The sequence below is a fragment of the Pelodiscus sinensis genome, chromosome Z (genome assembly GCF_052426305.1).
Source record: "Pelodiscus sinensis isolate ZL-2025 chromosome Z, ASM5242630v1, whole genome shotgun sequence".
Taxonomy (NCBI): domain Eukaryota; kingdom Metazoa; phylum Chordata; order Testudines; family Trionychidae; genus Pelodiscus; species Pelodiscus sinensis.
This window is the reverse complement of record NC_143085.1, coordinates 3,088,499-3,149,446: the sequence shown is the minus strand read 5'-3', so window position 1 is coordinate 3,149,446 and position 60,948 is coordinate 3,088,499. Positions and strand designations below refer to the sequence as shown.

General features: G+C 50.9%; 4 protein-coding genes across 6 annotated transcripts in view; 1 reads left to right on the top strand and 3 right to left on the bottom strand.

The window, feature by feature from the left end:
- Nucleotides 1-681: 681 nt before the first annotated feature.
- CHCHD10 (coiled-coil-helix-coiled-coil-helix domain containing 10) lies at nucleotides 682-11,811 on the top strand. 2 transcript variants are annotated; one of them, XM_075897855.2, is made up of 4 exons: nucleotides 682-839; nucleotides 4,184-4,394; nucleotides 10,882-11,029; nucleotides 11,545-11,811. In XM_075897855.2, exons 1-4 carry the CDS (start codon nucleotides 796-798, stop codon nucleotides 11,562-11,564), a joined length of 423 nt encoding a protein of 140 aa, XP_075753970.1. In that variant the 5' UTR covers nucleotides 682-795; the 3' UTR covers nucleotides 11,565-11,811. The 2 variants fall into 2 exon arrangements, with proteins under 2 accessions (XP_075753970.1, XP_075753971.1); XM_075897856.2 differs by having other exon boundaries at nucleotides 688-839; nucleotides 4,187-4,394.
- Nucleotides 4,113-28,621, bottom strand: CZH22orf15 (chromosome Z C22orf15 homolog). Of its 2 annotated transcripts, XM_075897853.2 has the most exons (6): nucleotides 25,861-28,607; nucleotides 23,077-23,163; nucleotides 20,913-21,038; nucleotides 20,615-20,689; nucleotides 17,859-18,031; nucleotides 4,113-4,485 (listed from the first exon to the last, which is right to left on the bottom strand). In XM_075897853.2, the coding sequence occupies exons 1-5, from the start codon at nucleotides 25,883-25,885 to the stop codon at nucleotides 17,859-17,861; spliced, it is 486 nt and encodes a 161-aa protein (XP_075753968.2). In that variant the 5' UTR covers nucleotides 25,886-28,607; the 3' UTR covers nucleotides 4,113-4,485. The 2 variants fall into 2 exon arrangements, with proteins under 2 accessions (XP_075753968.2, XP_075753967.2); XM_075897852.2 differs by lacking the exons at nucleotides 4,113-4,485; nucleotides 17,859-18,031 and having other exon boundaries at nucleotides 19,828-20,689; nucleotides 25,861-28,621.
- Nucleotides 28,622-46,346: 17,725 nt separating this feature from the next.
- Nucleotides 46,347-53,110, bottom strand: LOC142818440 (pre-B lymphocyte protein 3-like). Its single transcript, XM_075897859.2, has 2 exons — nucleotides 52,874-53,110; nucleotides 46,347-49,333 (listed from the first exon to the last, which is right to left on the bottom strand). The coding sequence occupies exons 1-2, from the start codon at nucleotides 52,956-52,958 to the stop codon at nucleotides 49,005-49,007; spliced, it is 414 nt and encodes a 137-aa protein (XP_075753974.2). The 5' UTR covers nucleotides 52,959-53,110; the 3' UTR covers nucleotides 46,347-49,004.
- Nucleotides 53,111-55,010: 1,900 nt separating this feature from the next.
- The window catches only part of LOC142818439 (uncharacterized), a 25,822-nt gene continuing 19,884 nt past the window's right edge, over nucleotides 55,011-60,948 (bottom strand). The window contains exons 4-5 of the mRNA XM_075897858.2: nucleotides 56,918-57,069; nucleotides 55,011-56,034 (exon numbers count right to left, since the gene is read on the bottom strand). Coding sequence (XP_075753973.2) covers nucleotides 55,915-56,034; nucleotides 56,918-57,069 — 272 coding nt within the window. The 3' untranslated portion in view covers nucleotides 55,011-55,914. The remainder of the gene's footprint in view (nucleotides 56,035-56,917; nucleotides 57,070-60,948) is intronic.

Genomic DNA, 60,948 nt, shown 5'->3' with positions numbered 1-60,948 from the left:
GTGGGCGTGGCCAGGGGGGAGTTGGGGGGGCGAGGCAGGGGGCTGGGCGGGGCTATGTGGCGGTGGGCGTGGCCAGGGGGAGTTGGGGGGGCGAGGCAGGGGGCTGGGCGGGGCTATGTGGCGGTGGGCGTGGCCAGGGGGGAGTTGGGGGGCGAGGCTGGGGGCTGGGCGGGGCTATGTGGCGGTGGGCGTGGCCAGGGGGGAGTTGGGGGGGCGAGGCAGGGGGCTGGGCGGGGCTATGTGGCGGTGGGCGTGGCCAGGGGGGAGTTGGGGGGCGAGGCTGGGGGCTGGGCGGGGCTATGTGGCGGTGGGCGTGGCCAGGGGGAGTTGGGGGGGCGAGGCAGGGGGCTGGGCGGGGCTATGTGGCGGTGGGCGTGGCCAGAGGGGAGTTGGGGGGGCGAGGCAGGGGGCTGGGCGGGGCTATGTGGCGGTGGGCGTGGCCAGAGGGGAGTTGGGGGGGCGAGGCAGGGGGCTGGGCGGGGCCATGCGGCGGCGGACGGGAGCAGGAGGGGGCGGGGCGGGGCGCGCATGCGCACCAGTCCTGCCGGGAGCGGCCCCCGCCCCAGCTCAAGGTGACCCGGTGGGCGGGGCCCGCGGGAGGTGGGCGCCTGCGCAGTGCTCCCCCGCGCTGCCAGGCCTGGCGAGGGCAGCCGCGTCAGGGGCGGGGACTGCGCAGGCGCCAGCCCCGCGGCGCATGCTCAGTCGCAGCCCCGCGGCGCCGCCCGCCCACATGGGCCGGCCCTTTAACTCCCCGCCCGGCGCCGCGCTCAAGGAGACTCGGGACGCGGCTGCAGGATGCCCCGCGGGAGCCGGAGCGCGGCCCGGCCGGGGGCGGCCAGGTACGGGGGGGGGGGGTCCCCGCTGGCTCCGGGGTGGGGCAGCGCGTCTAGGGCAACTCCGGCCCGCGGGCCACACGGTCCCCCCCCAGCATTCCCACGGTGCGCCCCCCCCGCCCCAGCATTCCCACGGTGCGCCCCCCCCGCCCCAGCATTCCCACGGTGCGCCCCCCCCGCCCCAGCATTCCCACGGTGCGCGCCCCCCCCCCCCCAGCATTCCCACGGTGCGCCCCCCCCGCCCCAGCATTCCCACGGTGCGCGCCCCCCCCCCCCAGCATTCCCACGGTGCGCCCCCCCCGCCCCAGCATTCCCACGGTGCGCCCCCCCGCCCCAGCATTCCCACGGTGCGCCATTCCCACGGTGCCCCCCCCCCGCCCCAGCATTCCCACGGTGCCCCCCCCCCGCCCCAGCATTCCCACGGTGCCCCCCCCCCGCCCCAGCATTCCCACGGTGCGCCCCCCCGCCCCAGCATTCCCACGGTGCGCCCCCAGCATTCCCACGGTGCGCCCCCCCGCCCCAGCATTCCCACGGTGCGCCCCCAGCATTCCCACGGTGCGCCCCCCCCGCCCCAGCATTCCCACGGTGCGCCCCCCCCGCCCCAGCATTCCCACGGTGCCCACCCTCCCGCTGCGGGGCGGCGGTGCTCTAAATCTCCTAGGCTGCCTCTCCCTCCATCCTGCAGTGCGAGAGGGCTACCGGGGGGGGGCGTCTTTCCCTTTCTCAGCCAGGTACCCCCCTGCCCCACTGATTTTTTCCGTGGGTCTCTGCCCTTGCACCCAAAAGGCCCGCAACTCCTGATTTGGGGCAGTGCTTCGCAACCAGGGGTCCAAGTACCCTTAGGGGGTACTCGAGAGAGGTCTCTGGGGGGGGGGGGGGGACTGACATTTGGCGAAACCGGACTGTGGGTTGTCAGTTTCACGGCGCTTTCTGATGCTTGTACTTTTTCCACCCCAAAATTTCGTTGCCCGCCTGGCAACGGTGACGTTGTTGAAACCAATGTGTGGCGACGGTAGAAAAGAAGGGTGGGTCTGAAAACTGTAGGTACTAGGGGGTGCTTATAATTGTGTGGGTTTCTTTTGAAAAAGGGGTAACTTATAAAAAAGTTGAGGCACTGGTCTAGGGGGTGCCAACCACAGCTGATGAGCTGGTTTGATGGGAACCACGTCCCTTGTTCCCCCACCTGTCGCCAGTCTGGCACGTGGAGGGGGGGAGGATCTGTTATTGGCCCGGCTGTGGATGGTGGGCGAGCCAAACTTTCTGCTACACAGCCGGACTCTTCCACCAGCCCAAGGTCACGGCTCAATCCAAGGTCAATCGCCTGGTTCAGTATGAATCCGTAGCACCGGTGGGAAGGACTTGGTGAAATGGTGAAACCTGGGAGCTGTCTTTTGCCCTGGTGAGAACCCCAGGGAGGACTTCCTTCGGGGTGACTTTGTGGGTCACCTTCAGTCTGTTTGCACGCTCCTCACCGATAAATGCTGTTTCCATCCTGCAGCTGGAAAGGCGGAACTCGCCCTCTGGGACCCTGATCTCGCTCTGGAGCGAGTTAATCCATTAGAAAAGCCCAATGCCAGGTGTAGTCATGGTGGTGTCTTTGATGGTCTGAGGGGGTGACTTTACCCAGGGTGTTGTCCTTATGACGTACAGGACATCCCCACTATAAGTCTTCCCGATACACAGCCGTGCCACGGTAAAGTTGTTGCTGTTTGATGAGTTAGAACGACGGTGCTCGATCATGGACCATACAGCTCCCCGAAGGCCACATGGAAAAAATGGCACATTAGGTACATTACGTACCTTTTTTCCAACTAACAGCAGCTATGAGGGGGGACACAGAGGTAAACGAGGCTCAGAAGGAGGCCATGAGCAAAAAAAGGTTGAGAAACACTGCATTAGAATAGTGTTTCTCAGCCAATAGTACAAGTACCCTTAAGGGTACTTGAGAAAAGTCTGGGGGGTTACATCAACAACTAAAATTTGGAGAGAATTTTTGTGTTCAGTTTTAGAGTTTTATTATTTTTGTACTTTTTACACCCCAAAATTTCATTGCCCGCCCACGATGAAGTTCAAACGTGTGACAACGGTCGAAAAAAATTGTCTGAAAACTGTAGGTACTGGGGATGCTTACAATTTTTTTTTGAAAAAGGGGTACTTTATTAAAAAAAAGTTGAGAAACTGCGTTAAGTTCTCCCATTCCCCGCTATAAGTCGTGCCAAATACTCCCCACCAATTTGCTTAAAGGGAAGTCAGCTGTGGGGAGAGGGGAAGTTTTGTTTTTTTTAACAGATCTTGGACTTCTGGGCTTTGTCCACACTGGCGGCTTCTTGCACAAGAACATCTCGTGCAAGACGTCTTGCGCAAGAGTTCTCGTGCAAGACGTCTTGCGCAAGAGTTCTCGTGCAAGACGTCTTGTTTCTGTTTTTTGAACAGATCTTGGACTTGTGGGCTATGTCCACACTGGCGGCTTCTTGCGCAGGAACATCTCGTGCAAGAGTTCTCGTGCAAGATGTCTTGTGCAAGAGTTCTCGTGCAAGAAGTCTTGTTTTTTTTAAACAGATCTTGGACTTCTGGGCTATGTCCACACTGGCGGCTTCTTGCGCAGGAACATCTCGTGCAAGCACTCTTGTGCAAGAACACGGCCACACAGCCATGTGCGAGTTGTGCTTTTGCGCAAGAGCGCCCATGGCGGGGTGGACGCTCTCTTGCGTCAGAAAGCTCTGGTGGCCGTTTTAACCATAGGGATTCCTTGCGCAAGGAATCCCTGCCGAGCGTCCACACGGCCCTCTTGCGCAAGAGGCCTTACACCTGTCAGAAAAGAGCGTAGCTCTTGCGCAAGGAGCCGTCTCTTATCACGCCGTAGTGTAAACTTCCTCGCACAAGAGCGGGCGGGCACTGTGGGCGCTCTGCGGATTCTTGCGCCAAGAACGGCCGTACTGGCGCACGAACCCGCCAGCGTAGACGAAGCCCTGGTGAGGACAGCCCGAATTTTCCCATAAGTGGCTGTTTGGTTAGGGGGAGGGCGTGAATTCCTCTGCTGGCGCTTGCAGGTTTGACGGGCAGTAAATAGGCTTCGATAAATCGCTTCTCGGCTTTTTGAAGGCAGAGATCGAGTGTAAGATCGGGGCTGGCCGAGCTAGATTGGTAACCACAAGGCTGCGGTCCACGGGGTCCTTTGTTCTTTCGCTTGCTGCTAAACTGGTCTCCGAAAAGTGCTGCTAAACTGGTCTCCGAAAAGTGCCGTGCGCAGGATTCGGCCTCGCACCCACGCCACGAGTACACCTTTCCTTTGCCACTTTCGCTAACTTGTCTTTCTTCCTCTTCCCTCTGCTCTGGTCCCTTGCACGCAGCAGTGTAGCGCCTTCTCACGCCCACCCGCCGGCGTCCGCCGTTGCAGCTCCGGCGGCGCCCCAGCAGCCCGGCCTGATGGCGCAGATGGCCACCACCGCGGCAGGGGTGGCTGTGGGCTCGGCGGTGGGTCACGTGGTCGGCAGTGCGCTGACGGGGGCGTTCGGCGGAGGGAGCGGCGCCGAGCCGGCGAAACCGGCCAGTCCTGCGCAGGTAAGGCAGCGCCGGGGGGGCGCTAGGGAGCTGCGTGGAGTCCCGGAAGTGGGGCTGGTGGGCGGGTATCCTAGAGGGCCTTCCTGCATGCCTAGACAACACAAACAATAGCCACTTAAAACCCTGCTCTTACTGAGAGTTGGCTGGGGTGGGTGGGGGTGGGTGTGTGTGGGAGGGGGCTGTGGGGTTTGTGAGGGTGGGTGTGTGTGGGAGGGGGCTGTGGGGTTTGTGAGGGTGGGTGTGTGTGGGAGGGGGCTGTGGGGTTTGTGAGGGTGGGTGTGTGTGGGAGGGGGCTGTGGGGTTTGTGAGGGTGGGAAGGGTGGGTGGGTGTGGGAGGGAGCTGTGGGGTTTGTGAGGGTGGGAAGGGTGGGTGTGGGAGGGGGCTATGGGGTATGTGGGGGAGGGGACTGGGGGGTGTGAGGGTGGGAAGGATGTGTGTGGGGAAGGGGTGGGGATGTTTTTGTTAGGATGTGTGTGGGGGTGGAGGAGTATGGGGAGGGGGCTGTGGGGTTTGTGAGGGTGGGAAGGGTGTATGTGTGGGAAGGAGCTGTGGGGTTTGAGGGTGGGAAGGGTGTATGGGGGGGAGGGGGCTGTGGGGTTTGTGAGGGTGGGGAGGGTGTGTGTGTGTGAGGAGTGGGGGTGTTTTTGTTAGGGTGTGTGGGGGGGGAGGTGTGGGGTCATGTGGGCGGGGGCTATGGGGTTTGTGGTGGTGGGGAGGGTGTGTGTGTGGGGGTGTGGGGATGTTTTTGTTAGGGTGTGTGTGGGGGTGGAGGGATGTGGGGAGGGCGTGTGTTGGTGTGTGTGTGGATAGGTGCGGGTGGGGGATGTGGTGTGTGTGGGGGTGTGTGTAAGTAATTAGGTGCATGTTTGTGCCTTGAGTGAATTTGGCCAGGCTATACCTGTGATTTTTACTGAGAACGAGCCACATTCCCTCTAATTTTTTTTTACATCTACGCGTGGAATAAATTTTGTGCACACCAAGGCATGTGCAGGTGTGCACCACCAAAAGCAACCCACGCTGCTGGCCAGAAGTACTCGACTAATCAGCTGCGCGGCACTGAAATCTCTCTTGGCCGGCCGCCCAAGCGCTCGGCTTCCAGCGAACGCTGAACAGAAAGGCAGGACTTGGCACTAGAGCAGTGTTTCTTAAACTTTTTCAGACCAAGGAACACCAAACAAGCATTGGCTTTTTATGCGCAACACCAAGGATTTTTTGTGTGTGCTTGTGGGGGGGAAGGGGGAGGACAGGGGGAAGTTGGCCGGCCAAGAGAGATTTCAGTGCCGCTTAGCTGATTAGTCGAGTACTTCTGGCCAGCAGCGTGGGTTGCTTTTGGTGGTGCACACCTGCACATGCCTTGGTGTGCACAAAATTTATTCTTCGCGTAGATGTAAAAAAAAAAAAGCCTCCTGCCCCTTTAAGGGTGGCCATTTTGAACTCTGTTCTTCACGGCACACCTCCGACTGCCTTGCTCCGCGGATCAGTTTCAGAAACACTGCGCTAGTCTGTAGAGGAACCCGCCACACGCCTAGTATCTCCCTAGCGGTTGGACACACGGATCTATCGAATTCTGGTCACTTTCGATATGAAGCTGCTTGGATCCATACCAGCTGGAGAAGCCGTGTCACGTTCCATCTTTGCCGTGTTTAATAGGAAGCCTCCCTCCCCTCCGCTACCTGAATTGTCACTCCCAAACAACCAGACGCTTTCCTGCATCTCCAGCTTGCTGCTTACAGGGTGGGGCAGTTAGATGACTCTTGGGGGGGCCCATTTGTTGGAATGGGTCCTGCGTCTACCCCTGGGGCTGAACAGGGTCTGTGGTTTGGACAGAGATCTCTGTCTTCCGTCGGGGGCAGGCCCTTTCTCGTTTTAATCCTGCCCCGGGGGGTAGTTGCACGTTGCCACTGGAATTGAATTGCTCTGCTGCCGTGTCTGTCTAAAGTGGGGCTAATCCGGACTCGTTTTTCCGGGCTGTCGAGGAGAAGAGATGAGCTTTTTGGAGAGGTAGCGCAACAGGGTCTTCTGCCTGGGAACTATGTTAGGACCCACCAAGATTGCTCCAAGGATCGGTCTTAGGACCAATCCTATTCAACGTATTCATAAACGATCTGGAGAAAGGGGTAAACAGCGAGGTGGCCACATTTGCAGACGATACTAAACTGCTCAAGGTAGTTAAGACCAAAGCGGACTTCGAAGAACTTCAAAAAGATCTCACCAAACTGATTGGGTAACAACATGGCAAACGAAATTTAATGTGGATAAATGTAAAGTAATGCACATCGGGGAAAAATAACCCAACTTATACGTATAAAATGCTGGGGGCTAATTTAGCTACAGCTAATCAGGAAAGAGATCTTGGAGTCATGGTGGATAGTTCTCTGAAGATGTCCACGCAATATGCAGCGGCAGTCAAAAAAGCAAACAGGATGTTAGGAATCAGCAAAAAAGGGATAGAGAATAAGACGGTGAATATCTTACTCTCCTTGTATAAAACCATAGTACGTCCACATCTGGAATACTGTGTATACAGATGGGCTGTGTCTAGACTGGCCAGTTTTTCCGGAAAATCAGCCGCTTTTCCGGAAAAACTTGCCAGCTGTCTACACTGGCCGCTTGAATTTCCGCGAAAGCACTGACTTCCTACTGTAAGAAATCAGTGCTTTTCCGGAAATACTATGCTGCTCCCGTTTGGGCAAAAGTCCCTTTTGCGCAAAACGTTTGCGCAAAAGGGCCAGTGTAGACAGCTCAGATTTGTTTTGCGCAAAAAAGCCCCGATGGCGAAAATGGCGATCAGGGCTTTTTTGCGCAAAAGTGCGTCTAGATTGGCCACAGACGCTTTTCTGCAAAAAGCACTTTTGCGGAAAAGCGTCCATGCCAATCTAGACGCTCTTTTCCGAAAATGCTTTTAACGGAAAACTTTTCCGTTAAAAGCATTTCCGGAAAACCATGCCAGTCTAGACGTAGCCATGTGGTCTCGTCTCAAAAAAGATCTACTGGCATTAGAAATGTTTCAAGAGAACGGCAACTAAAATGATTAGGGATTTGGAACGGGTCCCGTGTGAGGAGAGATTAAAGAGACTGGGACTTTTCCGCTTGGAAAAGAGAAAACTAAGGGGGATGCGCTAGAGGTCTATAAAATCATGAGTGGTGTGGAGAAAGTGAAAAAGGAAAAGTTATTGACTTGTTCCCATCATATAAGAACTAGAGGCCACCAAATGAAATTAATGGGGAGCAGGGTGTAAAAGAGACCTAGATAAATTCGGGGAGCAGGTTTAAAACAAATAAAAGGAAGTTCTTCACACAGCGCACAGGAAACTTGTGGAACTCCTTGCTGGAGGAGGTTGTGAAGGCTAGGACTAGAACAGGGTGTAAAAGAGACCTAGATAAATTCGGGGAGCAGGTTTAAAACAAATAAAAGGAAGTTCTTCACACAGCACACCGGAAACTTGTGGAACTCCTTGCCGGATGAGGTTGTGAAGGCTAGGACTAGAACAGGGTGTAAAAGAGACCTAGATAAATTCGGGGAGCGGGTTTAAAACAAATAAAAGGAAGTTCTTCACACAGCACACAGGAAACTTGTGGAACTCCTTGCCGGAGGAGGTTGTGAAGGCTAGGACTAGAACAGGGTGTAAAAGAGACCTAGATAAATTCGGGGAGCAGGTTTAAAACAAATAAAAGGAAGTTCTTCACACAGCACACAGGAAACTTGTGGAACTCCTTGCCGGAGGAGGTTGTGAAGGCTAGGACTAGAACAGGGTGTAAAAGAGACCTAGATAAATTCGGGGAGCAGGTTTAAAACAAATAAAAGGAAGTTCTTCACACAGCACACAGGAAACTTGTGGAACTCCTTGCCGGAGGAGGTTGTGAAGGCTAGGACTAGAACAGGGTGTAAAAGAGACCTAGATAAATTCGGGGAGCAGGTTTAAAACAAATAAAAGGAAGTTCTTCACACAGCGCACAGGAAACTTGTGGAACTCCTTGCCGGAGGAGGTTGTGAAGGCTAGGACTAGAACAGGGTGTAAAAGAGAACCTCCATGAATTTATCTAGGTAAGTCCATCAATGGCTATTAGCCAGGATGGGTAAGGAATGGTGTCCCCAGCCTTTGTTTGTCACAGGGTGGAGATGGATGGCAGGAGAGAGATGGCTTGATCGTTACCTGTTCGATTCACTCCCTCTAGGGCACCTGGCATTGGCCATCCATCTCCATCCTCTGACAAACAGAGTCTAGGGACACCATTCCTTACCCATCCTGGCTAATAGTCATTAATGGACTTCACCATCATGAATTTATCTAGCTCTTTTTTTCAACCCTGTTGTTGTCCTTGCCTTCATAAACTCCTCCAGCAAGGAGTTCCACAGGTTGGCTGTGTGAAGAAGAACTTCCTTTTATAAAGCATCTGGTGGCCTGCTAGGGTCTGACCTTGCAGAACAACATCTGGCCCATGGGCCGTTTATTGCCCGCCCCATCTGTGGAATGTGTGGGGTTTGGCTGGCTGATTGCTGGTCACGGTTCTAATAACTCCCATAGAATATAGAGGCCCAAAGAGTCAAAGATGTTAACCTGACAGAGGTTATGTCTAGACTACATAGAATTTTTGAAAGAGGCTATGCTAATTCCGTGGGAGTTTGCCTATCTTCTTCCGATCTCCATTCGAAAGAGGATCTTTCCAAAGTGAAAGTAGTCTGGACGTGGTTTTTTCAGGAAAAAACTCCTTTCGGAAAAAACTGCTCTTCCTTAAATTATACACATTTTTTTTTCGAAAAAGGGTTTTTTCCCGAAAAAAACTGCCTCCAGACTGCTTTCACTTTCAAAAGTGAGATCGGAAGAAAATTATCAAATTCTCATAGAATTTGCATAGCCTCTTTCGAAACTCCTCCTCCCTCCCCCCAGCTTAGACGTGCCCTCAGTCCCTGCCGAACAGTAAACATTTTGCGACAAAGTTCGTGGCTTGGACAAAGACCTCTACCTGTTTCGTATCATGGCAGCTGCATCCTTAAAAATCTGTAACTTTTTATGAAAGACACCGAAAACAATGAAAATCGGTTGCAGAATTTGAAATACAACGTTTTAAGGCTTTTGTTGGTATCGAGGGCTACATCTAAACTACACCTCTGTCGTCAGAGGGATGTACATTAGATGTATCGAAAGTGCAAATGAGTTTGGGATTTAAATATCCCATGCTTCGTTTGCATAAGGGTGGACGCCGCTTTTTTAGAAACGGGGCTTTTTTTTTTTTTTTTTTAAAGGCAGTTTAGACGGGGCATTTTCAACAGAAATGCCCCGTTTTGAAAGATCCTGTACTCCTCAAATGAAAAAAAGCGTCGGCTGCCATTATGCAAATGAAGCGTGGGATATAAGGACAATTCGCAACGTTTAATGGAGAAATGGTCGGAGGTAAACAGGATGAAATTTAATAAAGACAAATGCAAAGTGCTCCACTTAGGAAGGAACAATCCGTTTCACACATACAGAACGGGAAGCGACTGTCTGGGAAGGAGTCCGGCAGAAAGGGATCTAGGGGTCATAGTGGACCACAAGTTAAATATGAGTCAGCAGTGTGATGCTGTTGCAAAGAAAGCAAACGTGATTCTGGGCTGCATTAACAGGTGAGTTGTGAGCAAGACACGAGAAGTCATTCTTCCGCTCTACTCTGCGCGGATTTGGCCTCCGTTGGAGTCTTGTGTCCAGTTCTGGGCACCGCATTTCAAGAAAAGCGTGGAAAAATTGGAGAAGGTTCAGAGAAGAGCAACAAGAATGATGAAAGGTCTAGAGAACATGAGCGATGAAGGAAGGCTGAAAGAATTGGGCTTGTTTAATTTGGAGAAGATTAAGGGGAACATGAGCCGTTTTCAGGTATCTAAAAGGGAGTCACAAGGAGGGAGAAAACTTGTTCATCTTGGCCTCTGAGGATAGAACAAGAAGTAATGGGCTTAAACTGCAGCAAGGGAGGTTTAGGTTGGACGTTAGGAAAAAGTTCCTAACTATCACAGTGGTTAAACACTGGAATAAATTGCCCAGGGAGGTTGTGGAATCCCCATCTGTGGAGATATTGAAGAGTAGGTTAGATAAATGTCTAGCAGGGATGGTCTAGACAGTTCTGGGTCCTGCCATAGGGGCAGGAGACTGGACTCGATAATCTCTCGAGGTCCCTTCCGGTCCTAGTATTGTATGATATTTAAATCCCGGCTTTATTTGCACTTTGATCCATCTAATTTACATCCCTCTGCCTCCAGGTGGGTATAGTTGAGACACGGCGTAAGAGAGGTTTTTTTTAGTCTCCGTTTGGCCATCCCTTTTGTGTATTTGACGAACTGATAATTTAGGACTGGAATGATTCGGAAACCAGCCCAAGATAATGAGATGCGAGCAGCGTTTCGACACCTGTTTATCCTGATCGGTAGCTAAACACGGCTCATTGCGTTTCTCCTTCTGTCCCGGAGGTTGTGTCCTAAACTGGGATGTTTTCTTCTTTGTCGCGTGTGTGTAGGAGCCCAAGCCGCCTGCGTACCAGCCGTCGCAATATGGACCTTGCCTCTATGAGATGAAACAGTTCTTGGAATGTGCTACCAATCAGAGCGATCTGACCTTGTGCGAAGGCTTCAACGAGGCGCTGAAGCAGTGCAAATATAACAATGGTGAGTTTTTTGGTGGGTTTTGCTGCTGAGTGCACAGATGGGAGAGCGGTCAAGTTTGCGACGGATCAGCTTGTGTTGGGTGACTTAGTCCGGCGGGGTCTGAGCGTTCGAGCGGTAGCTGATGGGTCGTTTCTCCTAAAGAAACCGAACCCCTCCTGGTGGAAGAGGTTGTTGTCCTCGTTGACGTGATGGCAAGTCCCCACGCCGCTGCCATTTCAGGAATGTTGTACCCTCCATGCATGGAAAGAAGAAGAGAGTCACTTCTTGGTCCATGACTTAACGGCGTGAAAATGGCGGTCCAGATAGTGGACTTTAGGGGTTGGGTGCTCTATTGCCAAGTTGCTTGTGAGCGCCTACCCCTTTCCCAGTAGTTCCTCTTTGGCAAATTGGCAAGAAATAAGGAGATGGTGCTTGGTCAAAACTGGCGCCTCTTGTTCTGGCCAGTTGTGGGGAGTTGACCTTCAGGGAAGCGCGTTTCTGCCGGATACTGAACTTGAGTTTCTCCAACTTTGCAGGTGTGTCTTCCCTCCTGTGAAGAAATTCAGCGCTACCCGCAGGGAAAGGAGAGCCAGAAAAGAATGGAAGAGCAAGGAAGGAAGAGCTAGTGACCAAAGTAACCAGTGGAAGGGAAGACTAGTCCGGCCGGAGCAAAGAGCCACAATAGAGCTAATTCGCTTCTAGAAGTGCCAGGAAAGACCGATGGTTGGAATTTGAGGCTTTCAGAATCCAGATCACATTTTAATGCCTAGATCTAATAAAAGCAGATGGTTTATTTTAATCGATGAGCCGTTTGTATGTTGTCGCTTACTCTAGACGCGAAGGCTTTTGCCGTTCTGGTCTCTCAGGCTGCATCTACATTGGCACGATTTTGCGCAAAAACTGGCTGCCTGTCTACCTTGGCCGCGAGTCCTTGCGCAACTGACGTTCTAATGTATGAAATCAGGGCTTCTTGCGCAAGAACGAGGATTCTCCCGCTCAGGAATAAGCCCTTTTGCGCAACTGTTCTTGCGCAAGAGGCCAGTGTAGACAGGCGACATGAATTTCTTGAGCGAGAAATCCCGATGGCTAAAATGACCATCGGAGCTTTCTTGCACAAGAGAGCGTTTACACTGGCACGGATGGTCTTGCACAAAGGCACATGCCAGTATAGATGCTCTCTTGTGCAGATAATTTAACGCAAGAGTTCTTGCGTTAAAGGGTATTTGCGCAAGATCATGCCGATGTAGACGTAGCCTCAATGTTCTTTCTTCCCCTCCCCTTCCAGGCAAAGGGGAGCAGGAAAATTTAAAATCCGTGTGGCTGGATGACTCCGCAAAACCAAATGAAGTCTGGGCCTGGATTTCCACTCGCGGGACATGTACGCTGCCCTGCTGTGCTGTTTTGTCTGCTGAAAAGGCCAGATCAGGAAGTCTGCAAGGCAGGGGTGGGGACCTCAGACGCAGGGTCCGGAAGCTGCCCCTGACTTGCCTAGAGCTGGCTCTCGAAGCTCAGTATTGGGGAACCCATCCTTGAGCTCCAGTTCCCCCCCCCCCCGCCACCCTCCTACAAGGGGAGAGGGCTTTTCTGTGGGCCCCCGACCTGAAAAAGGTTCCCCACTTCTGCTCTAAGGGTACGGCTATTCAAACATAACAGGGTGGGCATCTGAAGGAACAGAAGAGACATCTATCCGGGATGGTCTAGTCAGTACTGGGTCCTGCCTTGAGGGCAGGGGACTAGACTCGATGACCTCTCGAGATCCCTTCCAGTTTTAGTGGTCTGTGATTCCAATAAATCTGTTAGTCTAGAAGGTGCCACAAGACTTCTCGTTGAAATGAATTAGACATCCCCCGAAAACATGGCTCCGCAAAAGCCCAGCGGGTTCAGTTATACGGGAGCAAGCTAGGAATGAGTTCCCTAGGGAAGTAGTAGAGTCTCCCTTTCTAGAGGTGTTTAAGTCTCGGCTTGACAAAGCCCTGGCCGGGTTGATTTAGTTGGGATTGGTCCTGCCTAGAGCAGGGGGCTGGACTTGATGACCTTCTGAGGTCTCTTCCAGTTCTATGATTCTATGAACACGCAGCAAAATCGAAACTGACGCAATTAGGAATGCAGCTGCCGGCGGCAAGCAAAACGCTGCTTTGAATAGTAAAGTTGGGATTTTCTTTCCGCGTGGACGAAATTTTTCCAAAACTCTTAGGGTGTTTCTAGACTGGCCAGTTTTTCCGGAAAATCAGCCGCTTTTCTGGAAAAACTTACTAGCTGTCTACACTGGCCGCTTGAATTTCCGCAAAAGCACTGACTTCCGCAAAAAGCACTGATTTCTTAGAGTAAGAAATACTATGCTGCTCCCGTTCGGGCAAAAGTCCCTTTTGCGCAAAACTCTTGCGCAAAAGGGCCAGTGTAGACAGCTGAGATTTGTTTTGTGCAAAAAAGCCCCGATGGCGAAAATGGCGATCGGGACTTTTTTGCGCAAAAGCGCATCTAGATTGGCCACGGATGCTTTTCCGCAAAAAGTGGTTTTGCGGAAAAGCATCCATGCCAATCTAGATGCTCTTCTCCGAAAATGCTTTTAATAGAAAACGTTAAAAGCATTTCCGGAAAATCATGCCAATCTAGACGCAGCCTTAGTTATTTTAATTGTCCTTTCTCTGTGGCGCCTGACGGAATTGTCTGAATTTCATTCCCTGGATGGGTTTGTAAGAAGAATTTCTGCTACTGTAGTTGGATTACTCTTCGCTGTTTGGCAAAACGGGGAAGCTGTATTTCTCCCCTAAACATAACACAAGAATGGGCATACCCCAACCTTGAAATTTAGGCCTTTCCCTCACCAAAACTTGACGATCTAAACTTTGGGCCGGGTTTAGTTTCTTCTGCCATCTGACTTCCAGGGCACGTCTCGACTTGCTTTCACTTTCGAAAGAAGATATGTAGATTGGTGTGAATTTGCATATCTTCCGATCGCTTTTTTTGGAAGAGGTTTATTTTTAAAAAGAAAGTAGTTTAGATGCAGTTCTTTCGGGCAGAAAAAAACACAGTTTTTCGAAAACCGTTTTTCCTAAAACAACAAATGCTCTGGTAGCACTTTATAGACGAACGAAACGTAGATGGTATCATGAACTTTCGTGGGCACAGCCCGCTTCAGATAACTGGAGAAGGGAAATAATTTTCCTTTCCAAATGCAAACAGATGGACATTATACCTAATGGCCTAAGGGTGGAAAACCCACTACAGTAACAGACTAACGCGGCTACCCATTGAAGCTCCTCCTAAAACAATGAGGTTTACGCGGTTCTTTTGAAAAAGGGTTTCCCCCTCCCCGTAAGAACCACGTCTGGACTACTTTCTTTTTTGGGAAAAAAACCTCTTTCGAAAAAGCGATTGGATGGTATGCAAATTTGTGCCCAATTTGCATATCGTCTTTCGAAAGTGAAAGCAAATCTAGACATGCCTGCAAGTGCTCCACGGTGAGAGAGATGGCCAAGGGAAAATCTAGATGCGAAGGACATTCAGGTTTTCTTTTGTGTATAAGGGATGAATTTGTGGTCCTGGGAACATCGATACAAATCTGCAATAACTAACAGAGCAACTCGCAAACATACCTACTGCAAATGAGATCAGAATTGGTGTTTGCACATGGGCTCACACATCTGTGAAAAACCAATTCCGTGCGGCGTTCCATGCACTCTTAAATCACTATTGGAATTCCGTGACATGCTGCTAATATTTTATGAAATACGTTCTACTCTGGTTCATACAAATATTCCTCAGTGATCCACTTTGGCCTCAGAATTGGTGTTTGCACATGGGCTCACACATCTGTGAAAAACCAATTCCGTGCGGCGTTCCATGCACTCTTAAATCACTATTTGAATTCCGTGACATGCCGCTAATATTTTATGAAATACGTTCTACTCTGGTTCATGCAAATATTCCTCAGTGATCCACTTTGGCCTACTCAGGCTATGTCTAGCCTGCGGGCTCCTTGTGCAAGAAGCTTTTTGCAGAAAAGATCTTCCGCACAAACGTGCGCAACAGCACCGCCACACTGTGAAAGCGCCTCGGAAAAGCGATGCGCTTCTGCGCGCAAGAGCGTCCACACTGCACAGACGCTGTCTTGCAAGAAAGCTCCGATTGCTATTCACAGAATAGCCACCAGGGCACCTGTGCTTTTATTCGATTGCCTCTTTGTGCGCAAAACCCCCGTTTCCTATCCCCACTTACTTGTTCCCATAATATAAAATCTAGGGGCCACCAAATGAAACTAATGGGCAGCAGGTTTAACACAAATAGAGGAAATTCTTCACACAGCGCATAGTCAATCTGTGGAACTCCTCGCCAGAGGAGGTTGTGAAGGCTAGGACTATAACGGGGTTGAAAAGAGAACTAGATAAATTCATAATGGGCAGCAGGTTTAACACAACTAGAGGAAATTCTTCACACAGCACATAGTCAATCTGTGGAACTCCTCGCCGGAGGAGGTTGTGAAGGCTAGGACTATAACAGGGTTGAAAAGAGAACTAGATAAATTCATAATGGGCAGCAGGTTTAACACAAATAGAGGAAATTCTTCACACAGCGCATAGTCAATCTGTGGAACTCCTCGCCAGAGGAGGTTGGGAAGGCGAGGACTATAACAGGGTTGAAAAGAGAACTAGATAAATTCATAATGGGCAGCAGATTTAACACAAATAGAGGAAATTCTTCACACAGCACATAGTCAATCTGTGGAACTCCTCGCCAGAGGAGGTTGGGAAGGCGAGGACTATAACAGGGTTGAAAAGAGAACTAGATAAATTCATAATGGGCAGCAGGTTTAACACAAATAGAGGAAATTCTTCACACAGTGCATAGTCAATCTGTGGAACTCCTCGCCAGAGGAGGTTGGGAAGGCGAGGACTATAACAGGGTTGAAAAGAGAACTACGTAGATAAATTCATAATGGGCAGCAGGTTTAACACAAATAGAGGAAATTCTTCACACAGCGCATAGTCAATCTGTGGAACTCCTCGCCAGAGGAGGTTGGGAAGGCGAGGACTATAACAGGGTTGAAAAGAGAACTAGATAAATTCATAATGGGCAGCAGATTTAACACAAATAGAGGAAATTCTTCACACAGCGCATAGTCAATCTGTGGAACTCCTCGCCAGAGGAGGTTGTGAAGGCTAGGACTATAACAGGGTTGAAAAGAGAACTAGATAAATTCATAATGGGCAGCAGGTTTAACACAAATAGAGGAAATTCTTCACACAGCGCATAGTCAATCTGTGGAACTCCTCGCCAGAGGAGGTTGTGAAGGCTAGGACTATAACAGGGTTGAAAAGAGAACTAGATAAATTCAAGTTCGTAAATGGCTATTAGCCGGTATGGGTAAGGAATGGTGTGTCTTGTCTCTGTTTGTCGGAGGATGGAGACGGATGACAGGAGAGAGATGGCTTGACACCTGGTATTGGCCACTGTCGGCAGACAGGCTACTGGACTGGATGGATCTTTGGTCTGACCCAGTATGGCCGTTCTTATGTTCGCACACCTTTTTGTGGAAGAGTTCTTGCGCAAAAAGGAGTTGTTCCTCGTAGAAAGAGGGGGACCTATACTGCAAAACCGTCTCTGTTCTGTCGATTCACTGTAAATTTTCTTGCCCAAAACGTTGTTGTTCCTCGTAGAAAGAGGGGGACCTATTCCGCAAAACTCTCTCTTCTTTTGATTCAGTGTAAAGTTTCTTGAACAAAAACAGCCTTGAGGTGAGGACGCCCTGCGAATGTTTGCACAAAACGGGCCGTGTTTGCACAAAAACTCGGCAGTGTAGACGCAGTCTCTGTCCTAAGAGTGTCCCGTTAGAAAGCAAATAACGGTTTTGATGAGGCAGAAAGAATACGATCGGCTTTACTCCCCCATACGGAGTGTGCGTGCTGTGCAGGTCACCGCAATAACGAAAGGCACGTTTACTTCAAATGACATGATTATTATTTTTCTTATAAAAGTACCAGCTGTTCTTTCGGGGGGAAAAAACCCCTTTTTCGAAAGAATTCTGTAAACCTCATTTTTTCCGGAATAAGGGTTCTTTCGAAAAAGGGTGGGTTTTTCCGACAGAAGAGTGCTAATGTTTTCCTTCGAAAAAAATCTCTTCCCAAAAGCGATCGGAAGAGATTATGCAAATGAAGCGCGAGATTTGTAAATCCGCGCTTCATTTGCATGTTCGATTTCCCTCCTTTGCATTCCTCTTTCGAAAGAGGGAATGTAGTCTAGACCAGTGGTCCCCAACACGGTGCCCGCGGGGGCATTTGTGTGCGCCCGCCAAGTGCTCGGGGCTGGCCTGGCCCCGGGCATGTGGCGCACGCATGGTGCCAGAGCCGGCCTCAGGCGCACGGTGAGCACCGGCCCCAGGCGTGCGGCGCTTGGAGGGGGCGCCAGGCTCGGGCGCGTGGCGCTTGGTGGGGGGGTGCGCCAGTCTCTGGCGCACGGCGCTTGGGGGCAGGCCTGCCCCAAGTGTCCCTGCCCTCTGGCGCCCGGCGGGCGAACGGCCACGCCCCCTGGTGCCCGACAACCTCCAATGGTTGGAGACCACTGGTCTAGAGCAATGTTTCTTAAACGTTTTAAGACCGAGGAACACCAAACATAATTTTTTTTTTTTATGAAGAACACCCAGGATTTTTTTGTTGAGCAAAAAAAAAAAAGGGGGAGGAGGGAGACCGAGGGAAAAGTTATTGAGCAAAAAAAAAAAAAAGGGTTGGGGAGAAGTTATGGAGGGGAAAAAAAAAGGGCTCTTGCCCTTTTAAGAGTGGCCATTTTGAACTCTCTTGTTCTCCGCGGCGCACAGTTTAAGAAAACTTTTCCGTTAAAAAAGTGATCCTCTAACCTATGTATCTGGGCCTGCTGGAGAGGATAAAACTTTCTTAGTCTGCTGTGTGCTTCTCAACTTGGCTGGAGAACCCAGGTGTGGTTCCTTAGCCTGGCCGAACTTCCTCTGCGTGGAAGTCTTCCCCGTGCCGTCCTTCAACGGAGGGTGTGCGGATAACTTCTGCAGCCGCTCTGGGGAGCAAACCCAGAAACCAGCGGTTAGTTTCTCGCGAGGCTCCGGCTTTCTAAACGAAGAACTGGTTTTTGGACTTTCGCATCCCTGTTCTGACCCACTCTCCAGCTACGTCGACACTGGCACGATTTTCCGGAAATGCTTTGAACGGAAAAGTTTTCCGTTCAAAGCATTTTCGGAAAAGTACGTCTAGATTGGCAGGGCATTTTTCCGCAAAAGCACTTTTTGTGGAAAAGCGTCCGTGGCCAATCTAGACGCGCTTTTCCGCAAAAAAGCCCTGATCGTCATTTTCGCGATCGGGGCTTTTTTGCGGAAAACAAATCTGAGCTGTCTACACTGGCCCTTTTCCGGAACAGTTTTCCGGAAAAAGACTTTTGCCCGAACGGGAGCAGCATAGTTTTTCTGGAAATGCACTGATGATTTTACAGTAGATCGTCAGTGCTTTTCTGGAAATTCAAGCGGCCAGTGTAGACAGCTGGCAAGTTATTCCGGAAAAGCGGCTGATTTTCCGGAATAACTTGCGAGTGTAGACACAGCCTCCCTGTTTATCCTGAGCTAAAACCCGTCATTCTTCCGATTCTTTGGGGCCGTGTCTGAAACGGGGTTGGTGACTTACCTGCCTACTGCTCGTGGATGGGGTGAGGATTAGTAAGATAACATTAGGAAGCTCCGGGCGCAGTACGGATGGAAAATCATGTCCCATTTAAGCTAACCAGACACGGTTTGGCTTGTGGTTAGTTTTGTGTCTTTTTTCACCCGTGTTCCTGGGATCTTTTGTTCCTTTATTCAGAGCAACATCTATGGTGGGCCAAGTCAGGCCTGGAAAAAGTCACAAAAGGAACCTCAGGCCAAGTTCTGCACAAAGGGCTGTGAAATGCAGCGGTGATGGCGGGGCAGGAGCGGGTGGGTCTGCAATTTGGCTGCTAGTGGTCTGTGGACCCCGGTGCTCTGCGATGGGACTGCAGGAGGGTCTGTGGAAAGTTTAAAAGTAAGGATCAGGCCCCCCATGGACCCGATCCTCCCTTTCTCTCTCTCTTTTCTCCCTCTCTTTTTTCCTGTTTCACCCTCTCTTTTTTCTCTTTTCCCCCCTTTTTCTTTCTTTCTCCTCTCTCTTTTTTCTGTTATTTTCTTTTCCTCTTTCTTTTTTCTCGTTTCCCTCTTTTCTCTCTCTTTTTTTCTTTTCTCTTTCTCTTTTTTCTTGTTTCCCCCTCTTTTCTCTTATTTTCTCTTTTTTCTTTTCTCCCTCTTTTTCTTGTTTCCCTCTCTCTTTTTTTTCTCTTTTTTCCTCTTTCCCCCGCTTTTTCTTTCTTTTTCCTCTCTCTTTTCCTGTTATTTTTTCTCGTTTCCCTCACTTTTCTTTCTTTTTCTCCCTTTTTCCTCTCTTTCCTCTTATTTTCTGTTTCTCTTTTCTCTTTTTCTTTTTTCTTGTTTCCCTCTCTCTTTTTTTCTCTTTTTTCCTCTTTCCCCTGCTCTTTCTTTCTTTCTTTCTTTCTTTCTTTCTTTCTTTCTTTCTTTCTTTCTTTGTAATTTTTCTCTCTCTTTTTTCTTTCTTTATCTCCCTCCTATTTCTTTCTTTCTTTCTTTCTTTCTTTCTTTCTTTCTTTCTTTCTTTCTTTCTTTCTTTCTTTCTTTCTTTCTTTCTTCTCCCATTTACCTCTTTCTTTCTTTCTTTCTTTCTTTCTTTTTCTGTCCTTTTCTCTCTGTCTTCTCCCATTTACCTCTTTCTTTCTTTCTTTCTTTCTTTCTTTCTTTCTTTCTTTCTTTCTTTCTTTCTTTCTTCTCCCATTTACTCTTTCTTTCTTTCTTTCTTTCTTTCTTTCTTTCTTTCTTTCTTTCTTTCTTTCTTTCTTTCTTTCTTTCTTTCTTTCTTTCTTTCTTTCTTTCTTTCTTTCTTTTTCTCGTTTCCCTCTCTTTTTCTTTCTTTTTCTCCCTTTTCCCTCTCTTTTCTCTTATTTTCTGTTTCTCTTTTCTCTCTCTTTTTTTCTTGTTTCCCCCTCTTTTCTCTTTCTTTTTTTTTCTTTTCTCCCTTTTTTTTCTTTCTTTTTCCTCTCTCTTTTTTTCTCTTATTTTCTGTTTCGCTCTTTTGTCTTTTCTGTTTCGCTCTTTTTTCTTTTCTCTTATTTTCTGTTTCGCTCTTTTTCGCTGTTCTCTCTCTTTTCTTGTTTCCCTCTCTTTTTTCTTTCTTTTTCTCTTTTTTGCCCCTCTTTTTTCCCCCTTATTTTCTTTTCTCCCTCTTTTCTTCTTGTTTCTCCCTCTTTTCTCTTATTTTCTTATTTTCTCTTTTTTCTTTTCGCCCTCTTTTTTTTCTTTTTTCCTCTCTCTCTTTTTTCTCTTATTTTCCTTTTCTCCCTCTTTTGTTCTTGTTTCCCTTTCTCTTTTTTCCTCCCCCCTCCCCTCTTTTTTCTTTCTTTGTCTCTCTTTTTCCTCTCTCTTTTTTTTCTCCTGCGGGAAGGGGAGCGGCGTCCATGAAATGTTAATAGATTGAAAAGGGGTCCATCCGTATGTTGAAACGTTTGGGAACCATTCATCTAAAGCACTGGTGTTTCTGGGGTGATTTGATGGACTCGGGTACCCGTTTTCACCTGCCAGCTCAGGGTGGTGTTCTTCCAGGTTCTCCAGGAGGGATTCATAACACGTCGGTTCTGAGTTTTCTCCTCCTGCCGACAGAATTCGTTCAGAATTAATTCACTTCATATTCTGGATGCTGTTTCTGAGCCATGAGACCTATGCGGGCTTGGATCGGCCTGCGACGTCCCTTCCAGAAGTAATTGTTTCACACTCTTGTAAGACATGATGCATGACACAATCCCTACGTGGTTTCTTTCTATCCCCCTACCGCCCCGTGTTCTTGGCTTACAGGGGGTTTGGCAAGAAACTTACGCACAACTCTGATGAGGATGTAATGCTGCCTCTCCTGTAGGTATTTCCTGGCTAGCTCAGAACCAGGACTTTCCACTTGGCTCAGGTTCATCAGCATCCCGGACTCATCTAGAAGATCAACGCAATCTGGAGAGAGAGGTTGGATTAAGACGCACGTCCCGACACACCTGCACATGGTCGGTCTCTACCTGCCGCTCTAAAATTCATACCGCGTTGGCTTCTCGACACATCTGGACGACGTTCTTTCGAAAGGAGCTATGCAAATGCGGCGCTAATTTGCATAGCTTCTTCCGATCGCTTTTTCGAACACATTTTTTTTTAAGAAAGCTGTTTAGACACAGTTCTTTCGGAAAAAAAACACCGTTTTCGAAAGAACCCTTTTTCCTCAAACAATGAGGTGCGCGGAAAAGGGTGGGTTTTTTTCTCAAAAGAACCGTGTCCAAACTGCACTCTTTTTCGAGACAACCGCGTTCGGAAAAGCAATCGGGAGAAGCTGTGCAAATTAGCCCCAAATTTGCATAGCTCTCTTCGAAAGCAAAACATAGTCTAGATCTATCCCTTTTCTCAAGAGAACTGCATCCAAACTGCTTTCTTTTTCGAGACAACCGCGTTCGGAAAAGCGATCGGGAGAAGCTGCGCAAATTAGCGCCGAATTTGCATAGCTCCTTTCGAAAGCAAAACGTAGTCTAGATCTATCCCTTTTCTCAAAAGAACTGCGTCCAAACTGCTTTCTTTTTCGAGACAACCGCGTTCGAAAAAGCGATCGGGAGAAGCTGTGCAAATTAGCGCCGAATTTGCATCGCTCCTTTCGAAAGCAAAACGTAGTCTAGATCTATCCCTTTTCTCAAAAGAACTGCGTCCAAACTGCTTTCTTTTTCGAGACAACCGCGTTCGGAAAAGCGATCGGGAGAAGCTGCGCAAATTAGCGCCGAATTTGCTTATCTCCTTTCAAAAGAAAAACGTAATCTAGATCTATCCCAGGGATCACTGAGGAAAGCGCCGAAACGTAGCCAAATGGAAGCCTCTTGAATTCTGAATAAGGGTATGCTTAGACTATATTGTTTTTTCGAAAAAACCGCCCTGTTTTTGAAAAAAAAAACCCTTCACCTACATCCACGCTACAATCATGTTCTTTTAAAATTTAATCAAAAGAACGCAGGGCGGTTTTGACATTGGTAAACCTCAAATTACAAGGAAGAATGCCTTTTTCGAAAGAGCTCTTTCGAAAAAAGGAGTGTGCGGATGCGGAGCAGAGATATTTTTCGAAAGAAGAGGCAGGCTTTCTTTCGAGAGAACGTCCGTGCAGTCTGGATGCTCTCTTTCGAAAAAGCACATCACTTTTTTGATCCGGTTTTGAGGTGTGAACGCTCTCTTTCGAAAGAAGCTTGTAGCCCCGTGAGCAGCTAGTGCCGTTTAATGAATCGAATTTGAATTTCAAGCTTTCGTTTATTCGGACGAACTTTCCCGGGCGTCCTTGTGTAAAGTTGTCCCTCTGCTCCGCCCATTAGGTACAGTCGGTAAGAGACTCCACCTGGACAAGGGACTTGGTAACAGAGATAGGAAATCCACTTGCCCCCTCCTGGTATGAAGTGTTCTGCCTCCATGTGTTGTAAAGACAATGTTTTTCAGTCACTAAAACCGCCAACCAGCCATGGCTGTCTGCCTACTTCAGTGTTTCTTAAAGTGTGTTCCGCGGCACACCGGTGTGCCACGAGGCAGTCGAAGGTGTGCAGCGGCGAACAACCGGCCTTTAAGGGGCGAACAACCCCTTTTAAGGGCGGCGAAGAATTCAAAATGGCCGCCCTTAAAGGGGTAGGCGATCTTTTTTTTTGTTTGTTTGTCCAATTAAAAAAAAACTGTTTGGTGTTCCTCAGTCTTAAAAAGCTTAAGAAACACTGGTCTATTTTGTCCAGTGCTTAGGAAAGGACTATGGGACTCTCGATGTGTATTTCCTAGTGGACTCTTAGTATGTGGCATTGATCACAAGCTACGTAGGGCCACGAGGAAGGGACCTTTTATGAGACAGAGAGAAATACTTCATCTGTGTGTTTGTCTGACCCTCTCCACCCCAATGGGACCCATTTTCCACCAGCTCCATCTCTGAAGAGCATCTGTGTCAGTCCCCCAAGTAGGTGGCCCTACGTGAGGGACGGAGATACGGTACCTTCTGGCCTGCACTGGCATTTCCGCTTCAAGTGTGCGGTGAGACTCAGGACACGGCACTGCACGTTCACAATCTCGTGGCAGTCGGCTGGGAAGGTGAACAAGGGAATTAGCAATGGGAGAGACAGCGATTCCCACCCACCCAACCCCAGACGCCGTGGTAGATGGTTCAAGTACAATGAAGAGACAGTGGTTTTCTGCTCATGGCAGCCGGCGTGGCAAACACAACCAGCAGGGTCAATTTAGCTGCAGAAGGGGATGTATCATAGACCGCTCTGGAGCTATACACCTGGACTTCTTCCCTGGTCAACCAGAAAGCAAACCAAGCCAGGAGTAGCCTCACTGCTTCATAAGAAGCCTGTGGATTTGGTTTGGTGGGTGCGACCTTAGTCTGATGAAATAGACCAGCGATTCCCAACCTGTGGGCCACAGACCCTGGGTGGTCTGTGACGGTACTGCAGGGGGTCCGTGGAAAGTTTAAAAATAAGGATCGGGCCCACCATGGTGGGCCTGATCCTTTCTGTTTCTGTTTTTCTCTCTCTTTTATCCCTCTTTTTTTCTTGCTTCCCCCTCTTTTTTCTCTTATTTTCATTTTCTCTCTTTTTTTTCCTCTCCTTTTTCTTTTTTTTCTTGTTTCCCGCTCTCTTTTTTCTCTCTTTTCTTTTTTTTTGGCTTTTTCTATTTTTTCTCTCTTTCCTTTCTCTCTCTCTTTTTTTCTTTTTTCTTTTTTCTTTTTCTTTTTCTCTTTTCTCTCTCTTTTCTCGTTTCTCTCTTTTCATTCTCTTTTCTCTCTCTTTTCTCGTTTCTCTTTCTCTTTTTCCTCTCTTTCTCCCTCTTTTTCTTTTTCTCTCTCTTTTCTTTTTCTTTTTCTTTTTTCTCTCTTTTTTCTTTTTCTTTTTCTCTCTTTTTCTCTCTTTCTTTTCTCTTTTTTCTTTTTTCCTTTTCTAATTTTTCTCTTTCCTTTTTCTCTCTTCTTTTTTGTTTTTTCTCTTTTTCTTTTCTCTCTTTTTTTCTCATTTATCTTTTCTCTTTTTACTCTCTCTTTTTTCTGTCTCTCTTTTTCTCTTTTTCTTTTCTCTTTCTCTTTTCTCTTTTTTCTTTTTCCTCTGTCTTTTTTCTTTTTCTTCTCTCTTTTTTTCCTCTCTTTCTTTCTTTTTGGCTTTTTCTCTTTTTCCTTTTTCCTTTTTCTTTCCTTTTCTATTTCTCTCTCTCTCTCTCTCTCTCTCTCTCTCTCTCTTTTTCTTGTTTTTCTTGTTTCCCACTCTCTTTTTTCTCTCTTTTCTTTCTTTTGGCTTTTTCTATTTTTTCTCTTTTTCCTTTCTCTCTCTCTTTTTTTCTTTTTTCTTTTTCTTTTTCTCTCTTTTCTCTCTTTTCTTTCTTCTCTTTTTCTCATTTCTCTTTTTTCATTCTCTTTTCTCTCCTTTTTTCTCGTTTCTCTTTCTCTTTTTCCTCTCTTTTCTCCCTCTTTTTCTTTTCTCTCTCTTTTTTCTTTCTTTTTCTCTCTTTTCTCTCTCTTTCTTTTCTCTTTTTTTCATTTTTCCTTTATTTCTTTTCTAATTTTTCTCTTTTCTTTTTCTCTCTTTTTTCTCATTTATCTTTTCTCTTTTTTCTGTCTCTCTTTTTCTCTTTTTCTTTTCTCTCTCTCTTTTCTCTTTTTTCTTTTTCCTCTGTCTTTTTCCTCTCTTTTTGTCTTCTCTCTTTTTTTCCCTCTCTTTTCTTTCTTTTGGCTTTTTCTCTTTTTCCTTTTTTCCTTTCTCTCTCTTTTTTCTTTTTCTCTCTTTTCTCTCTCTTTTTCTTTTCTCTTTATTCTTTTTTTCTCTTCTCTTTTTCCTTTTCTCTCTTTTTTCTCTCTTTTTCTTTTCTCTCTCTTTTTTCTTTTTTCTTTTTTCTCTGTCTTTTTCCTCTCTTTTTTTCTTTTTTTTTCTCCCGCAGGCAGGGAGGAGAAGAGGGCCCATGAAATGTTAATAAATTGAAAAGGGGTCTGCATGCTCAAAAAGGTTGGGAACCACTGAAATAGAAGAAACAGGGACAGTCGGCACAACCGGGCCCTCTGCTCTCCCCTCTGCCAACCTGCGACTGTCACATGAGGTGAGTTTGGGCACCTCAGCTGGATCACCAGTGGATATCTGCCTAGACAACGTTTAAGGGCAGCTGCAAAACAGCCAGTGTCTTTTGTTAAATGACTGCGTATGCTGCATGGGCCTGGAACCTTTTATTCCCTCAACAACTTTGCCCTGGCTCTTCATGCTCTATCCAGTGCAATTTTGGCTCTTTTTACACCAGGGGAGGCCAATCCGTTCTGGACAGTCTCCTTTCATGCTTTGAGGCCTGTGCCTGCAAATAATACCGGACAACGCTTGGCTCTGATTTCAGTACATTGCTCAACCACCCCCCGCATCTCAAATCTCTTTCCAGAGGAGGTGAAACACTGGTCTGATATATGGGGAAACTGAGGCACAGGGGGCTCCCACAACAAGTCTGGCTTTCCTAGGGGAGGCAGGACTCAAACCCATGACCCTGTTCTCTAAAAGCACGCACCCTATTCCCTAGGCCATGTGGGAACCCACCTCACCCTCTTGCTGCAGGGAGGCCTTGCCAGGACTCTCCCCCCCCCGGACTCCTTGCTCTAACCATTAGACACCACAGCCACCCCAAATACGCTGGTTAAGACTTCAGGCAAAGTGGAAGCAGGCCTGCACGGTGGGAAGAACAAGAACACGCAACAGGCGGCCGTGTTTCCTGACACGAGACACCACCGGGCGAAATCCGAGCTCTTGCCACTTACCTCCGTAGCTCACGGTGATAAACATGGTGCTTCCAGCTCGGCCGCTCCCTCCTGGGGGGTGCTGTGCGGCCCCCCCTCGCCCGAGGACTGCGGTGAGGGAGGGCTCGCATTGCCTTGTGTTGCGGGACGGACAGCCTTGGTAACCGAAGCCCGTGAGGACCAGCAATGTGATGAGCCTGCCAGGAGCCGGTGGGAGGAGTTATTCAGGCTCTGAATGATTTCGACAAGTGGATTTCCCAGCAACGGGGAAATGAATCCGTCCGGTTCCACGGCTTTGGAGCGGCTGCCGCAAGCATCCGAGACGGTTCCCCTCGCTCCGTTCCAATGCCTCCGTCTCATCGTCAGCAAATTAACCTGGGGACCAATCCCTCGGGGGTTTCCTCGCCCGGCTCCGGTGCAAGGCGGACGTCTATTTCTCCCTGCCGATGCACGGTGTGCGTCAATCAGTTTTACCCCTGGCAGAGAAGGTTTGGGGGTACTTTCGTGGGCCCTCACTTGTGTATGTATTGTGCCAGTGCGGAAGGAGCTCCCTCGCTCCGGATACCACCCAGAAAGGACGGCACTCGGGATGGGCTGACGCAGACTGAGGTGGCAGCCTGACAGCTAGATAATTTCCTGGAGGTTAGGCCCATCAAAGGCTATTAGCCAGGGGATAAAATGGTGTCCCTAGCTTCTGTTTGTCTTCACACAGCGCATAGTCAACCTGTGGAACTCCTCGCCGGAGGAGTCTGTGAAGGCTAGGACTAGAACAGAGTTTAAAGAGAAGCTAGATAATTTCATGGAGGTTAGGCCCATAAAAGGCTATTAGCCAGGGGATAAAATGGTGTCCCTAGCTTCTGTTTGTCTTCACACAGTGCATAGTCAACCTGTGGAACTCCTCGCTGGAGGAGTCTGTGAAGGCTAGGACTCGAACAGAGTTGAAAGAGAAGCTAGATAATTTCATGGAGGTTAGGCCCATAAAAGGCTATTAGCCAGGGGATAAAATGGTGTCCCTAGCTTCTGTTTGTCTTCACACAGTGCATAGTCAACCTGTGGAACTCCTCGCCGGAGGAGTCTGTGAAGGCTAGGACTAGAACAGAGTTTAAAGAGAAGCTAGATAATTTCATGGAGGTTAGGTCCATAAAAGGCGATTAGCCAGGGGATAAAATGGTGTCCTTGGCCTCTGTTTGTCAGAGGCTGGAGAGGGATGGCAGGAGACAAATCGCTTGATCATTGTCTTCGGTCCACCCCCTCTGGGGTACCTGGTGCTGGCCACTGTTGGCAGACAGGATACTGGGCTAGATGGACCTTTGGTCTGACCCAGTACGGCCGTTCTTATGTTCTTATGTCCTGTCCGGTTCCAAGAAACCAGCCACAGATCCCAGGTCAATTTCCCTGTCGACAAACGGCATTATTCCTCGTCGAATTCGGTTTCCCGCCGTCGACAAATCTGCCGCGTTCTGTCGCCGGACCTCGGCGGCAGTGGAGACGCAGGGATCGTTTTGCCGACAAAAGTCCACGTTTGTCGACAACACTCTGTAGTCTAGACACACCCGGAAAGAAGGATCTGGTTGGTGGACAGTTGCGGTGGCTAAGTGCCGGTTACAAGCGGAGGTACCACCGAAGTCCCCCTCCCGAACAACGCTGGCGTCAGCCGCAACATTCACCCCGTTTCCCGTCTACCGTCTACAGCAGACCTGTGCCCGGCGACTGTCACGGAACGTTTTCGACATGACAGTCGCTGGGCATTTCACCCGGTGCAAAGACGTCAGTACCCCCGAGCTGCCACGTGAGGGGGGTGTTGGGTGACGGTGACAGACAGAGGCCTGTAGGTTGTGAGCCTGTCAGCCCTCGGAAGCAAGGTGGGGACACCTCTGCCGAGTGTTTGGCACGGAGACCCTCCAGGGAAACTCAAGGGGGCCCAGGGAAGAGGCGCTGGGGACGGAGACGGAGACGGAGACGTGGGTCCCCGTCTGCCAGCACTGAACACAAGGGCCCAGCGTGGGGTCTACAAACAAGCTGGGACCAGGGGGGCACATATAGGTCCCCCAGGGATAGAGGGCGGCTGCATTTAGTGCATAGGGGGCCCCGAGCCGGGGAAGGGGGAGATCCAGGAGTCGGGGTGGCAGGGTGCTGGGGAGAGCGCGTGCCGGGCGCTAGGGCGCAAAAGGCTCCACTCAACCCAGTCGCTGCTGCTCTTCTTCCTCGGACTCTCGGGGGGGGAGGAGAAAGTTCAGAGCCGCGGCCTCCTCCGCCCTCCCCTCGGCACCCGGGGGCAAGAGGAAGGCACAAGCCGAGCGTGTTCCCCTCGCGCCCTCACAGGGGAGAGGAATTAGACCCGGGGCATGCGGCTGCAGCCCTCCCCAAAGGGTGCCCGGGGGGGCTAGGGGCTGGGGCAAGCCGGGGGGGGGCACTTAACCCCAGCCTGCCCCTTTCACACGCCTGGGGCCTGCTGCTTCACACGGCGGCCTGCGGGACAGTCCTGAGAGCAGAGCGAACCCTCTCCCTGCCACCGTCTCCCTGCCACCGTCTCCCTGGCACCGCCTTCCTGCCACCGTCTCCCTGGCACCGTCTCCCTGGCACCGTCTCCCTGCCACCGTCTCCCTGGCACCGTCTCCCTGGCACCGTCTCCCTGCCACCGTCTCCCTGGCACCGTCTCCCTGCCACCGTCTTCCTGGCACCGTCTCCATGCCACCGTCTCCCTGGCACCGTCTTCCTGCCACCGTCTTCCTGGCACCGTCTCCCTGGCACCGTCTCCCTGGCACCGTCTTCCTGCCACCCTCTTCCTGCCACCGTCTCCCTGCCACCGTCTCCCTGGCACCCTCTTTCTGCCACCGTCTCCCTGCCACCGTCTCCCTGCCACCGTCTCCCTGCCACCGTCTCCCTGGCACCGTCTCCCTGCCACCGTCTCCCTGGCACCGTCTTCCTGTCACCGTTTTCCTTTCACCATCTTCCTGTTCCCATTTTCCTTTCACTGTCTTTCTGTCACTGTTTTCCTTTCACCATTTTCTTGTCACCTTCTTCCTTTCACCATATTCCTGTCACCATCTTCTTGTTCCCGTTTTCCTTTCACTGTCTTCGTGTCACCGTCTTCCTGTCACCGTCTTCCTTTTACCATCTTCCTGTCACCATATTCCTGTCACCATATTCCTGTCACCTTCTTCCTTTCACCATTTTCCTGCCACCTTCTTTCTTTCACTATCTTCCTTTTCCCATTTTCCTTTCACCGTCTTCCTGTCACCTTCTTCCTTTCACTGTCTTCCTGTTCCTGTTTTCCTTTCACTGTCTTCCTTTCACCATCTTCCTGTCACCGTCTACCTGTCCCCTCAGATCTCAACAAAAAACCAGTGAACAGAAAGGTGCCCTGTTTCGTGTCAACAGAGGAGTAAACAACAGGCCTGCCCTCTGTAAGAGGACGAACAGCCGCCCTAGCTGGGATGGGGGCTGTATGTCAGATGCAGGGTCAAATCGAGGCCCTGAGCGCCTGTGTGTTCAAGACCCCTTGGCTCTCTTGGGAAGCGCAGGGCTGCCGGTGCCGGCGTCACACGCCAATTCCAGTCCTCTTTTCTATTTCCACAGACTCTGCAGCTCGTGTCTCAATTGCCCCTTCTGCTCACTCAAACCCACGGCCCTTATGGGCCCCTTGTCTCCCGTCTAACCCGTCCTGCTCCGGCAGTGCGGCCTGCTTCACGGATTGACGCTGCCACCGCTGCGCTTACCCTCAGAGGCCTCATCTCTGCCATCCCGCTGCCCTGAAGTGATCATGAAACAGTCGATGAGCTTTTTTGGGGTGCTGCTGCCAGTTCCAGCTCCTCTTCCCGCCTCCCACTTTCTTCCCCTCTGTTCAGACCCTCAGACTTTCCTGTGCCTTTCACCTGCATTGCGCATATTTCTGGCCGAGGTTCCTCATAACGTTAGAGAGACGAGGTGAGCGAGGGAAGATCTTTGATTGGACCAGCTTCAGGTGGTGAACGGGACAGGCCATCAGCTACACAAAGCTTAGGTGGGCACAAAACTTCACCAGCAGAACTTCGTCCAGTCAACAATACTCCCTCGCCAACTTTGTCTCACTTGTAGACCAGGACCAACATGGCTACCGGTAGTAACACAGGAGTTTGACCTTCCAAATGGGGGATTACAGCATGAAGAGGGATAATTACAGGTCCTGTGACCTAGGACCAAGGCTCCCAGCCCTCTGGCTCCAGAGCAGCTTCCAGCCTTTGCTGCCAAGGGTCAGCAACGCCTGAGGGACGCACCGTGTCCGTGAGCGGCCCTGGGAGGGGGGGAGGTTGAATCTGAGGAGGGGATGGGACAGTGTAAAAGTTGGCTTCATGGAGAGTGGTGATAAGGCCAGCCTTCTTGAGCATAATGACCCCTTTTCAAGCTATTACATTTTCCTGGACCACCCCCTCCTTCTGGAAGAAAAAAAAGAAAAAAAGAGAGAGAGAAAAAAGAAGAATAAAAAGTGGGGGTGGGGGGAAAGAAAGAAAGAAAGAAAGAAAGAAAGAAAGAAAGAAAGAAAGAAAGAAAGAAAGAAAGAAAGAAAGAAAGAGAAAGGGAAACAAGAAAAAAGAGGAAAGAGAGAGGGAGAGAGAATGAAAGGAAAAGAGAAAAAAAAAAGAGAAAGGGAGAAAAGAGAGAGGGAAACGAAAAAAGAGGAAGATAAAAGAGTGAGACAGAGAAAAAAGAGAAATCAGAGAGTGGGAAATAAGAAAACAGAAGGAGAAGAGAGAGAGAGAGAGAGAGAGAGAGAGAAAAGAGAACAGTGAAAGGGAAACAGGAGAAAAGAGAGAGGGAGAGAGAACAAAAGAAAAAGAGAAAAAAAGAGAGAGGGAGAAAAGAAAAAAGAGAGAAAGGAGAGAGGGAAACAAGAAAAAAAGAGGAAGATAAAAGAGTGAGACAGAGAAAAAAGAGAAATCAGAGAGAGGGGAATAAGAAAACAGAAGGAGAAGAGAGAGAAAGAGAGCAAAAGAGAAAAAGAAAAAAGAGAAAAGAGGAAGGGAAACAAAAAGGAGAAAATAGAGAGGAGAGAGAACAAAAGGAGAAGAGAGAAAAAAGAGAGAGGGAGAAAAGAAAAAGAGAAAGCTCAAAGAGTGAGACAGAGAAAAGAAAGAAAGAAAGAAAGAAAGAAAGAAAGAAAGAAAGAAAGAAAGAAAGAAAGAAAAGAGAGGGAGAAAAGAAAAAAGTAAAGAGAGGGAAACAAGAAAAAAAAAGAGAGAGAGAAAAGAGTGACAGAGGAAAAAAGAGAAAAAAAGAGAGAGGGGAAAAGAGGAAAAAGAAAAGAGAAAAGAAAAAGAAAAAAGAGAGAAAAGAGAGAAATAAGCAAACAGAAGGAGAAGAGAGAAAAAAGCGAAAGAAAGAAAGAAAGAAAGAAAGAAAGAAAGAAAGAAAGAAAGAAAGAAAGAAAGAAAGAAGGGAGAAAAGAGCAAGAGAGAAAAGAGAGAGGGAAACAAGAAAAAGAGGAAGAGAGAGAGAAAAGTGAGAAAAAGAGAAAAAGAAAGGATCGGGCCCGCCATGGTAGGCCTCATCCTTATTTTTAAACTTTCCATGGGCCCCCTGCAGTACCGGCGAGGACCAGAGCTTGGGAACCGCTGTGCTGAGGGATCGTGAGGCGAGGGAGAACCAGGAGCCCAAGGGTGGAGGTGGACAGTGGTGCCGAGGGATCGTGAGGCGGAAGGAATCTCATAGGGTCCTGTCAGGGACCTGGGATTTCTCCTCCTCCGGGGGAAGCCGCGCACGGAATTTTCCACTCCATTTTGGCCAGTCACGTCTCTGACCCCCGGCTTTCCATCCTCCCCTCTCTCCTCTTGTCAGTGCTTGAAAAGGTCGCAGTGCTGGTGTTGCATTGATGTGGGCCGTGTCTCCTCTGAAGCACGTGCTCTGGGCTTCACGGTGAGGCCGTGGGGGCAGAGCTGGGTTATTCTTAGGGTTCTGTCTCACGCCGTGTGCTCGTGTGCACCCTGCAGACCACGCCCTGGGTGAGGTGAGACATTTGCTCTCTCGCCTGCTCAGACGCACGCCCGGGTTGCAGCCTCTGCTACCAATACATGGTGTCTGCAGTCTCCACAAACAACACAGGCCTTGGGACGTAGAGAGAGATGTAAGAGGCAAGAGCAAGCGTGGGATAAACATGGCTCTTTCCATCGCTGCGTTGGTGGGTTTCCTCTTTCTGGAAGCGTTCCTTTCCCTAGGTAAGTAGAGTCACCTCACTCAGATATCCTTGGGCCTTTGGGAAGTTTGCTCAGGAGAAGAGCCAGGTGGAAACTGGGCATGGGCTGATTAAAATCGGAAAAGGGGGAGATGAAATAATAAAGATGAGTCCAAACGCCAACCCTAGATCTTGGAGGGGCTCAGAATCCAGACACAGCTGGCCCACCCGGCTGAGCCAAACCCCGAAATCGGAGCACCTCTGGATTTCTTCACGGCCTTCGAATCTGGCTTTGAGTTGAATTTTGTGGATGTGCTCGTGGCTCTGTTCCTTGCGCCTCAGTTTCCCTGCTGCAAATCTTCCTCGGTGCTTTGAATGGTAACCGTGACAGAGAGTTGTTCTGCTTGGATTTTGTCTTTTTTAATGGAACCTGACATACAAAGAATGCTGAACCCAGAGCCCACGAAAACTCACGATGCCTCTCCAATTTGATCTGAGGAAGTGGGTCTAGCCCACGAAAGCTCATCACTTAATAAACCATCTTTAAAGTGCTACATAGTCCTGTCGTTTGCTTCAGCAAGACCAGATTAACACGGCTACATCTCTATTACTAATCTACATGTTTTGTTTGTCTTTAAAGTGCTATCAGACGATGTGTTGGTTTTAAAATGTAGCCAAGCGATATTCACACACAAAAAGGACCTGGTTTTATGTAGCTTGGACCAAAAAAGTGAATAAAAAGGCCAGTGCGATGAAAAGAAGGCAAAGTTTTCTTCTGAACTGTGTTTAAATGAAAACATATATATAGCACTGAGCATATCATTATGCTTTTGTGTTCAAATATAAGTCAGCATTGCAATATAAACTGAGAAATTAACATGGAAAATAGATGGATGAAGTTGCTTTGGAATGGGAAAAAAAAATCCCTTTTCTTATCCACAAAGAAAGGATTGAAATGAATTAATTAGACTTCTTTTTCCAGTCATGTTTTTTATGGGTTCACAAGACTGTGATGAAATAATTATTTCTTGGCATTTGCCAAAATACTGCTGAGGGAACTTTATCGAAGTAGCATTAAGTATTTGGGGCAGCTGGTTAAAAACTGGAAGGAAGTATTTGTGTGAGCAGCTAGATTGTATTGCTAGCCAAAATATTTCCGAAAGACGATTTGCAAAATCCAGCATTCCCCGGAGAGGGATGAAAGTCTAAAGTCTATTGTCTACCCTGCGTTTCTCAACCATTTTTTATTAACTATATTATAAGCACCCTCAGTACCTAGTTTGCAGACACACCAAGTTTTTTTCTTCCCTTGCAACACATTTGTTTAAACAGCTTCATCGTAGCCAGACGGGCGATGAAATTGGTGGGTGTAAAAAGTCCAAAGATTCCTCACAAAACAGGATGGGTTTCCTGAGATGCTGTTCACTCGTTTTTTTTTTCCTTTAGGTTTTGGGGGGAACCGTCTGGAGATCTCAGTAGCGGAAGGAGAACCCGTCTTCTTTGAATGCCGCTTTAACGAATCCAGTTTTCAGACACACCAAGTTTTTTTCTTCCTTTGCTACACGTTTGTTTAAAAAACTTCATCGGAGCCTGAGGGGTGATGAAATTTGTGGGTGTAAAAGGTCCAAAAAAGAATAAAGTGCTGTAAAACTTAAAACACAAATTTCGTTTTCTCCAGTTTTCAGTGTTGATGTACCCCGTCAGACGTCTCTCGGGTTCGTATCGCTGGTTGGGAAACACTAGTCTAGCCTATAAAGTAAGTTTTTTTTGTATTGAACAGAAAGCTCACAGAGCAGCCGATGGATTCTCAATAGCGTTTGATTGTGCGATTAATTCAAAACAAGAAGCACCAGGCAAATGTAAGGAGGTTTGAACGAATTGAAGAACAGGAGGAGTCCAGAGTTTGCTGAGATGTTGTTCACTCGGTTTTTTCTCCTTTAGGTTTTCGGGGGAACCCTCTGGAGATCTCGGTAGCGGAAGGGGAACCCGTCTCCTTTGAATGCCGCTTTAATGGATCGCCGGAGATGGCCAATCCATTCTACGAGATAATTTGGATGTATAATAATTCCCGTAATACGTCAGACAGGATCCTGCAATTTAGGACGACTCGTCCCAATACCAGCGCCCCTGTCTCGATCACTGCCGGACGTTTTAGGGCCCGGTTAGAATTCGAAAAGAACATCAGCTCTCTATCCATCCCTGATGTGTCCATGAATGACAGTGGACTATATTATTGTGACGTGGTCATACCAGTCCATTCAAGAACAGACGGGATTCATCTTACTGTCATCAAGGGTGAGTGTGTCGCCTTTTCTCTCCTGTGTCTTTCCCTCTGTCAGGCTGTGCGTGGGTGCTTGGTGGCTCCAACAACCACACGAACAAAACGAGGAGCAGAGCTGGTGGAACGTGGTGAGTTTTGGGCAGCTCACAGCTTCTGCCCTGAGGACAAGGAGTTTGTTTCTAAACAGAGGCTGGGGGATTAAGATAACCAAGGACTTGCTATTAAATTCAGGCCCATGAAAAGACCTTGAAAGCATTCTCAATCCGTCCCGTTAAAACAGTGGTTCTCAACTCGTTTCAGTCCACGGACCAGCAGGCCGATCAAAAATTGTTCGTGGATCCCCTTTTCGAGACATGATACAAAAGAGCCGCCGACGCACATTTTGGTTTGAAATTTATTTCTGACGAACAGATGGTTGGCGCCTGCCCACGCCGTGTGACGTTGGACAATGTTCCTGTAGACCACCGAAAAAGTCACCATGGACCACCAGTGGCCCATGTTAGAGCCATGGACCACCAGTTGAGAACCACAGATAGAAAACTAAGGTTTGAAATAAACGGTCCATGTTCAGAATAAAGAGAGGTAAATTGTGGTGTCCTCGGTGGACTTATATTGGACCGGTGCTGTTCAATCTATCCATAAATCCTCTGCCTAAAGTTTAGTGGCAAAGTTTGGTGGCAAAACGGAAGTGGCAAAGTTTACATTACTCAAGATCGGGAAGTCTAAAACAGGCTGCAAAGAGTAACAAACGGATTTCACAGTCCTCAGAGATTATCAACAAAACAGCAGATACAATTCAGTATTTAATGCCACAAAAAAAAAAAAAAATTCCCGTGGCAAGCCATTATCCCAACGAACCATCCAAAACAACAGTGCCTAAACTCGCCGTTATCGATCGATCGAGAGATCTAGGAATCCGTTACAGTATTACAAATTCATGAGCTCCCTTCTCACTGCCAGGACATCCTCTAAGCTGCTTTAAAACTCATAAAAGAAAGTTCTTCTTCACACAGCGCATAGTCAACCTGTGGAACTCCTCGCCAGAGGAGGCTGTGAGGGCTTGGACTGTAACCGAGTTTAAAGAGAAGCTAGATAATTTCATGGAGGTTAGGTCCATAAAAGGCTATTAGCCAGGGGATAAAATTGGTGTCCCTGGCCTCTGTTTGTCAGAGACTGGAGAGGGATGGCAGGAGACAAATCGCTTGATCATTGTCTTCGGTCCACGCTCTCTAGGGCACCTGGTACTGGCCACTGTCGGCAGACAGGCTACTGGGCTAGAAGGACCTTTGGTCTGACCCAGTACGGCCGTTCTTATGTTCTTATGGATTGTTGTATTTTTTTATAGCTGAAATAAGATGTATTTTCTGGAACCTAGGTTGCTAGATGTATGGATTCAAGATGGGCTGATTGTCATCCATCTCCACCCTCTGACAGACAGAGTCTGGGGACACCCTTCCTTACCCATCCTGGCTAATAGCCATTGATGGACTTAACCGCCATGAATTTATCTAGTTCTCTTTTAAACCCTGTTATAGTGCTAGCCTTCACAGCCTCCTCCGGCGAGGAGTTCCACAGGTTGGACTTGCGCTGTGTGAAGAAGAACTTCCTTTTATTTCTTTTAAACCTGCTTATAAGGGGGTACGTATAACTTTTTTTTTAAAAACGGGGTACTTTATAAAAAAGATTGAGAAACACTGCTCTACGTAGATTTCCCCAAGCGAGTAACAAACATGTTAGCCGTTAAACTCTCTGGTGTATTTACCACCTAGCTATCCCCAAGTGTACCACACAAATAACAAAACCCAGGCGTCGTTTGGGGCAGGGTACGTGGGGGCGTTCAAACTGGACGTGACCAGGGCCTCCGAAAATTCAGCTCACTTTTTGCAGCGGTGCGTGGCGGAACGAGATGCTCTTTGAAGAGCCGTGCTGTGGGTTTTCACACGTTCGGAGACGCGCTGAAAAAACAGAAGGCCTCTAAAAAACCACAAACCGGTTCACATACATCCCGACCGACAGGCCTCCGCTGTTCTCTGCGGCTGTCGACAGCTGGTGAGGTGACTTTTTGGCGGCTGTTGACTGTTGTGGTTGCTGGTGATAAGGAGCTGTAGCAGGGTTACATTTCCTGAGGCCGACTCACAAAGGTTGTTTTGAATCAACCCTCCCAGCATCTCCTGTCTTCACAGGGCGAGGGATGTTAAACATCAGTTAATTGACTCGTCGATTAACCTCATCGATTTCTACGTGGTACTCAATTTATTCTATAGTCTCTGGTGGCCACGGTGGCCAACCCACAGAAATGTCATTTATGGGCAAAATGGGACAAATGTCCATTTTTTTACAGACGTAATCTACTATAGAAAGGAGAATGTGTGTGCGCTAACCACTTGGACACTATGGCTACGTCTAGACTGCAAGCCTCTTTCGAAAAAGAGCGTCTAGACTGCAAGCAGTACTTTCGAAAAAGCGAGCCGCTTTTTCGAAAGAAAGCACCCAGGCAGTCTGGATGCTCTCTTTCGCAAAAGCCCGGTTTGCGTTCAAGAATGCCTTTTTTTCGAAAGAGCACTTTCGAAAACAGGCAGTCTTCTTCGTGAAATGAGGTTTACCGCCGTCGGAAAAAGAGCCGCGTTCTTTCGATTTAATTTCGAAAGGACGCGGCTGCCGTCTAGACGCAGGTGACGTTTTTTTGAAAAAAAGGCGGCTTTTTTCGAAAAAAACCCTGCAGTCTAGACACAGCCTATGGGTGTGTCTAAACGACATGGCTCCATCGATGGAGCCATGTCGATTAGGCTGATCGGCAGAGGGGAAATGAAGCTGCGATTTAAATAATCGCAGCTTCATTTAAATTTCCATGGCTGCCGCGCTGAGCCGAGAAACATCTGATCAGCTGTTTGTCGGCTCAGCGCGCTAGTCGGGACGCTTCCGCGCCGACCTGAAAGCCCTTTATCGACCTCCCCGTTATGCCTCGTAGGATGAGGTTTACCGGGGAGGTCGATAAAGGGCTTTCGTGTCGACGGGGGAGTGTCCAGACTAGCGCGCTGAGCCGACAAACAGCTGATCAGATGTTTCTCGGCTCAGTGTGCTAGTCTGGACGCTCCGCGCCGACCTGAAAGCCCTTTATCGACCTCCCAGTTATGCCTCGTACGATGAGGTTTACCGGGGAGGTTGATAAAGGGCTTTCAGGTCGGCGCGGGAACGTCCAGACTAGCACGCTGAGCCCACAAACAGCTGATCAGCCATGTAAATTTAAATGAAGCCGCGATTATTTAAATCGCGGCTTCATTTCCCTTTGCCGATCAGCCTAATCTACATGGCTCCATCGATGGAGCCATGTCGTGTAGACACACCCTACGGGCATATCTAAACTAGGAAGCTCTTTCGGAATAACTAAAATCGATGTGAGAACTCCCGAAATAAAATCAAAATAGCTCATCCACTGTACGGGGAAGCCTCGAAATGAGTCCAAGGAGGGCTCCGTTAATGTGGACGTGCTACCTCAGTTTAGAGACTCAGCAAGCAGCTCCCGTTGGCCGGTTTCTGGCCAGAAACCGGCCAATGGGATCATGCAGGGGGTGTCATTCGTTGGAAGGTCTCTGGGGAGTAGTGATTTCGAAATAGCGTCCCCGGAGAATCCATGAAAGAATGATTTCGGGAATGAGCGTTGTTCCTCGAGGTATGTGGGCGCCGCATTGTGGTGCAGGGGCAGCTCCACCCGCCCTAGATCACGTGCCCCCCCGCCTGCGACCCCCAGTGCCGTCCGGGACTCGCCCCACCCCCACCCGCACAACGGCTCGGGAATCCGGCCTTCGGTTACCAGGTAGTCTTTAAAAAAAAACAAAAAAAACGGACACTTGATTGGCGTTGGGGGGGGGGGGCTGGCCAGGAGGAAGGGGGGTGGTTGAGGGCAGCGGGGCTGGCCAAGGGAGATTGGGGGCGGGGCGGCCGGTGGGAACCAGAGCTGGGGGGAGGGGTCAGGAGCAGTGGGGCTAGATGGCCTTGGAAAGGGTTCAGAAAAGGGCAACTAAAATGATTCGGGGTTTGGAACGGGTCCCATATGAAGAGAGGCTAAAGCGACTGGGACTTTTCAGTTTAGAAAAGAGGAGACCGAGGGGGGATAGGATCGAGGTCTATAAAATCATGAGTGGTGTGGAGAGGGCGGATAAAGAAAAGTTATGTATTAGTTCCCTAAATAGAAGAACTAGAGGAGACCGAATGAAATGAATGGGGAGCAGGTTTAAAACTAATCCAAGAAAGTTCTTCTTCACACAGAGCGCACCGTTAACCTGTGGAACTCCTCGCCGCAGGAGATTGTGAAGGCGAGGACTAGAACAGGGTTGACAAGAGAACTAGATACGTTCTTGAAGGTTAAGTCCATCCATGGCTATTAGCCAGGATGGGTAAGGAAGGGTATCCCTAGACTCTTTGTCAGAGGGTGGATGGCAGGAGAGAACGCTTGTTCGTTACCTGTTCGATTTACTCCCTCTGGGACACCTGGCACTGGCCACTGTCGGCAGACAGGCTACTGGGCTAGAAGGACCTTTGGTCTGACCCAGTACGGCCGTTCTTATGTTCTTGTGTACTATGCTCTCCTTCAAGCTGGGAAGAGCCAAGGCGTGGTTGGCAAGCTCACACAACTGGGACCAACTGGCACAGTGGAGGCTGTTTGATTGGGAACGCTCCAGGTGGGACAGTGTAAAGGGCACCCCAAGGAGAGGTCTGGGGTCACAGATGTATGGCCGGGCTGGGCTATATTCGTGCTACAGAGGGCGGTCATATTTCCCTATACTGAATACACCTGATAAAATGACTCCCATGCAAGCAAGTTCGCGACAGGTGCTCCTTCCAACCCCCGGCGGTGAAAATGGTCTGCGCCGGCACATAGCAAGTCCAGATGGGGAAGCAGGCCTGTTCTGTTAAAGAAGATCTAGAGGACGCCAAATGAAATGAATGGGGAGCAGGTTTAAACCGAATAAAAGAACGTTCTTCACACAGCGGGTATTCAACCTGTGGAACTCCTCGCCGGAGGAGGCTGTGAAGGCTAGGACTATAATAGAGTTGAAAGAGAAGCTAGATAATTTCATGGCGGTTAGTTCCATAAAAGGCTATTAGGCAGGGGATAGAAATGGTGTCCCTAGCTTCTGTTTGTCTTCGCACCACGCAGTCAACCTGTGGAACTCCTTGCTGCAGGAGGCTGTGAAGGCTAGGACTATAATAGAGTTTAAAGAGAAGCTAGATAATTTCATGGAGGTTAGGTCCATAAAAGGCAATTAGCCAGGGGATAGAAATGGTGTCCCTAGCTTCTGTTTGTCTTCGCACCACGCAGTCAACCTGTGGAACTCCTTGCCGGAGGAGGCTGTGAAGGCTAGGATTATAATAGAGTTTAAAAAGAAGCTAGATAATTTCATGGAGGTTAGGTCCATAAAAGGCTATTAGCCAGGGGATAGAAATGGTGTCCCTGGCCTCTGTTTGTCAGAGGCTGGAGAGGGATGGCAGGAGACGAATCGCTTGATCGTTGTCTTCGGTCCACCCCCTCTAGGGCACTTGGTGCTGGCCACTGTAGGCAGACAGGCTACTGGGCTAGATGGACCTTTGGTCTGACCCAGTACGGCCGTTCTTATGTTCTTATGTTCTAAGTAATAGCCCCCCGTTCTCTGAAGGATAACGTCTCTTTCGAAATGGCTATTTCAAATTAGGATGAATGTGGACGCTCCGCTGCTGGTATTTTGAAATAATGGCTCCGCAGAGTCATTCAATGACTCCCCAGCGCTAACTGGGATAGCGTGTCCGCATTAAGGGAGCCCACCACGGACGAATTTCGAGGCTTCCCCGTAGCGTGGACGGGCTATTTCAAAATAATTATTTCGGGAGCAATTATTTCTGTCAGCTCACAGGGGCAAGGCCCAACGGCGTTGTGGATTTGCTTCAAGACAGAGTGGATTAGGGATAGATAATTGCTTTTATTAATCTCATTACGTCACTTCTAGTACAGGCTTAATCCTGCCAGATGGTCACACAGCTACTGCCAAGTGACACATCAATAAGCACAGGCGGAGCAATGCATAAGAGAGTAACAGGCACTTAGAAATTCTGACATCTCTTCAGTCTGCAGGGAGTCCCGTTTCTGTCACCTCACACCAGGGCTGCAGTGGATGTGGGGGGAGTCAGGATACCCTTTGAGGTCTAGGTCCCTGGTGAGACTCACAGAGGGGTGGGACTCCCAGTGATCTTATACTGCAGTTGTTTACTGGGAGTGCACGTCTCTGGCTCAACGCCATTCTTATCCCTCTTATGGTCAGACTTGTTTACTGCTCAGTAGTTTCCCAGCTCAAGATATGGGTTAAAGCTGATAAGGGCCAGCTGCTCTTTGTGCTCGCAGGGTCCCAGGCTATGTACTTCAAGGATGGAAATTTCCATCCCGGGCCTGCTAAGCTGCAGGACCCACATATGACTTTTATGTGACAATTTTGACATCACTTCGTTAGAAATCATTTCATCGTGTCAACGTCGCCTCTCGGTCTTTAGAGCTGCCTTGTCCGGGCTGCGCTCGGTGCAAAGGATTCTGGGGGTGCCTGGGAGCTACGTATGCCCCCAGGCCACAGGACTGGAACCCGAGCACCCATCCCGGGTGCAGAGCCGGGTGCGGGGAGGGGATGGAGGGAACAGGAAGGGGATGATGCTCGGCCATTTTAGGCAGCCTCCCTTCCCCGCCCTGCCCTGTGAGTGCCATCGACGGGCGGGTAGGCGCTGTGATCTGCTCCCACCTCCTGCGCAGGGACCTCGCCCATGTTGTAGAGTCCCGGAAGCCATGCTGCACATGCTCCATCTTTTGGGGGCGTTGGCCGTCGTAGGGCAGCAGGAGCGACGGTGTTCCTGGGGACCACGCCGTGGCCGACAGCTCCCTCAGCTCTTGAGGGACAAGCCAACCCGAAACCGAGAGACACTTGAGCAGTGCTCAGGCCTGGACTCCCAGGTTGTTTGGGTGCCAACGGTTGGCCTCCCAGACGAGGGGCCGGGAGGACCCCGACTCCAGCCCCCCAACACTGGGGGCAGGGGCGGGGGTGTCTGCATAGCAAGCGACATGCACCCCGGTTGACACGGACAGTCGACGTGCTCCTGAGCAAGCAGGAGAGCTGGACAGGTCACGAACGCTTGATTTTTGCTGCTTTGCCACCTCTGGGAGAACCCGTGGGGCAGCTTTCAGGGCCCTTAGGGGGAGAGGTTGCTCAGCCCCATCTTCAGATGAGCCCTGGGGTCAAACTCACGCAGCCCTGTAGGTAAAATGAGCCACCGGGGGTGTAGACCAAGGCTGCGTCTAGACTGGCACAATTTTGCGCAAATACTTTTCACGGAAACGTTTTTCCGTGAAAAGTATTTGCGCAAGAGAGCGTCTATATTGCCGTGTGCCTTTGCGCAAAAGATGTGCGCACATCAGTGCCAGTCTAGACGCACCCCGAGAGGGGAGAGGGGAGAGGTCTATAAAATCACGCCTGGTGTGGAAAAAGCGAAGAAGGAACTGTTATCGACTTGTTCCCATCATATAAGAACGAGGGGTCATCCAATGAAATGAAGAGGCTGCGGGTTTCAAACAAACCGACGGACTTTTTCGGGCCGCGAGCGCATCGTTAACCGGCGGAACTCCTCGCCACAGGATGTTGCAAAGACCAGGACTTGAAGAGGGTTCCGAAAAGAGCTCGATAGAGTCATGGAGGGGAGGTCCTTCCATGGCGTCTTATTTCGGTTGGCGGCTGGGACGGAAGGTAGAAGAGACGAGGGGAGGCACAGCCGTCCCGAACTGCCAGCCTGGCCCCGCCCACACTCCGCCCCCAGAATTCCTGCTGTAGACACATAGTGGGCAGAGAGTTGTTGCCCCCGGTGCCCACCCTCCGCGGGCTCCAGGGCCATCGTTAACCGGTGGAACTCCTCGCCACAGGATGTTGCAAAGACCAGGACTTGAACAGGGTTCCGAAAAGAGCTCGATAGATTCATGGAGGGGAGGTCCTTCCATGGCGTCTTGTGCTATCCGCCCTCCCTGTGCCGGGTTGCTAGAGGCGGATGGATTCAGGGAGCCGCCGGACAGCCAGCATAGACAAGACCATGCGACTGTGGTGGGTTCTGGGGTGGACTAGCAGGTAGGGTGTTTGCCTGGGGATGAAACGGTGGTGGGTTCAAGTCTCACCCACACTGGGATGCAGAGGAAGGAAAGAAGGAAGGAAGGAAGGAAGGAAGGAGGGAGGGAGGGAGGGGACGGTCAATACCCAGGCTGCCCTTGGGATAGAGTTTGCACCCACATGTGGAAGGCAGAGTAAGGGATGCCCTGAAGGTAAACTGGTGGGGTGGCTTCTGGTAGGGGATAGGGCATTTAGCAGCAGAGGGCAGGGTGGTGAGTTCAAATCCTGCCCATGTCGAGATTTGGGGGGACGACCAACACGCAGGCTGCCCACAATTCCGGATAACGCCCCTACGGGGGTGTCCGAGAACCAGCCAGGCCGATAGGAAGAGCAGGGTGTGCTTGGACCAAGGGCAGAAAAGCAGGGAGGGGTGCAAAAACCCATCAAGAGAGGATGTGCAGCCCAGGATGCAAGCGCGGAAGCTAATTACAGTAAACTTCCCATAATCCGGCACCTTTAGGACCCAGGGGGTGCCGGATTATCAAATATGCCGGACTATCGGAAGGGGGGGCTATGAGGGGTCTGGGGTGGGGTGGGGTGCTGGTCAGTATTAGCAGCGGCTGAATTGGGGAAGCTGGGGACAGAGCAGCTCCAATGGTCCGGCTGCCCGGAGCACTTCCGGGTTCCTGATGGTGCCGGACCATCGGAGTTTTACTGTATGAGCATTTATGGCTCGTAGGGCCGAGGCTCACCTCCAGAGAGAGGAATTGCTGGAAAGGCCCTGAACCTGCCTTTGCTTAAGCCAGGGGTGGGCTAAAGGGACTTGGGGGGCCAGACCAGACCCGCCTCCTGCTCCCTGGCCAGTTAGGACCTGGGGGTAGGGAGAGGGAAGTTCACCAAGTTTCTTCCACCTTATTCCCACCCTGAAAGGAGAGTGCAGCACTTAGAAGTACCGCATGCTCCTGGCAGGGTGGGAGGAGCCTCTGCATGATGCCCCGCCCCCAGAGCCTGTGCATGATGCCCCGCCCCCAGGACTGCAAGGAGAGTGCAGCACTTAGAAGTACCGCATGCTCCTGGCAGGGTGGGAGGAGCCTCTGCATGATGCCCCGCCCCCAGAGCCTCTGCATGATGCCCCGCCCCCAGGACTGCAAGGAGAGTGCAGCACTTAGAAGTACCGCATGCTCCTGGCAGGGTGGGAGGAGCCTCTGCATGATGCCCCGCCCCCAGAGCCTCTGCATGATGCCCCGCCCCCAGGACTGCAAGGAGAGTGCAGCACTTAGAAGTACCACGTGCTCCTGGCAGGGTGGGAGGAGCCTCTGCATGATGCCCCGCCCCCAGAGCCTCTGCATGATGCCCCGCCCCCAGGACTGCAAGGAGAGTGCAGCACTTAGAAGTACCGCGTGCTCCTGGCAGGGTGGGAGGAGCCTCAGCATGATGCCCCGCCCCCAGAGCCTCTGCATGATGCCCCGCCCCCAGGACTGCAAGGAAAGTGCAGCACTTAGAAGTACCGCGTGCTCCTGGCAGGGTGGGAGGAGCCTCTGCATGATGCCCCGCCCCCAGAGCCTCTGCATGATGCCCCGCCCCCAGGACTGCAAGGAGAGTGCAGCACTTAGAAGTACCGCGTGCTCCTGGCAGGGTGGGAGGAGCCTCTGCATGATGCCCCGCCCCCAGAGCCTCTGCATGATGCCCCGCCCCCAGAGCCTGTGTATGATGCCCCGCCCCCAGGACTGCAAGGAGAGTGCAGCACTTAGAAGTACCATGTGCTCCTGGCAGGGCGGGAGGAGCCTGTGCATGATGCCCCGCCCCCAGGACCTGATTGGTGGGGGAGCATGGGAAGTCTCCTCCCCCCCGATTGGGGCATGGGTGCTTAGTGGGAAGGAGGGGCACCCCCAAACCAATCATGGTCGGTGGGCGGGGAAGCCGGAAGCATCCTGGCTCCTCCCCTTCCTTTGGAGGCCCCGCCCCTTCCGGTTCGCCTCGGGCCCACTTCAAAAATGTTTGAACCTTGATCAGAGTCGGGCCAAATCCGAATCTTTCTCCCTCCCCTCCGGACTCCAATTTCTGAAGCCAGCTTAGGGTCCGTCCAAAGCCGAGATTACCCCTTCTGATAGATATACAAGCTGGCTGCGTCTAGACTGGCACGTTTTTCCGCAAAAGCGAATGCTTTTGCGCAAAAACTTGCCAGCTGTCTACACTGGCCGCTTGATTTTGCGCAAAAGCCCTGACCTTCTACTGTCCGAAATCAGTGCGGAAAAATGATTGTTTAAACCCAGACAGATCCTTAGTTTGAAACTTTCCCACTGCAGTCCGGGCGCAGGCCGCAAGTTGGGAACCATGACAGTGCCTCCATCTGGCTGCCCCACCTGCACACAGGTGAACCTGAAGGCCTGGGGAATAAATGACCGCCTGTAAAAATCTGGAACGAACTCCGAAACAACACGGATCCGGACTCCACCTCTGATAGATGCTGTTCGACTTTCCCTGCTTCACGGAACCACTGACGGCAACGGGGGCTGAGCGGCCGAAACGTGACGAAAACCCGGTCCCGAAGCACGCAGAAAGACAGGAACCCGGAGCGCGCCCGCTTCTACGTAAGAACGGCCGTACTGGGTCAGACCAAAGGTCCATCTAGCCCAGTAGCCAATCTGCCGACAGTGGCCAGCACCAGGTGCTCCAGAGAGGGTGGACCGAAGACAATGATCAAGAGATTTGTCTCCTGCCGTCCCTCTCCAGCCTCTGACAAACAGAGGCCAGGGACATCATTTTATCCCCTGGCTAATAGCCTTTTATGGACCTAACCTCCATGAAATGCTCGGGCTTCTCTTTCAACTCTCAGCCTTCACAGCCTCCTCCGGCGAGGAGTTCCACAGGTTAACGGTGCGCCGTGTGACAAAAGAACTTTCTTTTCTTAGTTCTCAACCCGCCACCCGTTCACTTCATTGGGTGCCCTCTAGTTCTTCTGTTATGGGAACTCATGAATCACTTTTCTTTATTCACTTTCTCCCCACCACTCGTGATTTTCTAGCCCTCTATCCTATCCCCCTTTCTAGATTTAGAGTCCCAGACACAGGCGCTTGGACACGCCGCAACGGGCGTGGAGACGGCCCCGGGCAGGTTGTGTGTGTCTCAGTCCAAGTTCGGCAGTGCAGCAGCCTTGGACAGTTCCTCCGGCCTCTCTCCCAAAATCTTTGAAGATAGATTAGGCTCTGGCAAAATCTAAATTTTCCCCACTCCCCTCCGGACTCCAATTTTTGAAGCCAGCTAAGGTTCGGTCAAAGCAGCTAGTACCCTTTCTAATATATCAACATGCTCCATCCCAAACAGCCTCATGTCCTCCCACTACCTTCTGGGCTGTTTGACACGGGTCCTCCCCAGACACAGGGTCCTTCCCCTCCGAGGACAAAACCCGTTTCCGTCCCTTTTCCCCATGGCGTCTGCGGTGGATCGGGCCAGGTGAGGGCGTCCGCTCAGGGCGAATTGCTCCAACTCGGGGCTCCTTCCACTCCTGACTAGAGGCCCGTCCCAACCAGGCCACAAACCAGCCACACCGAGCGCTTCACCTGCCTGCCTGGCTACCCAGAAGCCTCATGAGCAAAACCCCTCAGCTTTCCCTGTGTCCCAATCAGCCCCAGGCCTAACACACAGGTGAGGGGCTATAGGACCCAATCTCACCTACTCCGAACAGGTTCTGCAGCCCCAAGAAATCGCACAGATTGGGTCATGGCTAGCAAGTTTAAAACGAATACAAGAAAGTTCTTTTTCACACGGCGTGGAGTCAACCTGTGGAACTCCTCGCCGGAGGAGGCTGTGAAGGCTAGGACTATAACAGAGTTGAAAGAGAAGCTAGATCATTTCATGGAGGTTAGGTCCATAAAAGGCTGTTAGCCAGGGGATAGAAATGGTGTCCCTAGCTTCTGTTTGTCAGAGGATGGAGAAGGATGGCAGGAGACAAATCGCTTGATCATTGTCTTCGGTCCACCCTCTCTGGGGCACCTGGTGCTGGCCGCTGTCGGCAGACAGGATACTGGGCTAGAAGGACCTTTGGTCTGACCCAGTACGGCCGTTCTCATGTTCTTATTTAACACGGTAGATACGTTTCCGAAAATGATCGTGCGACGTGAAAACGTGTTATGCGGGGTCAATTTTCCCACTGAAAATCATGGAAAAGGTGGGGGGTTGCGTTTCAACCCAGTACGGCCGTTCTTATGTTCGTATGTCAATTTACCCCCTGGATCTTACCCACAAGGTCACGCTGAGCCAATCCTTTCGAATCTAAAATCTAAGGCTGCGTCTACACTGGCGGCTTCTTGCGCAAGAACAAGCGTTCTTGCGCCAAATCTTGCCAGGTGTCTACACTGCCCGCACGTTCTTGCGCAAGGAAATTTAAAGTCTAGCGTCGGAAAACAGGGCTTCTTCCGGAAGAGTTATTCCTCGCCCTACGAGGAATAAACCCTCTTGCGCAAGAGGCCAGTGTAGACAGGCAACATGAATTTCTTGCGCAAGAAGCCCCTGTGGCTAAAACGTCCATCAGATCTTTTTTGCACAAGAGAATGTCCACACTGCCATGGATACGCTTGTGCAAAAGCACGTCTCTTGTGCAAACGCACGTCTCTTGTGCAAAAGCACATGCCCGTGTAGACGCGCTCTTGTGGAAGAGTTTTTGCACAAGACCTCGTCGGCAAAATAGTTCTTGCGCAAGAAGCTGCCAGTGTAGACGGAGCCTAAAGGTTTATTACTAAAAGGAAGAAAAACGTGAGAGTAAGGCTTAGGGTTACCAGGTAGTCTTAAAAATATACCGGACACACTTTATAGGGAGCGAAGCGGGTTTGGCCGGGAGGAAGGGGGGGCCTGGAAGCAGAACTGGCGGTGGGAGGGGTCGGGAGAGATTGGAGGGGGGCAGCCAATGGGAAGCAGAGCTGGTTGGCGTGGGGAGGGGGTCGGGTAGAGTGGGGCTGGCCAGGAGAGATCAGGGAGGAGAGGTGGCGGACGGGAAGCAGAGCTGGTCGGCGTGAGGAGGGGGGTCGGGCAGAGTGGGGCTGGCCAGGAGAGATCGGGGAGGAGAGGTGGCGGACGGGAAGCAGAGCTGGTCGGCGTGGGGGTCGGGTGGAGTAGGGCTGGCCAGGGGAGATCGGGGAGAAGGGGGGAGCGGCTAGCGGGTGCAGGGATGTATTATTTCACATGTCCAATATTTACTGGATTTTTTTTTTACCGGACAGAGCCCCAAAAAACCAGACTGTCAGGTAGAAAACCGGACACTTGGCAACACTAGTAAGGCTGTTAAAGGAGAATACATGACATGCATCGAATCTCCCAGTTCTCAATGCAGGTTCGCAGCAGAGATATTATAACTGCTGGCTTAAAAGTCTCTGTGTACATCCTATGTCAGGATGGGTCCACGGGTCTTTCCGTCTCGTGGTTCCCTGCGAGGCTGCCTCTGGGATCAGGAGCCAAACGGATGGCCAAGATGAAGTCTGCCCCGTGGCATTTTAGATCCATCCTCGGTCTCTTCCAAGCTGGAGGGGGTCACATGGTCCGTGGCACGTAGGGTGTGTCTAGACTGCAGGGTTTTGTCGACAAAAGTGGCCTTTTGTCGACAAAACGATCCCTGCGTCTACACTTCCGCCGAGTTCTGTCGACATAACGTGGACAGAACTCGGCAGGTTTGTCCACGGCGGTAAACCTCATTCGACGAGGAAAAACGCCTTTTGTCGACAGAGTTCTGTCGACAGAAGGCGTTATTGCATCGACACTGTCCTTTGCGTCTACACTCTCATGTCGATAAAGCTTCCTTTGTCGACAGAACTGGCTGTAGTCTAGACTCTCTTTGTCGCCAGACGCTTTGTCGACAGTATCTGTCGACCAAACTTCTGTCGACAATAGCCTGTCGTCTAGACGTACTCTTAGAGATCCATTGTCCTTTGAGCCTTGTTCGTCAGCACACCCATTGGGGGAGCATTCCTCTGCACTGCTCAGCTATAGACAGATGTTTCCAGCACCCATTCAGAGTACATGTTTATAACTCCACCTACAGACATTATACAATTACATGAACAGCCTCTGCAGAATCAGGAGAAGGTAAGCTTTTGTTTGACACCTCACATGCCCCCCTTTGTATACACTTTGGGGCCAACACCTGCCCCCCACAACGGGTGCAGCATTTATCTGGCTGCTCCCCTTAAAATCCAGTAACGTGAGAGCATCATGGGAGTTGTAGTCTCTAGGGCTAGAATTCAGCCCCCAGGAGCGTCGAGCAAAAGTCAGAGGCGCCGAGGGTTATGTCAGCTGGATGGAGTAGCTGTTGGGACTCCGTGAAGATGGACAGGAAAGACCAACTCCGCGGATGTGGCGGTAACTGTCACCAGGTAGGTTTGAACCTGCGGCCTTCTGGCTTGAGCGCTAAAGGCAGCTGGCTCCCAGGAGAGCTCCCTTGTGCATATCTCTCTGTAAGGCATGGACCAGTGACCACCGGAGGTGTGTGGTTTACACAGGTGTCCGGCTTCTGTCGAACAGGAACCGCCGTCGGTCACAGCTCTCTGAGCACAACCGTCTGGCGGGCCGCGCCTGTAGGCTCACTCAAGCTGTTGCTTTTTTTCCGCCCCTCACAGGTTCCCACGTGTGCGTTTCTGCATGGCTAGAGGTAGACGACGGGGTACTGAACGGAGCAGTAATAATCGGCGTTGTCGTCAGCCTGGACCCCGGCGATAGTGAGGACACAAGCGTTGTTGGCAGGGTTCTTGGTGGCGGAGAACCGGGCGGGGACGCCGGCGGGTTTGTGCTGGTCCGTCTCCGAGTTGTAGTACAGCAGGTACCTCGGAGACTGGCCGGGTCGCTGCTGGTACCAGGCTACCCCGAACTCCCTGATGTTGTACTTCGAGTTCAGGGCGCACGCGAGTTTCACCGTTTGTCCCGGCAACGCGACAACGGAGGCCGGCTGAGTCAGCACCGGCTGAGCCCTGCAGGCTGACCGACACAAGGGGGAAGTTATGGACGCATGGTGCCGATCCCCGCCCCGGTCGCAAACCTAGGGATGGCACGGTGTCGTCGATTATCCGCTGCGTGAAAGCGTATCGGTTAACGCAATCGACAACACACAAACCTCCCCGCCTCTTGCCAGTACATAATTTAGCAGGCTGGCCAGCAGGCTGGCATCTACCCCTGCGGCAGGTCCGCATGTAAATGGGTCTGGGACCTACCCCTGGATGTGGGTCTGGGACCTACCCCTGGAAATGGGTCTGGGGCCTACCCCTAGAAGTGGGTCTGGGGCCTACCCCTGGAAGTGGGTCTGGGACCTACCCCTAGAAGTGGGTCTGGGGCCTACCCCTAGAAGTGGGTCTGGGGCCTACCCGTGGAAATGGGTCTGGGACCTACCCCTAGAAGTGGGTCTGGGGCCTACCCCTAGAAGTGGGTCTGGGGCCTACCCGTGGAAATGGGTCTGGGACCTACCCCTAGAAGTGGGTCTGGGGCCTACCCCTGGAAGTGGGTCTGGGGCCTACCCCTGGAAATGGGGCTGGGACCTACCCCTGGAAATGGGGCTGGGACCTACCCCTGGAAATGGGGCTGGAGCCTACCCCTGGAAATGGGGCTGGGACCTACCCCTGGAAATGGGGCTGGGACCTACCCCTGGAAATGGGGCTGGAGCCTACCCCTGGAAATGGGTCTGGGGCCTACCCCTGGAAGTGGGTCTGGGACCTACCCCTGGAAATGGGTCTGGGACCTACCCCTGGAAGTGGGTCTGGGGCCTACCCCTAGAAGTGGGTCTGGGACCTACCCCTGGAAATGGGTCTGGGGCCTACCCCTAGAAGTGGGTCTGGGGCCTTCCCCTGGAAGTGGGTCTGGGACCTACCCCTAGAAGTGGGGCTGGGGCCTACCCCTGGAAGTGGGTCTGGGGCCTACCCCTAGAAGTGGGGCTGGGGCCTATCCCTGGAAATGGGTCTGGGACCTACCCCTGGAAGTGGGTCTGGGGCCTACCCCTAGAAGTGGGTCTGGGACCTACCCCTAGAAGTGGGTCTGGGACCTTACCCTGGAAGTGGGTCTGGGACCTACCCCTAGAAGTGGGTCTGGGACCTACCCCTAGAAGTGGGTCTGGGGCCAACCCCTAGAAGTGGGTCTGGGACCTACCCCTAGAAGTGGGTCTGGGGCCAACCCCTAGAAGTGGATCTGGGACCTACCCCTGGAAATGGGTCTGGGACCTACCCCTAGAAGTGGGTCTGGGACCTACCCCTGGAAATGGGTCTGGGGCCTACCCCTGGAAGTGGGTCTGGGACCTATCCCTGGAAGTGGGTCTGGGACCTACCCCTAGAAGTGGGTCTGGGACCTACCCCTAGAAGTGGGTCTGGGGCCAACCCCTAGAAGTGGGTCTGGGACCTACCCCTAGAAGTGGGTCTGGGGCCAACCCCTAGAAGTGGGTCTGGGGCCTACCCCTGGAAGTGGGTCTGGGACCTACCCCTGGAAGTGGGTCTGGGACCTTCCCCTGGAAGTGGGTCTGGGACCTACCCCTGGAAGTGGGTCTGGGACCTACCCCTGGAAGTGGGTCTGGGACCTACCCCTAGAAGTGGGTCTGGGGCCTACCCCTGGAAATGGGTCTGGGACCTACCCCTGGAAGTGGGTCTGGGACCTACCCCTGGAAATGGGTCTGGGACCTACCCCTGGAAGTGGGTCTGGGACCTACCCCTGGAAATGGGTCTGGGACCTACCCCTGGAAGTGGGTCTGGGACCTACCCCTGGAAATGGGTCTGGGACCTACCCCTGGAAGTGGGTCTGGGACCTACCCCTAGAAGTGGGTCTGGGATCTACCCCTGGAAATGGGTCTGGGACCTACCCCTGGAAGTGGGTCTGGGACCTACCCCTAGAAGTGGGTCTGGGACCTACCCCTAGAAGTGGGTCTGGGGCCTTCCCCTGGAAGTGGGTCTGGGACCTACCCCTAGAAGTGGGTCTGGGGCCTACCCCTGGAAGTGGGTCTGGGACCTACCCCTGGAAGTGGGTCTGGGGCCTTCCCCTGGAAGTGGGTCTGGGACCTACCCCTGGAAATGGGTCTGGGACCTACCCCTAGAAGTGGGTCTGGGGCCTACCCCTGGAAGTGGGTCTGGGACCTACCCCTGGAAGTGGGTCTGGGGCCTTCCCCTGGAAGTGGGTCTGGGGCCTACCCCTAGAAGTGGGTCTGGGACCTACCCCTGGAAGTGGGTCTGGGACCTACCCCTGGAAGTGGGTCTGGGACCTACCCCTGGAAGTGGGTCTGGGACCAACCCCTGGAAGTGGGTCTGGGACCTACCCCTGGAAGTGGGTCTGGGACCTACCCCTAGAAGTGGGTCTGGGACCTACCCCTGGAAGTGGGTCTGGGGCCTACCCCTAGAAGTGGGTCTGGGACCTACCCCTGGAAATGGGTCTGGGGCCTACCCCTGGAAGTGGGTCTGGGACCTACCCCTAGAAGTGGGTCTGGGACCTACCCCTGGAAGTGGGTCTGGGACCTACCCTTGGAAGTGGGTCTGGGACCTACCCCTAGAAGTGGGTCTGGGACCAACCCCTGGAAATGGGTCTGGGACCTACCCCTGGAAGTGGGTCTGGGACCTACCCCTAGAAGTGGGTCTGGGACCTACCCCTGGAAGTGGGTCTGGGGCCTACCCCTAGAAGTGGGTCTGGGACCTACCCCTGGAAATGGGTCTGGGGCCTACCCCTGGAAGTGGGTCTGGGACCTACCCCTAGAAGTGGGTCTGGGGCCTACCCCTAGAAGTGGGTCTGGGGCCTACCCCTGGAAATGGGTCTGGGGCCTTCCCCTGGAAGTGGGTCTGGGACCTACCCCTGGAAGTGGGCCTGGGGCCTACCCCTGGAAATGGGTCTGGGGCCTACCCCTGGAAGTGGGTCTGGGACCTACCCCTGGAAGTGGGTCTAGGGCCTACCCCTGGAAATGGGTCTGGGACCCACCCCTATAAGTGGGTCTGTGGCCAACCCCTAGAAGTGGGTCTGGTGTAACAAAAAATACCAAACACTCCCTCCCTCCCCCCCAAAAAACCAGGAAAAAATTCTGGGGGAGACTAAAGTTGTTGAGAAAAAAATAAGGGGCGCCGTGCCTTTAAATGCCCCCTCGCCCCTCGCTCCCCGACCTGCCCCAGACGCGGCAGGGGGAAATGCTCCCCGTTGGGCTTCCGTCCGAGGGAAACAGGAAATACTGGACATTTCACATGTCGGGTATTTTCTCGTTTTTTTTTACCAGCCGGGGGCTTCGAATAACGGATCGTCGGGGCGAAAACCTAGCAACCGTATTCTGAGACAGAGGCAGCAGCGCTAAGAGGGAGGGGGCTACGTGGGAGTGGGGCCGTCCCCGGGGACTGGGCTCTAAAAATTCACGCAGCCACTCGACTATTCGTGTAACCGATATCGAACATCCCGGCTCAAACCTGCGGCGGGATCGCCTCCGACGTCGCTTCCCCGCCGGCTCCGGGTTCGCCCTGCCCCGCCCGTCCCCGTCGGCAGCCCAGCGCCGGCGTGGCTCCCCTGGGAACGTACCTGGCACCCACGCCATGGGGAGGAACAGAGCCAGGAGCCACGGCCCCATTGCTAAGGCCTGGGTGGGCGCCGGAGGGACAGCCATCGGCCGCTGCGGTGCACCCTGGTGTGGTGCGACTCGGCAGCAGCTCGTCAGCCCTGGCAGAGCAAACGGGGCTATGCAAATGAGCCCGGGGGCTCGGGGACGTCTCCGTCACCCTGCCCTGTGTACCGTGCAGCCACACGGCCGGCTCTGGGGGAGGCTCGAAGCTCTGCAGGGAAGAACGCAGGCCTGGCTGTATTTCGGGCTCCGTTCTCTGCTGTGGGATCCCCCCTCCGCGTCCGGCCTGCCCTCCCCTCGGCCGGTGCCTGCGGAGGAGAGCGAGGAGGGGGGTTAATCCGGCCGTGGCTGCCTCACGGCCTCGCGCCGGGCCGGTGTCCCCACGGAGAAAGCGGGGGCAAGGAACCCCCCTCGCTTGCAGGAGCCGGGAGGCGGTAGCCCCTCGATCTTCGGCAACGCGGCAGGGAAAGGACGCGGGGAGGAGAACCGGAGCAGGCCAGAGCGAGCCGCTTTGCTCTCAGAGACATGGAGGTGTATCCGGAGCCGGTCACAAGGCCGGAGCTGTCCCCGGGCGGCTGGTTCACCTCAGACACTGAGCGGAGAAGGAGCCCAGGACTGGGCCCGGTGACGGAGCGACTGCTGCCGGGCCTGGACACGTGGAGTCAACCCATCTCCTGCCTGGATGCCGGTTCTGGATCAGCTCTGCCCTGCTGCCAGTATCTATGGTGCCTGAGATCAGCCTAGGAGCCTTTGGTACCCATGTGTGCCCCCTAGCAACAACAGCATCTTCGCCTGCCTAGCGACAGCCCCAGGCCTCAGCTGGATCCCTCCGGCCCTGCTGACACGGGGCGTCTGAGGGACCTGGAACCTGAGGAGAAAAGGGGTTGATGGTGTCACCCACAACGAGGGAAGTCCCCGGGCACAAGCTTGGTGATGGTGAAGTCTGACTTTATTTTGCACAAACACATCCACAAACAAACAATTTAGCTGAGCACCTCCTGATTAGGGTTGAGCAAAAAATGGGGAAAAGAAAAAAGAGAGAGAAAAGAAAAAAGAGAAAACAGAGAGGGAAACAAGAAAAAAGAGAGAGGGGAAAAAGGAAAAAAAGGGAAACGAGAGAGAGAAAAAGAGAGAGAAAGAGGAAAAGAGAGAGAGAAAAGAAAAAGAGATAAAAGAGAGGGAAACAAGAAAAAAGAGAGAGGGGAAAAAGGAAAAAAGGAAAAAGAGAGAGAGAAAAAGAGAGAGAAAGAGGAAAAGAGAGAGAGAAAAGAAAAAAGAGATAAAGGAGAGGGAAACAAGAAAAAAGAGAGAGGGGAAAAAGGAAAAAAGGAAAAAAGAGAGAGAGAAAAGAGAGCGAAAGAGGAAAAGAGAGAGAGAAAAGAAAAAAGAGATAAAAGAGAGGGAAACAAGAAAAAAGAGAGAGGGGGAAAAAGGAAAAAAGGAAAAAGAGAGAGAAAGAGAAAAAGAGAGAGAGAAAAGAAAAAAGAGATAAAAGAGAGGGAAACAAGAAAAAGAGAGAGGGGAAAAAGGAAAAAAGGAAAAAGAGAGAGAGAGAAAAAGAGAAAGAGGAAAAGAGAGAGAGAAAAGAAAAAAGAGATAAAAGAGAGGGAAACAAGAAAAAAGAGAGGGGAAAAAGGAAAAAAGGAAAAAGAGAGAGAGAAAATGAGAAAGAGGAAAAGAGAGAGAGAAAAAGAAAAAAGAGATAAAAGAGAGGGAAACAAGAAAAAAGAGAGAGGGAAAAAGGAAAAAAAGAGAGAGAGAAAAAGAGAAAGAGTAAAAGAGAGAGAGAAAAGAAAAAGAGATAAAAGCGAGGGAAACAAGAAAAAAGAGAGAGGGAAAAATGAAAAAGAGAGAGAGAGAAAAGAGAAAGAGGAAAAGAGAGAGAGAAAAGAAAAAAGAGATAAAAGAGAGGGAAACAAGAAAAAAGAGAGAGGGAAAAAGGAAAAAAGAGAGAGAGAAAAAGAGAAAGAGGAAAAGAGAGAGAGAAAAGAAAAAGAGATAAAAGAGAGGGAAACAAGAAAAAAGAGAGAGGGAAAAAGGAAAAAAGAGAGAGAGAGAAAAGAGAAAGAGGAAAAGAGAGAGAGAAAAGAAAAAGAGATAAAAGAGAGGGAAACAAGAAAAAAGAGAGAGGGAAAAAGGAAAAAAGAGAGAGAGAAAAAGAGAAAGAGGAAAAGAGAGAGAGAAAAGAAAAAAGAGATAAAAGAGAGGGAAACAAGAAAAAAGAGAGAGGGAAAAAGGAAAAAAAGAGAAAGAGAAAAAGAGAAAGAAAAAAGAGATACAAGAGAGGGAAACAAGAGAAAAGAGAGAAATAAAAAAAAGAAAAAAGAGGGGGGAGGGAAGAGGAAAAAAGAGAAAAACGAGAGAAAAAGAGAAACACTCTGTTTAAAACTTTCCACGGACGTCACGGACCACCAGAGGTCTGTGGACCACAGTTCGGGAACCGCTGTATAGTCCAGCAGATTTGTGGCGCATCCCCTTTCGTGGGCAAACACCCACTTCGTCAGATGCGTCACGTCTTTGCCCACGAAAGCGGATGCGCCAGTAACTGCTCATCTATAAGGTGCCACGGGATTTCTCGTTGTTTCTGTAGATTCCGACTCACACGGCGACCCCTCTGATCCTGGTCTGCAGGGATGGCCGAGCAGAGCTCCCATTGGCTGGGGATGGCTGTTCCCGGCCCACGTCCCATCCTGCCACTCCTGTTGGCCGGGGATGTCCGCTCACAGCCAATGGGAGCTACGCTTGCTCCTGCCTGTAGCCATGCAGGTGAATACAGCGGCGGCCTGCGGTCCTGTGCGTTTTTGTGTCTCTCCCAGCCTCAGCCAGCTGGGAGCACTGGGGTGTAACCCTGTAGCAGAGCAAGGTGGGGCGTCTGGACGTGGGAGAAGCAGGTGCGGTCGGTGCCCGGCCTTTGCTGACTCGGGGCCGGGACATTCCCGTGGAGGGAGGCCGAAAGGACGATGGCAGAGGTCGGTGGAACGGGAGACGGAGGAGAACCCATTCACCGTGCCTGGAGTACTGCGTAGACAGCATCTGGCGTTGGGTTACCGGTCCCCGCGCACGGTTGGTTCCTCGTCTCGGGCTCGCCGGAGCGCGCGCTCGTCTCAGGGGAGGACGCCATCTGAGAACAAGCAGAACCGCCTGGGTTACACCGTATCAGCGCAGGAAACAGACATTCACCAAGCTTGAAGGGCGGAGGAGGCAGAAATGAAACAGGTGAGACAGCTGAGATAAGAACATAAGAATGGCCTCACTGGGTCAGACCAATGGTCCATCTAGTCGTCCCACAGTGGCCAATGCCAGGTGCCCCAGAGGGAGGGAACAGAACAGGGAATCATCAAGTGATCCCACTGCTGCCACCAATTCTCAGCCTGACACACAGAGGCTAGGGACATCATTCCCACCCATCCTGGCTCATAAGCAATGATGGACCGTTCCACCATGAATGTATCGAGTTCTTTTTTGGAACCCTGTTAAAATCCTGCAGCAAGGAGTTCCACAGGTTGGTCGTGCGCTGCGTGAAGAAAAACTTCCTTTGCTTTGTTTGAAACCGGCTACCTCTACGCTGGGCTGCCCGACATCCGCCGCTGCTCTGCCAGCGTCGGAACTGCAGTAACAGCCGTCACGCCAGCTGCAGGGAATCCCAGACTCATGTCCGCAAACCTGCCTCAACTACCCCTGCTCTCCATAAATATGCCCAGTTCAGAGACCTGTCTCCTCGCACCTAGGACTAGGCAACCGCCCCCTTAGTAAAAGGGCTTTGCACAAGTCCTCTGCACGGGCGGGTGAGTTTCACGCTGGGACCTGCAACAAAGCAGCCCGTGCCTCAGTTTACCCATCTGTAACCACAGACAGGAATAGCCAGCTATTCAGTGAGCTTTGAAAAGCACTTTAAAAAGACTCTGTGCTACAGAAGTGCAACAAGTCAGTCCTCCCGTCTGTTCTCCACGTGACCCTGCAAGGCTGGGATTAACGACTGAGCACTTACAGCGCTCGGCACTTACGCTGTACTTGCTCCACTGCAGTTTGGAATAGATCGTTTCATGGCCGTTGGGCTGCGGAGAGGTGTCTCCCTGGGCAAGGACCGGGGGGCTGGAAACGAGTTCATATAGTTCCAAGGAAACTTCTGGCTTCTGGGCCTTGCTTCGGCGCTTCACTAATGCAAAACACAGAGGACACGTGCATAGTATGGCACTAGTGAAGGCAGGCGTCACAGGGAAGACAGAATTTTAGGGTCTCCAGCATGGGTTCCCAAACTGGGTGGCTGTGTCTACATTGGCAAGTTTTTCCGGAAAATCATCTGCTTTTCCGGAAAAACTTGCCAGCTTCTACACTGGCCGCTTGAATTTCCGGAAAAGCACTGACGATCTCATGTAAAATCATCAGTGTTTTTCCGGAAAAACTATGCTGCTCCCGTTCGGGCAAAAGTCTTTTTCCGAAAGACTTTTGCCCGGAAGAGCCAGTGTAGACAGCATAGTTCTGTTTTCCGCAAAAAAGCCCCGATCGCGAAAATTCCTGACAATCTAGCCGTGCTTTTCCGAAAATGCTTTTAACGGAAAACTTTTCCGTTAAAAGCATTTCCGGAAAATCGTGCTAGTGTAGACGTAGCTGGTGTGTGCGAAGAAATTCCAGGGGGTGCGCACGGTGACCCAGTCCCCCCCCCCATCAGTTCCCCTCAAGAAAGAGCCTGGTTTGTCCGTCCGCTCAGGCATCCGCCAGAACACGTGCAGCTGGCTGGGGCAGACTTCAATATGGCCACCTTAAAAGGGAAATGCCTGCTCTGCTGTTAAAAGGGCAATTTTTTTTTTTTTTTTTTTTGCTCAACAAGTTTTGCTGCTATTTTTTTGCGGGAGGGGAGGAAGTATGAGGGTTTCTCAAAAATCAAAAAGGGGGCGTGATGCTGAAAGGTTTGGGAACCATTCGTCTCCAGGGACAGGCTGGCTTCTGGCATTGTCAGGTTTTTCATGCTGTTCATTTATTTTACCCCTAAAAGGCCTAATTGGGAACCCCCGAGTTGGGGGATTTCGCTTTGACTTCAGTGGGCTCTCAGTCAGGCAGGGGGTCCGAATGTTGACTGATCCATAAGAACGGCCATACTGGGTCAGAGCAAAGATCCATCCAGCCCGGTAGCCTGTCTGCCAACAGCGGCCAATGCCAGGTGTCCCAGAGGGAGTGAACCGAACAGATAACGATCAAGCGATCTCTCTCCTGCCATCCATCTGACAGAGGCTAGGGACACCAGTCCTTACCCATCCTGGCTAACAGCCATGAATGGCCCTAACCTCCGGGAATGTATCTAGTTCTCTTTTCAACCCTGTTATAGTCCTAGACTTCACAACCTCCTTAGGCGAGGAGTTCCACAGGTTGACTGTGCGCTGTATGAAGAAGAACATCATCCTTTTATTTCATAGAATCATGGAGCTGGAAGAGACCTCAGGAGAAGAGACCTCATCAAGTCCAGCCCCCTGCCCAAAGCAGGACCAATCCCAACTTGTTTGTTTTAAACCTGCTTCTTATTCATTTCATTTGGTGGCCCGGAGTTCTTATATGATGGGACCAAGTCAATCACTTTTCCTTATTCATTTTCTCTACCCCACTCATGATTTTATAGACCTCTAGCCCCCGTTAGTCTCCTGTTTCCCAAGCTGAAAAGTCTTAATCCAGTGTTTCTTAAATTGTATTCCACGGGACACCACTGTGCCACGGAGAACAACAGAGTTCAAAATGGCCACCCTTAAAGGGGCAGGCATTTTTTTTTTTTTTTTTGCTCACCAAAAAATTCTTGGTGTTCCTCATAAAAGAATTATTGTTTGGTGTTCCCTGGTCTTGAAAAGTTTAAGAAATGCTGTCCTAGTGGGAGGGATAGCTCAGTGGTTTGAGCATTGGCCTGCTAAACCTAGGGTCCTTTCTGCCCTTGCTTTAAACTTGAAGAACGTTACAGACTTGTCAAGAGCGGACAGAGAAAGCAGGCAGTTGCGTGTTAATTTCGAAAAAGACACCCAGAACCGGTCATGCCGCTGAAGGTTTGCTGAGATTCCTGGGACCATGACAGCCGCCTGGGATGCTCAAAACCAACTCTTCTTGCAATAGTCCCAGAGAGGTAGCTGTGTGAGTCTGATATTGGTAAAGCCAAAAAGCAATCATGTAGGCTGTGTCTACATTCCGGAAAAGGGATGCTAATGAGACACTTCAGAATTGCAAATTCCGTGGGGATTTAAATATCCCCCGCGGCATTTGCATGAACACGGCTGCCGCTTTTTTCTGGCTCGGGGTTTTGCCGGAGAAAAGCGCCAGTCTAGACGCGATCTGGCGGAAAATAAACCCTTTTCCGGAAGATTTCTTATTCCTACTTTCAAGTAGGAAATAGCAAAACCCCAAGCTGGAAAAAAGCGGCAGCCATGTTCATGCAAATGCCGCGGGAGATATTTAAATCCCCGCGGAATTTGCAATTCCGAAGTGTCTCATTAGCATCCCTTTTCCGGAAAAGGGTGCCAATGTAGACACAGCCGTAGCGTTTTAAAAACTAACAGACTAGTTTATGAGCTGATGAGCTTTTGAGGCGCGAACCCACTTCTTCAGATCATATTCTGAAAGAGAACAGGCATGACCATTTTATAACAGGGATACGATGAAGGAAGGTTAAAAAAATGACAAACTGACAATTCAGCTACATAGAATGGAAGGAGGAGGCGAGGGAGAGTGACAAGAAAGGAAGAAATTGCTTACCGTAAGGGTGTATCTAGACTACAGGTTGTTTTTTTCGAAAAAAAGTGGCCTTTTTTTAAAAAAAACTTCCCCTGCGTCTACACTGCTGCCGCGTTCTTTCGAAAGTCAATCGAAAGAACGCAGCAGGTTTTTTCGATCGCGGAAAACCTCGTGTTACGAGGGAGAGCGCCTTTTTTCAAACGCGCTCTTTCGAAAAAAGGCGCGGTGAGATGCAAACTGCTTTTTCGAAGGCGAGCATCCCGACTGCCCGGGTGCGCGCTCTCGAAAAAGCGGCTTGCTTTTGCGAAAGTACTGGTTGCAGTCCGGACGCTCTTTTTCGAAAGAGGCTTTTGTCGAAAGTATCTTTCGAAAGAGGTTTGCAGTCTAGACGAAGCCTAAGAGGCAATTAAGTGGCTAATTTGAGGTCAGTACGAATATCGAAAGATGGGGAGAGGTTAACAATATTATTCGGTGGGTTGAGGTAGTTGCTATTGTAGCCTGTGGCATGGAGCAATTTAGAAAGTTTATTGTCTTTTTTTTGTTGTAGGGAATAGAAGTGTGTATAGTAGATTTCTTGTCTGGTGGTACAAAAGTCTTGCAAGGTGTTAGTCGGTGTGGATGTTTGTCTTGAGATGAGACTCTCTAAGGGTACGTCTAGACTACAGGCTTTTGTCGACAGAAATTTTGTCAACAGATACTGTCGACAAAGCTTCTGTCGACAGAGCGTCTAGACGACATCCAGTTCTGTAGACAAAGCAAGCCGCTTTGTTGACATGACAGTGTAGACGCAAAGGACGGTGTAGACGCAATAACGCCTGCTGTCGACAGAACTCTGTCGAGAAAAGGCGTTATTCCTCGTAGAATGAGGTTTGCAGCCGTCGACAAAACTGCTGAGTTCTGGCCACGTTATGTCGACAGAACTCAGCGGCAGTGTAGACGCAGGTATCGTTTTGACGACAAAAGTCCACTTTTGTCGACAAAACCCTGTAGTCTAGACACACCCTAAGTTAAAAATGTCATTCTTGATATTTTTAAGTGCTACATAGTCCTGTTTTTTGTTTCAGCTACACCAGACTAACACGGCTACATTTCGATCACTAAAAGATGGGGAGGCTGTCTTTGTTATATTGAAGGTAATTATCGTCTCCATTAAGGCCCATTTGTAATGTGTCGACTGTTAGCATCAATACAAGTTCTGAGGTCTCTCTCTGTAATCTGGTGGTAAAGACTCTTTGTTGTAAGACGCACGATGTCAGCTCTTTAAGGGAACGGCCAGTCGGATTGAAATTCCGGCTGATAGGTTTGTGTGTGTGGAGATCTCTGACGTCTG

Bases quoted from the DNA above. Each gene is read 5' to 3' on its own strand.
- CHCHD10 (XM_075897855.2), top strand. From the start codon at position 796: ATGCCCCGCGGGAGCCGGAGCGCGGCCCGGCCGGGGGCGGCCAG. The intron at 840-4,183 runs GTACGGGGGGGG...CCTTGCACGCAG, and splicing joins GCCCGGCCGGGGGCGGCCAG to CAGTGTAGCGCCTTCTCACG. The intron at 4,395-10,881 runs GTAAGGCAGCGC...GCGTGTGTGTAG, and splicing joins AACCGGCCAGTCCTGCGCAG to GAGCCCAAGCCGCCTGCGTA.
- CZH22orf15 (XM_075897852.2), bottom strand. From the start codon at position 25,885: ATGTTTATCACCGTGAGCTACGGAG. The intron at 23,164-25,860 runs GTAAGTGGCAAG...TCACCTTCCCAG, and splicing joins TATCACCGTGAGCTACGGAG to CCGACTGCCACGAGATTGTG. The intron at 20,690-20,912 runs GTAAGTTTCTTG...TTCTGTCGGCAG, and splicing joins CATCCTCATCAGAGTTGTGC to GAGGAGAAAACTCAGAACCG.
- LOC142818440 (XM_075897859.2), bottom strand. From the start codon at position 52,958: ATGGCTGTCCCTCCGGCGCCCACCCAGGCCTTAGCAATGGGGCCGTGG. The intron at 49,334-52,873 runs GTACGTTCCCAG...TGTGTCGGTCAG, and splicing joins CCCCATGGCGTGGGTGCCAG to CCTGCAGGGCTCAGCCGGTG.